Genomic DNA, 72089 nt, shown 5'->3' with positions numbered 1-72089 from the left:
AATTTTCACCAGGAAAATACTTCAAAAAACCTTCAAAAGAAACACCTAAGAAGACTACTTCCTGTCCGCAAGGAAAGAAAAAATGTAGGTGTTGGATCTGCAATGAAGAAGGACACTACGCCAATGAATGTCCAAATAGAAAAAAAATACCCAGACAAAGTCAAGGTTTTACAAACCGCTAACAATGGGGGCTATGAAGCTCTTGAAGAAGAGTATGATGGTACACAACATGTTTTTATATATCATGTTGAGACAGAATCTTCATCAGACACTGATGAATACGAATCAACAACGGATGACTCAGACTAGTCCCATACAAACCCCACTTTTCAGAGAGGAGGAGATTAACCATTTTTGCGTAAACCTCCAGAAGATTGATGATTCCCTTATCATGAATCTTACTAATCCAAACTCTATCTATGTTTCTACTTTCCTTAACTTTAAAGGATATAAAAAATTTAGAGTACATTGTTTTGTAGACACAGGTGCATCTTTATGTCTTGCAAGCAAATTCATCATTCCGGACGAACTCTGGGAAAACGCTCCCAAAGAAATTAGTGCCACTATTGCAAATGGTGAAACCATAAAAATTAATAAAGTTTGTAGAAACATTAATCTCGAACTTTCAGGAGAACATTTCAACCTTCCCACTATTTACCAACAAAATTCAGGAATTGATATCATAATTGGAAACAACTTCTGTCAAGTTTATGGACCATTCATACAATGGATAGATAGAATCGCCTTTCATCTTAATAATGATATGGTAATTATAAAAAAGGGTACAGAAGCCTATAGCAAAGGAAAACCAGGTTTTCTTGAAACTCAAGAAAAAGGTTCTAAAGAAAAACAAATTCCAGGTACTAATATAACCCATGAAGGGATTAATAAAGAAAAGATTATTTCTATTCAAACTACCAGGTTCAAACAGAATGAGGATCTTCTTGAAAAAGTTTGTTCTGAAAATCCTATTGATCCAAATAAAACCAAAGGATGGATGAAAGCTTCAATTAAGCTTATTAATCCCAAGACGGTTATTAGAGAAAAACCTATGGTTTACTCTTTACAAGATAGAGAAGAATTTTCCAAACAAATCAAGGAATTACTTGATATGAGACTAATTATAGAATCAAAATCCCCTCATATGTCTCCTGCCTTTCTTGTCAATAAAGAAGCAGAGAAAAGAAGAGGAAAGAAGCGCATGGTTGTCAATTACAAAGCAATCAATGATGCAACTATTGGAGACTCACATAATCTTCCCAATATGCACGAACTCTTGACTCTTCTACGAGGAAAAAACATTTATTCAAGCTTCGACTGCAAGTCAGGTTTCTGGCAAGTTCTACTTGATGAAGAATCGCAGCTTCTCACTGCCTTCACATGTCCCGATGGACTCTTTCAATGGAAAGTACTACCCTTTGGGCTTAAACAAGCTCCTAGTATTTTTCAAAGACACATGCAGAACGCTCTTCGAGGCCTTGAAGGTTTCTGCACTGTATACGTTGATGACATCATGATCTTCAGCAAAAATGAACAAGAACACTATGTTCATGTCACACAGGTTCTCAGAACTATTTTAAAATATGGAATAATACTTTCAAAAAAGAAAGCTCATCTTTTCAAAACAAAAATCAATTTTTTGGGTTTAGAAATAAATGAAGGTACTCATTGTCCTCAAAAGCATATTCTTGAACATTTACATGACTTTCCAAATGTTTTAGAAGACAAAAAACAACTGCAAAGATTTCTTGGTGTTTTAACTTATGCTGAAACATATATTGAAAAACTTGCAGCCATGAGAAAACCTTTACAGGTAAAATTAAAAAAAGATGTCATCTGGAATTGGTCAAATGCTGATACAGACTACATCAAAAAGATAAAGAAAGTTTTAATCAATTTTCCAAAACTTTATCTTCCAAACATTGAAGACAGTTTAATTATTGAAACTGATGCTTCTGATGAATTTTGGGGAGGTGTTTTAAAAGCTAAAAACCCCAAAAACGAAGAACAAATTTGCAGGTACACCTCTGGCAGTTTCAAAGCAGCTGAGAAAAACTACCATAGCAATGAAAAAGAATTACTCGCTGTAAAAAGAGTTATTACAAAATTCTCTGTATATTTAACACCAGTAAATTTCCTGGTTCGTACAGATAATAAAAATTTTACTTATTTCCTCCGAACGAAGATTGCAGGAGATAACAAATTAGGCCGGCTAATACGATGGCAAGAGTGGTTCTCACGATATACATTCGCTGTTGAACATCTCGCAGGAAACAAAAACGTACTGGCAGACTGCCTCACTCGTGACTTCAGGTATGCCTTACATCATCCATGATCTCACTCGCTCCTCTCGAGCCCTATAAAAGGATATGATCCTCATGACATATTTCCTCACAAAAAACTTCACCTACAAAAAAGAGAGGGGGAGATTAGAGAGGAAAGTAAAAAAAATTTGAGTTTACAAAAATGGAAGACCTCAACATTTTGAGGATGAAGAAACAAATGCTCCTCATAGAGCTATCTGCAATTGAGCAGAAAATCAACTTGTATGAACAAGTAACAACGGTCACCAATGTACCGGAAAGCGAAAGCTCAAAAACAAAGGCTATTCCAGTGCAAACGGCACCTGGTAAAGAATCAACAAATCCGTTGAAAGCTGATGCTTTGCTAAAAAGCATAATAAAGGAGACAGCTACTCCTCTTCCTAATGGAAAAACTAGCTTATTGGTTGATCCCAATCCTTGTACTGAAGGAATCAGTAAAATGACAACTTTGTCACCCACTAACAAATCTGTGCAGGAGTTCACACCAGATTACAAAAAAGCTCTTAACAAAGAAGCTGATAGATTTTATGTAATCTATAAAGGACCCCATGCCGGTGTTCATACTGACTGGGGAATTACAGAAACCTTCTGTAAAGTTGATAAAGTTACTTGCAAAAAATTCAGAAATGAAACATCTGCAAGATTAAGCCTTGCCACTTATCAAGACGATACAAGCAAGACTAACCAACCACTTCTTCGACCAAAAATTCAAAAAGTCAAAGAAGCCCACAGAGACCAAAGGTTTAACGTTCCAATTGACGTTCAACAAATGGTTAACTATCCTGAAATCTCTTTTGAAGATTTCAGAACAATCTGGAAGAAAGCAAGAGCTGCATGCCCAGAAGACCTTGTTCATGAAAAGTTTTTCACTACGGACAAGAAAACAAAAAGTCTATTCAACTTTCTCGAAGGAGCAGATGCAAAATTAGTCTACCAAGCCTTTCAAGCTGGACTAATCGACAATATCTACCCAAGCTGCAACCTTCAAGAACTCAAATTCTTCCCAAGCAGCATGGTAGAATCCATTAAGAACTTTCGAAAGAAAGTACTTAAAGCAAAAGATAATCCGATCTACATCAGATGCATCTCCTCACTCCCAAAATGGATTCAAGAATCAACTCTTTCTCCATACCACTTTCTGGAAATTGGTCTTTCTAAAGCCAATAGAGAGATTGAACAATCTCAACCAATGGAAGATAAAGATCTACCTTTCACAGAAATTCTTCATCCTAACCGCATCAATGGTTTAAGAAGAATATCAGAAAAAATCATTGAAATTATCTCTGGTTCAAAAAAGAAGATTAATTATACCGATTCACATTGTATAATTACAAGCTGGAGTTACAACAACACCAGCCAAGAAGATCTTCGTCAAGCCTCCAAGTTTGGAGAAAAATTCATGAACAATAGCATGGAAGTATCCAATGCTACACGCCAACACTTCTGCCGACATGCAGAACAACTTTTCGAAGAACATCTTTGTCACTTTTGCGATTGCAAAGATTCGGAGACAAAGGAGGGACCCCCCTCTGAAGATGACAAATCCTCATCATCTTAAAGAAAGATGCTTCACGTGTCAAATGGCCCCGCCACTCAAAATAATAATGCCTTTTCTCCATTATTAGAAGCTTTCCAGCTGTCCACAATAATGTAATCTTTAGTGGATAAAAACGTCATGCCTGACATAATAGGCAAGGATTAGACCCTCTCAATATATCTATAAATTGAGAGTTATGTTTTGTTAGAAAAGGCATCGCAAGAACGAGTGCAACAAAAACACTCTCTATCTTGTAAATTTTCAGTTCAATGTCTTGTGAGTAAAAATCTCCCTTAGAAGGGAGAGATGTAAAATATTGTAGGAGTACTCCCATTTCGGGAGCTCTTTTATCAATAAATCTATGTTTTGTTATACTTGAGTGTTCTTACAAAATAGAGTCATGAAACCTGTAAGTGACAGAGTGTCAGGTCGACGATGGTCAACAGTACCACAGGCATGAAGCCAACAGGGAAAGCAACCACACAGACCAATGATTGACACAGGCTGGCTTGAATTGTTTCTATCTATGTAAGTAATACTCCTACTACAAAACACTTATTGATTAATGAGTTTTCTCTTTACAATTTTTTGCATCTATTTCCTTCTAAAACATACAAAATATACAACACAAATTCCGTACACCAAAACTGGTATCAGAGCCTTGTTAAAAAAAAAAAAGTTTGTTTCTTTTAGAATGACTAAAATAGATGAACCTGATACTGAACCCAAACTTTCTTGTAGTCTATGCTATGGTGACTATTGGTCAGGGCATATCCTATGAGATAGGTTATGGTGAATGGTTTATCACCTGGGTTCATAAGGTCACTTCTTTCAAAGTGGTGTATAAAAGATAAAGTTTTATCTATATTTGCAGATTTCAAGTCTAGAGCAAATTTTGGATAGACTGAAAACATAAATTTTTGGTATGCAAGGTTTCCCCTAGCAGCACCTAAGATGCAGTCCTGTCTGTCAGTAATTCTTGAATTGGATACCAACACAACCCTGATGAAGGTAGCGCCTAACCCTCGCAGCTGAGCACGCTGTGGTCTCTTGCCGCGGATCACCAACTCTCCCCCACCTGGGGTTCTGACTCACACTAACTGTTGTGCACAATCTATCACCGCCCCATTAGGGATCAACCAGTCCATGCCTATATCACCTGGTTCCCACGTAACGGAAATGGGAACCAAGTCTACCAGGTAACGCTCCTCGAATAACCTCAGCACACAATCTCAGAAAACTGCTGATGCTCACACCGATCGATCATCGGCAATCTCTACCTCTAAAGGGCAATCCAACACGCCCGAAGACTCAGAAAACCTCTTGCTGAGCGCAAGAGAAACAAATGATCGAGTGGCACCTGAATCAAACAACACATGTACCGGAATACCATTCACATGGAACGATCCTAACATGTATATACAGAGCATATATCAATATCATAAACATCATATAAATAGATCAGAGGGAAAGAATCATACCCGTCAACACATCGGGTGCGGCGCGTGCCTCCTCGGTAGTCAACTGGAAAGCCCGGCTCCTCACCACTGGAGCCTCTGCCTTGCCCTGCCATCCGCAGGGTCGCTGGAGCTGGCGCCTTCACTGGCGCTGCTGCTGTCAACTTGGGGCAATTGGCCTTCTTGTGGCCCCTCTGGTTGCAGTGGAAACACAGCAACTCAGATGTCTAAATAGTGGGTGCAGGGGCGGTACAATCCCTGCTGAAGTGCCCTGTCTTGCCACACTTGTAGCAGCCCGACGATCCCAACCTGCATGCTCCCTCATGTGACTTGCCGCATTTCCTGCAGCGGCCTCGGCCCTGCTGGCCTTTTGGCCCAGCGTCTGATCCCTTGGGCTTCTTCCCCGAAGCCCCAGTCGTCTGTCCCTCCTCTACCTTCCTCTTCCGGATATGCTCCAGATCAATCTCCCTCTCCCTTGCCCTGGCAATCATGGAATCCAGGGTAGGGCAAGCTGAAAAACTAACATGCTCCCGAATATCAGCTCGTAGCATGTCATGGTAGCAGGTCCTCCTCATATCCTCATCGCCCGCATACTGGGGCACCAGTAACGCCCTCTCCCGGAACTTGGCGGTGATCTCCGCCACAGTCTCCGTAGTCTGTCTCATATCCAAAAACTCCCTGGCCAGCTGCTGAAGCTCCACAGCTGGCGCGAACTCACTCCTGAACCGGGTCACAAAGTCCGGCCATGTCATAGCCTCAACAGCCGAGGCTCCCAGAGAGTCACCAACCGACTCCCACCAATCCCTGGCCCTGTCTCTCAAGCACCCTGCTGCATATCTCACCTTCGACCCCTCGGGGCAGAAGCTGGTCAACTGTGCAGATTCAATGTCTGCAATCCACCGTCTGGCCACAATGGGGTCCTTCGCCCCATGGAAATCCGACGCACCACTGCCCCTAAAGTCCTTAAAGGACAGTGTGCGTGATCCTGACTGGCTGGTCGCCATGTCGCTCCTGAACGCCCGGAGGCGATCCTCCATCAGCTCGACAATCCCTTCCTTGATCGACCCAAAGATGACCGGGGTCGCATTAAGGATGCCTCTAGTGATCTCGGACGCGATGAACTCGCGTAGCCTCTCATCCACTGGTTCGGAACCTGAGCCCGAACCCGATCCCTCTCCTGAACTGCCAACTGCTGGCCTCGAACGTAGTACCACCATTCTGCAATACATAATGACAACCGTCAGTGATACTGATACATCTAGAGGGATTACACCCATCACAAGTTCCCTGGTCTTGCCTCAACCTTCTTCGATTCAAGTACGGATCCTCTGCTTTCAGTAGTACGGGCCCATATTACCTTCCACATCTATTCGTACTTTCCTCAAGAACTGCCTCGACTCCACCAAGTCCCTTCTACTACTACTGATCTCTGCTACTCTCATCCTCTGACTCTACCCAAACCAGTCCTCAGCTGTTAAAGGCCTCCTCGTAATGCCAATTAGTCATCACCTGAATACCATCACATGTGACGAGGCTCAAATAATCCTTATTGTAAAGACTCGTCCCTACAACGGTTAGACTCAGACAAGAGTTGCGCAATAGGGCCAAATCCAGCACTCTGAGATTATTCAACCCTGATCACATGTGACGTGACGTATCCACCTAATGGCTAACTCCCATCACTCAGAGTCCCACATAGCACAAAGCGTGCAACATTCAGACAAAGGAAATGAACTCAAGCAATCCTATTCTCATAACAGGAAACTGTACTAGCATACAATGCTAAGCTCATACCATCAAGTATAACCTAAACAGACTATCCTACTGCTGTCTACTCGATACTAGCATGCAATTCTCATAAGCTGAAACACATAAAGCAAGCACATAAGGCATCATTCCTAGATCCTTAGTCCTATTCTAGCATGCTGTTCTACTGAAGCTGATAAACATAACATAAACTTGTATAGGTACTTTGGGGAATACTTACTGGAGCTCGGCTGGTCGCGCACATCACACACTTCGTTCTTTCTCAAAACTCCTTTAACTTATCTTTTAGAAAACCATTTTCTTGTAAAAAGCTTTTAATCCCTCGATTTGAGTCCAGACACCCCCGAGGGTGTGTCCGAATCCCTCAAACCAGGGCTCTGATACCAACTTGTAACATCCCAAAATTTCGAGTCCAAAAATTTCATTTTTAATTAACTGATTATAAAAGCATTCATAAGAGAACCACATAAAAGATATCATTCCGTAAATCAATATATCATGTCTGAAGACCCAAGTCATAAAATAGCATCATATCAGAGTACAATCCCAGAATATCTCAAGTGCGGAAAATCAATGCGAGTGTGTATGATGTGCTGCTACCGCGCCATCTACTTTCCCTTCGCTGAAGAGGTACCTGAAACCAAAACTATAAACTGTAAGCACGAAGCTTAGTGAGTTCCCCCATCGTACCGCATACCATACAATCACATAACATACATATACTGTCAGACATATCTGGGTGCCCGACCTACCCCTTCGGTCCTCTCGACCGGATACTGCCTAGCATATCTGGGTGCTGGCCTCCCCTTCGGTCCTCTCGACCGGATACTGCCCAACATATCTGGGTGCTGGCCTCCCCTTCGGTCCTCTCGACCGGATACGGGAGACTATTTCACCCCACTACTACTACCACATAACATGTAACACATAATCATATTCTATCTAGCATGACTGGGTATAACTTCCCCCTTCGGCCCTATCGACCGGAAATCTTGGGGACTATTTCCCCTACTACTAACATCATATCATACTATCACATAACATAACAGGTAGTAGCAAACCTAGATGAATATCACAAAGACAATCATCTATCATACAACTCCTACTGGTGGGCCGACGTTGTGGCCGTAGACCCACCGCGACTGGAAGGTAACTCACCTCGTACGAGTAGCTGCTGATAACCTGCGCGGGAAATCTCTGTCTGCGGCTGCTCCGGAAATCCTCCGACTATAATCCCCACAAAACACTCAGTCAGAATCTGATATCTACTTCTAGGGTAAAATGACTGTTTTACCCCTGACCAAGTCCAAGTCAAGGCCAAAGTCAACTTCCAGTTGACCTGACTCGCCGAGTTGGGCCGCCAACTCGTCGAGTCCTTATTCTTTTAACTGACCTCATCTACGACTCTACTCGTCGAGTTTAGGAATGACTCGACGAGTTCTCCTTCCATACGAACCTCGAATGAACCTTCATCCGACTCGTCGAGTTGTATGAACAACTCGTCGAGTCCATCTCCATCCTATGAACAAGTCCTGTCCTCGACTCGCCGAGTTGTATGAACAACTCGTCGAGTTCATCCTCAAGAGTTGGGAGATTGCCTTGGACTCGCCGAGTCTGTTCATGCACTCGCCGAGTCCTATGAACTCCAGGACTATGGCTTATCCCAAAACGTTAGGTTACTCCTCCGGACCCTCTAACACCTTTCCAACACTCCAATGGGTCTCCTTGAACCATAACAGAAAAGGGGAGTCTACCCTCGGACTCGCCGAGTCCCAAGAACGACTCGCCGAGTCGATACAGTCCAAGTCTTATTTCTTCGATTTCTGGCGTACAACTCTTGTCCAAAAGGTAGATCTGGGTCCCTAAACTCGATCTAGCACGTAAAGTTACGAACTTTACGTGCATGCATGGGACTTAGAGCCTAAAAGGCTCTAAAAGGGACTCTTGAGTTGCATGGGGACTTCCATGGGTGCAAAAGCAACCCCTTTCTGCCTTGTAATTCCTCCATGGACTTAGATCCGAAGCCTCTACCCCCAACCATGCTTGCAATCATGGTTGGTTACCAAGAATGGCTTATAAAAGCCTTAAATTTCCCCAAAAAGGGATCTAGCAAAAGAACAAGCAAGGTATCGACTTTATACCTTCTGTGAACTGCAAATGGTGCACAAACTTGAACTCCCTTGGTCTCCTCTTGATTCCTCTAGGCTTTTCCTTCTCCTTTGAATTCAAAAATCACCAAAAAGCACCACAAAAGCCTTAGCTCTTATACAAACGGCTAGGGTTTGCTATGGGGGTTTTCTGGAAGCAATAGGGACGAAGGGTGGCTGAATGAGATGTTTAAATAGGGTGCAAACCCTTAGATTAGGGTTTTGTCCAGTCAGAGCCTACTCGTCGAGTCTGCAGCCGACTCGACGAGTCCGCCATTTAAATCCCGAATCAAATCCGTTTCTACTCGACGAGTTGGTCCTTCAACTCGCCGAGTCCCAGGCCAAAAATGCAAATTACTTAAATAAAATACGTACCAGGAACTAGGTGCTACAAATCTCCCCCACTTATTTTATACTTCGTCCTCGAAGTCTGCTGCTCGCTCCTGGAAAAGCTCTGGGTAATGCTCCATCATCTCATCCACCGACTCCCAAGTCCATTCTGAGCCCTTCCGGTGCTGCCATTGCACCTTTACCAGCTCGACCCTCTTGTTCCTCAGATCCTTCGACTTCCGGTCGAGGATTGCTACAGGTCGCTCAATGTAATTCAGGCTGTCATCGACCTGAATATCCTCTAAGGGTACCACTGCTGAGTCGTCCACCAGGCACTTCCGCAGCTGGGAGACGTGGAATGTGCTGTGGATCTGACTGAGCTCGGCTGGCAGGTCCAGCCTATACGCCACTTTGCCCACCCGGGCTATAACCCTGAAGGGTCCAATATACCTGGGGCCCAACTTGCCCAGCTTCCTGAATCGGATGACGCCCTTCCATGGCGACACCTTCAGGAGAACCATATCCCCGACCTGAAACTCCAGGTCTGATCGGCGCTTGTCGGCATAACTTTTCTGCCGACTCTGAGCAGTCTGAAGCCTGCTCCGTACCTGCTGAATCCTCTCTGTCGTCTTGAGCACCACTTCGGTGCTCCCCATGACTCTCTGGCCAACCTCACCCCAACATATCGGGGTCCTGCACTTCCTCCCGTATAACATCTCGAAGGGAGGACGGTCAATACTCGTGTGGTAGCTGTTGTTGTACGAGAACTCAGCCAATGGGAGGTAAGTATCCCAACTACCACCGAAATCTAACGCTCCACTTTTAGTTCTCGGGTTCTCGGGAAACTATGAGTTCTCAACCGATCTCACCCGTATATATATATATATATATATATATATATATATATATATATATATATATATATATATATATATATATATATATATATATATATATATATATATATATATATATATATATTCTTTTTATGTTATAAAACGTTGTTACTTGATTACACTCCAATTGCACATGATACCACATCAATGTGGTGGTCACACAAAGTGTATAAATAATTCATTAAATAGTTGTGTTTGACCAATTATGTAGTATAAAACTTAAAACTCAGAAGAAAAACATATTTAAAAAAAAGTATTTTTAAATTTACCTAAAATACCGTAATAATTCCATATTGTCTCCTATAAAATCCCTTTACTGTAAAACGATTAAACGAACCTGCGCACTGGCTCGAACCCTTCATTCCTAATTCAAAAAACAACCAGTTTTAGATAGCCAGTTACATCGTTCCAGATGATATGATCATGCCATTCACTTTACTGTTTCATATGTTCAAATGAAACGCTTCAAAGGTATGTTCCATAGACATTAATTAACCTTTCGGTTATATCATCAGTCATTTCCAGGTGCCGATGGGAAAGAAAAGGTCTTGGTTTGGTTTCTTGAAGAGATTATTGATTTGCAAGGCCCAATCGACCAAAGAGAAGGTGTGTTTATCGTTATACTGTATATGACTATGAGCATCTGTTAAAAAACTGATATCATATATATATATATATATATATATATATATATATATATATATATATATATATATATGCTGTAATTAAGCCTGTAATAGTATCATAATCTTACGTTTAATTTTGAGCTGGATTATAATTTTACAGGGAGGAAAGAAAAGCAGATGGTGCTTTGGGATGTTAAAGACGAGTCGCCATTACCATGCACTCGAAACACCGGATCAGGCAAAAGTAAACGATCATAAGGAAGAGCAGAAACAACACACATTGGCACTTACCGTTGCTATGACAGCTGCGGCGGAAGCAGCGGTGGCAGCTGCTAATGCAGCGGCGGAGCTTGCCAGGCTCGTGAGGTCTCCCCAAGACCTTGAATGGAGAACCCGCTATGAAGCAGCCATTAAAATTCAATCTTTTTATCGTTCACACCTGGTATATTATACATATACCAAGTTACTTCAGATTCTATTGTCTTAAAAGTTATAATATCTTGTTAGAATAAACGAATACGGATTTTGAAGTATATATAATATTTCGAATTCCATGGGGTTGACGCAGGCAAGGAAAGCTTTGATCGGATTAAGGGGAGTAGTGAAGCTTCAAGCTGTGATTCGCAGTCAAATCGTGAGACGAAAATTCTTAAACATTTTGAAAAACACGCAGCGATCTAAAGTTCATCAAATATGGGTTCCTACATTCGATAAAATCTGTAAGATCGGTATAGACAAACAAGATATTTGTAGCCCACGAATGTCGATCAGGAGAAACGGTAACGTTCTAGAAGATCCAATAAAGTCTAATAAAATGTATGAAACACAGAAGAAACTGCGATTTGGGGATAAAAATCATATAGAAGAACACCATTCATCACCATCTTTTAGATCCCGAATGTCGAATAATGGCAAAAGGCACTACCATTTATCGCCTGATCGGTCAGATGAGAAGTCGTTGCCGAATTCACCAGTTTTTCCGGCTTACATGGCGACTACTGAGTCGTTCATGGCAAAGGCTCGATCACTGAGCACCCCAAGACGAAGGATATCGTTTCTTGATCATGGGTACTGCACTACTCATGGTTCCTCCTGCGGTATGCCCATGCTTTCTTCATCATCATCGTTTAATGGTGGTGTCAAAGGCAATTACAGGCACATGCATCTATTATGAATTAAAAAGGTCAATTGTTGGGGGTTTTCATTTGAGCTCCTTTTTGAAACGGATTATTTGATTGCTTGAATTCTATATTACTATAATATTAAAATTTGATATTTGGATAATTCTTTTAAGATAAGTTATAGTATTTTTTAAAACTTATTCATTACAATTATCAAATAAGTGTTTAGGTCCATAAGGTTTTTATTTCTCGCATGATTAGTCCTTATGGTTTTATTTTTTTTCATAACTGATTTGAAATTATTATTTTACCTTAGATTAGATTTATTATTAATTTTTATTTCTTTGTAATTTTAATTTAATATTTAGAAATATAAAAAATTAAATTATAACCTATTACATCTAACTATCAACCCCATCATTTTTTTTCTCTTTCTTCTTCCATCATCCGTCACCACCACAAGTCACCTTACCCCACCATCATCACCAACCATCATCCACCATCATTAATTTACTGCTAAAATTACTATCAAAACAAATCAATACGATTGCAAAATCACAAATTATGAAATTTCATTACATGATGCAAGTAACTACAAATTAATTTTTGGTATCTATCGGGGAAGAGGAATATCATCGATTTTTGGATATGTTCTTTGTTTTTTTGTGAATCCAGATAGAATTAACTGACATTTGGGTCTGGTGGAGAAGATGAACACCAAACATCAAAAAATAAAACATGCTTTTATTTATTTATGCGGTTACGTCAGGTTGTGTTTGGATATGTGATGTTTTAGATTTGATTGGATTTGAACATAGTCTAATCAAGTAAAAACACAAGAATCAAAAGAGAGAAGAAGAACCTTTACGACAACGTTTTTCCTTCTTTCAAGAATACCACCGCCGCCCATTCTCCAATGGAAGAGACACAAATATTAATAAACTATAGGAGAAGCCGACAGAATGAAGGGTGGGTTTGAAGGCTAACGAACGTGGATGAGACGAGATTTAACCTGCAACCTTTGTCTCAACCAATAGTTGTTGGTGAAGGTGATTTTGAAGCTTCATGACCACCATGAGCAACGTAGTCGCCTACATAGGCGGTGGGAGGCATTTAAATTTGGCCTTCAAGGTTAGAGGATGAGGATAGGGAAGAGGGGCGGTGATGGTGTGGGGTTTCATCATGAACATCATGGAGTTCATTGTGGCTAGTTGTATATAGAGAAGTGAGTGTTAGGCTTCTCTAATGTGTTACGAGAGTGAGAAAGAGGAGTAGGAAGAGAGTAGAGAGGGGAAGGGGAGATAAAAAGTTTTTTTTTATTTTTATCGAAAAATAAACAAAAGTGTAAAAAGAATAAAAATGGGCAGTAAAGTAATTTATATGCAATAAGGACCAATCATGCAAAATAAAACCACAATGAACCAATGTATAGCGTGTTTGATATTGAATCAATGTGTTTGGATAACTACAAAGACAAACCACGTAATATTTTGTAACGTCCCATTTTCACAACCAAAATTTTTCATTTTCATTAAGGTAAAACTTCACAATTTATAAATTTATTATTAAGAAAACCGTTTATTCCAAATTACATTTATTAAAAATCAGAGTATCATAGAAAATGCGAAATCCTCAATGTTGCTGATGAGTGTGTACAGTCCCGCCTTCGCCTTTCCATAGACACCGATGATACCTGAAACAATAAATAACTGGATAAGCGTAAAACTTAGTGAGTTTCCCCCAAAATACCACCACACAAACGGATAACATATACAATCAAACATGTCGGGTCCAATCAACCATCGGGTTGGAATACCCCAGGCCCAATCAACCTCCAAGTCCAATAATTATCGGGTTGGAATACCCCAGGCCCATCAGCCTGGAATACCCAGGGTTTGTTGGCCTACCGCCTCAACCCTACCACTCTTCCCGATCCTCCGTGCCTACGACTTACAGTCGGCCCGCACCGGGTATCTTGGCCTACAACACAAAGCAGGACTGCCTCAACCCAAACCAAACACAACATGTGGACATGTGAACAATCAAGGATCAAGTAGGCACATAATACAGACAACATCACTCATACATGTCACTACTGTCTACTAGTACTCTCACAACATACAGTCCTGCTACCAGCTAACCTCCATAAAATGCGTAACCATAAGTAACCAGATGTGAGATAGCCATCCGTATAGATGATCCTACTCTAAAGACACAACCAAACAAGGAACATGCAAAAGAGCCTAGACCAAGAGTTCTCAGAATATCCTACATGACCACAGACAGTCCCGTAAAGGCACTCCATAGATGACAACCAACAAGCACATATAACATATAATTCTACAAATTATTACAACAAAGCAACATACTCAATATCAGGAGACATATCTAACATATCACTACAACATAGCAGCATACTCGATACCAGAACACAAATCTAATAGATCACTACAACATAGAAGCATACTAAATATCAACAATCTAAGGAATGCATGGCCGTATATACTCAGAGGTGGGATAGTCACTCGGACAGGTGATTCTACTCTAGAACCACAACCAAACAATTAGCCGGTAAGAGAGTTTAGATCAAGAGTGCTCAGTCTATCCTACATGACTATATACAGTCCCTAAGGCATCCCTCTACTAACAGATAACCAAAAGTTGTGGGCCGGCATGGGTGCCTTCGACCACGGGTACAATGAGGCGAAACTCACATCGATATGTGTGTAGGAAACCACCGTAGCAACGAAGAACTCTACCAGCTTCAACTCACTTCCAATCACCTACATGAAGTAACTAGAGTCAATCCCCGATCAGTCGATCACAGGTCATAGTCACTTCCAACAATGACTATTTCACATGAAATGACAATTAGGGTTCCACATAAAATGACGATTAAGGTTAAGTAAGGACACTTAACCCATTAAGGACTTAATCACCTAAGGGTAGGATTGATTAAGGTTTGACTTAGTCATTCTCGGGTATAATAATAATCCAAGCAATAGCCCAAATATGCTCCCGATCATTGTCCAAAATAGAGCTCCCCGATTCTAGGGTTTTCCACATAAAATCATAACTAGGGTTAGTGTTCCACACTTAACCCATTAAGGAATTAATTCATTAAGTCCAATACTGCATTAAGTTAATTGTAGGGCAATACCAAGTATAATTCAAAGTTTAATTGACAGTTTTAACGCGGGTCCCGACAAAACTCCAAAACTAGGGTTTTCTTGACATTAGGGTTTCTAAACCCTAATTAGGATTTCCAACCCAAACACGTGCCACTCAGACTAAAGTTAGATGTTTAGGTAATTTAATGTTTAATAAGTCGGGCACCACCCACTGCCACCTCGAGCAGTGGTGATTGGCGGTGGTCCGTGGCGGCAACCACCCATACACAGCGGCGGTGGCGGTTTCGAGTGATAAATCCAACAACCAAGCACACATAAAAGTTCCTACATCATACGTACACACACACTAGCACCAAAAAGAATACAAAAATGCCCAATACAGCCACCGAGATGGTGGCAGACGGTGGCAGCTACCACCTCACGATGGTGGTGGCGGGTTTTCTTCGGTTTTCCGGCCAAGCAATATTCATACGACATCATACCATTAAAACACGCACATACATACACGAAATTACACACAAACACAGCCACCCACGTGGTGGCAGGCGGTGGTCGAAGAGCGATAAGGCGACAACCGCATGGAGGCGACGATAGCGATCGGATGACTGCGGCGTTTCAAAAGGAATGGAGAAGAGAGGGGGTTGCAGCAGCAACACACACATGTGAAACATGAACACCATACAGCCACCCACTCATGGTGGCATGTGACATTCGGAAAATAATGGCAATTGGGACAGCCGCTCAGAGCGGCAACGGCGAGACCCGCTGAAACAACATATGAAGCGAAGAGGATGGAAGAGGAACGGGTTGCACCATTACTGGGGAGAGGCAACAGCGGCCGCAAGTCTCGATCTTCCGACTGCCCACTAATACGACGTCTAAGCGTTGATCTTCGTCGTTGTCGGCAGCGGGAGCAGCAGTGGTGGTGCTCGGTTGTGACAACCAGAAAATTTTGGAACAAGCAAGGTTTAAATTGCAACCGTGTACAAGTGAATTCACAATAAAGCATTGTTGTGATAGGATTTTGAAAACCAAAAGAGCATTGTTTGTATAAGTATATATGTCTCCATACTTTGAAAATCATATTTGTAGTAGACACTTAAAGGTTAAGCAAAGCCAAATCGTAGGAACATAAAATCATGAATTCAAGACATTTCTTTTTAGTTGTTGACCTAGGAAACCTAAAACCGAAATCACCCTTTAAAAAGGGAGATACCAAAAACCGAAATCAATAAGAAAGATTTCTAGGGCCGAAAACTCCTTTAAGAGAAGATGCAAAACCGAAATCACCCTTAAAAAGTGATGCTAGGCCGAAAACACTCTAGAGCAAACAAGTTAGACCTAATCTCAAAGGTGATTTCGGTTATAATAAAGAGAAAAGTGACATTTTTGATAGAATAACTCAACCTTACTCTATTTTACCCAACGAACGACCATGCACCACACTCTCTTACCTTTCAAATAACCACACAACACACTCCATTAACTGTCAAATATCCATACCCATTTCTTCTTTTAAACCACGGCCAGAAGACCATCTACCATTCACCAACTCTTTTTCTTTCATTATCTTACCTTCCTTCACCTTCATATTTCAAAACTTCTCTCAAGAACAATAGCCAACGTTTCCCAAGATCATCATCAACAAAGTGGTACTTAGAATTTCGGGTATCATAATCTCCAAGAAGTCCATCAACCACATACTAGTGTTTTAGGCTCGAAATCTCTTCACAACACCTTAAGCAACCCACAAATCAGCTCAAGGTGAGTTCATACCCCCATGTTTTCAAGTTTTTTTTTTATGTTTTTAAAGGGGGGGGGGGATATAAGTAAAACTTTGTTTATCACATCAATATTTACATGTTTTCATCTTTATGTTAAATACATGGTTAATACTAGTTTTTGTACATTATTTGTGATATATTACTTTGAATTGCAAAACTAACAACACAAACATACTTTATGTTATAAACTCATACGAAAATTTATGATTTGTAAAACTACAAGGTTTTGGAAACTTTTACAAAAAGATAGTTTTCCTGGTAAAGATGGTTACAACACAGTCAACTACTATTTTGGTGGATTACAACCCAAAGATATCATGTTTTGGTTTCATATTTCAACACTAGACAAGATTTCAACTTTATATTTATATAAAAGTTCATATAAATAGTCTCAACAAAACATAGTGGATAAACTATAATTGGTATAGTTTGGGAGTTACAAAACCACACTTTCATTTCAGAAGAACCATATAACTATTCAAAGGTATAATTATTTAAAAAATGGAGTCGTAGTTCACGTAAATTTGTTAATGCTCTAGTGAGACATTCTCTTCACCGTACCTACCTAGCGTACACTTTAAGTCCTGCATTATAACCAGAGTCTCCTGGAGGGAGAGCGAGATCGTTGTGTATAGATCTATACGGGATTGACAACCCCACACCTCAGCTGTTCGCTACAGTTAGACCGGCAAGTCCAGGGTGACAAAAGTCTACTGATTCCGACGCCTGAAGAACGTCGTTCATGCATATCATTCATATTAAGCATGGTTATAATAACTCACATAGGGATTAACTATACTATTTGGTTTACGGGAAGCTTACACCTCATCAGTTTTATAAAAGAATAAAACTACATACTATCTTCAGTACAACATTTCTTACATTTTTTCTTAAGAGTACTTTGTTCCATTCAAGTGTGTAAGAGTAAACTTGAATCTTATTAACCTAATTGATATATAATTATATACCTTACAAGAGGCTTCTTATATACATGGAGCATAAGTAACATGTGCCATACCCCGTCATGGTGGAAAACAAAACAAAATTGTTTTAAATACTAATCTACAAAATGTTGGAATCAAATGAGATTAAATGTTAATCGGCAAATTTCCTATTATATCACATCAGTGGAAGGAGGAAGAAACTTTTATGGCTTTATAAGACTTAATTTGCCTTAAACCTTCAAAGGCTTTAGTGAGGATTAATGAATGTGCCAAATCCATACGTGAGCCTAGTCGGGCTGAAGACACGAGACGTAGGGTTTGCAATTTAATCATACGTTGCATGGTAGGCTGAGGGGCTCTTATTCATGGGTAACCTCTAGGAAGTCTCCAGGGATAAGATAACCTCCAGGTTTAAATTTAAATTCGAATAACATTCAGTTTTTTTTTTTTTTTTTTTTTTTTTTTTTTTTTTTATATTAACTAAGACACGCGTCCACTACAAATAGGACCCTTTATATCCCATATAGTAAAAACCTTTAAGGACATGACTAATTCAATGTAATTAGCAGACATGATCTCCAATTCTAGGTTGTGATTATTTTCTCTATCTCGTTTTTTAATTCGCCTGATAATGTGACTTCACATTTTACCTTTCTTACAATCAGATATGACAATGAATGAAGAATGATCAAACTGATTTTCAATCGAAGGTTGGTAAACAAGTAATAATATTTGAAATTATTATTTGCGAGTAATACACATATAATTCTTAATATTATTTGTTGATTTGTTTGCTTTAATCTTACTAACAATTCAGAATTAGTTCGCAATACTTATCATCAAATTGTTTGTCTGTCAAACCTGAAACACAAAATAAAACACACACAATCACTTTCATTTCAGTGAATTTAGTTATAGTGATTACATTAAGCGTTTTTTGATGGGTCAACTTTTTGAGGGGAGTTTGATATGACTTTATTCATATTAAGCGTTTTTTGATGGGTCAACTTTTTGAGGGGAGTTTGATATGATTTTATTCATTTATATGAAAAAATATATAAAAAAAGTAGTAAATAAATCAATTTTGGATTAGAAAAGCCATGAATTTACATCTATTGGACTATGAGTTTTTTAGTTGGAGGAGAAGAAGTATAAAAGGTATGTGGATATATGTTTTCAAAATTATTAATAATATTTGACAATGAATTAAAAATGTATATATTGTTTACGTTTTGTATACGTTTAGTCATTCATGTACTTTTTTTTGCACATTATACCAGTGAACTTGTTTGAATTGTCCACATTACGTCCTTATGATATGTTGGTGTAGGTTTCCGGCCACAAAAAGAATTTTCTGGTCTCCTTGGCAACTCCCAAGAAACTCCGATCAATCTGGAAAAACATGATTTTTTCAGCAATAGGATTCTTAATCTTCATCTTCATTATATTTAGAAAAACACATTTATTATTTTCAAACCTAGGAATCTAAACAAATCTCAAGAAACTCAAACCCATGAATCTATGATGCTCAAGAACACATCAAGTCAGAAGTTAGAAAACCTACATCAAACTGAGAGCTCGAAGTTAGAAAACCCATAGATTCAAGTTTCCAGAAATCGAAGTAAGAAAAAAACATAGAGATTCAAGTTTACAATTTTTCGATTTAAGGTGTTCATGTATGTTCAACTGGAGAGAGAAAAAAACACACATTTTCACATCCACCCGCCCATATATCTCATTTAAGGTGTTCATCTGAAAGTTTCCGTAAATCAAACTAATAAAAAAACATACAAATATTAATTTGTCGAGTTCCATATGAAGATGAACTCCGGTTTGCTAACCTCTCCCTTTTTTTTTTTTTTTAACACATCCATCGTAGATATCGAAAAAAACACTAGAAATCGTTTCAAATCTTCGTTCAAACACATGAACACATGAATGATTTCATTTTAGATCTTTGTTTTTTTGGGTTTATGATTTTCGTTCATAACTTTTAGAAGGGTTTGTTCGTTCATAGCTTTCGGATGAAGAACCTTACATGGAGATGAAGAACTAAACTTGAGAACCCGAGAACTCGATCTGATTTTGTTTGTGCGTGTTCATCAGATATGGAGTTCATAAATTTATTTTTGAATGTGTTCATCCGAAAACCAATCAACATATTTGATTTTTTTTTTGTGTGTGTGTATTCATCAAATATGGGGTTCATGAATGCGTGTGTGTTCATGAGTTTTTGAGTGTTTGACTAGAGATTTGATCGAAAAATTCATCTTTAGCCGAAAAACTCATTTTTAGACCGGAAAACCTACACCAACAAGTAATAATGACGTAATGTGGATAGTTCAAACAAATTCACTAGTGTAAATGTGTAATGTGGAAAAAAAAAGAGTGACACATAGAACTATCCTAAAAGAGTGATACATAGAATTATCCTAAACGTAGTTAAATAATTTTACATTTACCATAATATAGTTTAAGTATAAACAAATCTGATTCGTTTGTCTAAATCTAATCGATTTCAACCCTAAAATTGAAAAATACAAATCAAAGTAAATTTATTGAACACTGGGAAATGGATCGGAACAATTCTTCTTTGAATTATAAATATGAATCAAAATAATCAGATGATTAAAATGAGTATGTTAAAAACTTGATAATTGTTTTGTGTATATTTACGATGTTTTAATTAGTAAATATCGAAAATGGTTATAGAAGTAATTCGAAAACATTTGTAAATTATAATGCCTCTCGATAACCCTCGAATTCCCTCCTTTTACTTTCTTTAAAACAGAGCGAGTATTGGTAGCTATTCAATTGTTCAGGTGGGGAAAAGAAGAAAAGCTAAACTCAGATTAACTCACCGCCCATCGCTTCAACCTCGCCACCGGCGGCGGCGCACTGATTGATTTTTTTTCGTTTACTTTCGAGATCGTAACATTATTTTCATGTCACCGGCAGTCGAAGATTTTTTATCCCCATCATCGTCCTCCACACAGCGTTCGTATTTCCAGAACCCTAACCCTAGCGCTCAGGGACATTTTACTGATTCAGGTATATTCGATAATAGTTTCAATCTCATGAATTCTAGTAAACTTGATTTTGATTGTTCAAATGACGCGGCGGCAGCGGAAGCGGCCACTGTTCGTTCTTCGAGGAGGAAACACGTAAAAGTGAAGAAACAATCAAGCTGTAACGGTCCAGTGAGTAAAAAATCTGATAATAGTACACGTGATACTACTGGTTTCGTGTTCAATGCGACTACTAGTGGTTCAGTGTTAAGCTCGAGTTTAGGGCAAACGGGATGTGATGGGAATGATGAACGACAGCGTGATGGTGAGGTTTTGGATTTTAATCTATTGCGGTTTACCATGGGAGTTACTAATAATAATCAATTAGGAAACAAGATGGGCGCAGAAAAGGTACAGAAGAGTGGACATAATTTTCAGCCTGGTGATTTAAATTTTGTTTTTGGAGCTGATGATGAAAAGGGGGACAATAGAAAAGCTAGTGAAAGAGGTTCTAATAAGTTTGGAAAACTTAATGGTGTTGATATTGTGTTTGGTGCGAATATGAATAATGGTGTACTGAACTCGAATTCAAGCAATATTGGGCATGAACATGGGCGTGAAGGTGTAGGATTGCATGTAGATGATAGTGAACCTAGTGGAACAGTCAGAAGCTCAGGTATTGATGGGTTTATGAAGGTCAATAACTTCAAAACTATGCCTGATTTCCATCTGGTTAATTCAATGTCATTCTTAAATTTGGGATCAAAAGGATCAGGTGAAGCTGCACCCTCGATGAATAGCAACCTAAAGACAGAGGAGAACAATACATCAGATAGCATAAAATTTGAAAATCCGGGCTTTGTGTTTTCTGCCAATCATAGAGATTTTCAGACAGATTCGAATATTGGAAAACAAAAATCCGAAGAGAAGGTTGACAACTTAGCACCTGAAAGTGACAGGAATGTAGATAGTGGAGTAATTTTTGGAAACAGCCAAGTTAATGGGATCTTTCATATTGGAACTCATGATGAAAAAAGATCCAGCTTCAAGGGAAGCATGAAACTTGATGATGAAACCAACATTACGAAGAGTAAAGGAGCAGGAAGCTCTGATCACTTAAAGAAGCAAGAGGATAATGTAGATTCTGTTCTTGATGGTAATTCCACTTTTGTTTTTGGAAGTAATTTAGGCAATGCTTTCGGTGACAACCCTCAATGTAAAGTCCCCCATGACTCAAAGACTTCAAACATCCATGACCCCACAAAAGTTAGTACTACTAAGAATAAGATCAATGAAGCTGGAACAACCAACAACTTCAGCTTTTCAAGCAATGCTGGTGGATACGGGGCTTCGTTTACAGGATTCAATACACCAGATATAAACATTCCGGTTTCTTTCACATCAGATATGTTTCCTGGTTTAGGTAAGAAGTTAGAATTCAGTAAAAACAATTCTGTAAGCCAAAGAAAATTAAAAAAGACCAAGGCAAAAGTGAGACAACAATCTAGCAATCGTCCACAAGTTATCCTGACTCATTTATCTGAAGGAGTCACACAGCCTTCTGAGGAGTCTCCTGGATCTTGTTCACCTATGGATGTTTCTCCTTATTGGGGTGCTGACTGTGCACCAACTTCTACCAACCCTGCAACCTCTCAGGTTCAAAATGAAGATGCTGTTGATACTACAGAGAAGCTTGGGGCCCAAAACTTTTCACCTTCTGTTACATCATTTGCTAGTGCTGACATGGCAGGGAGACAACGGCCACATCAGAAAAAGTATAAGCTGAGAACTGGTCGCGTTAATGTGTCCCATTCTCATAAACCTGAGCACACAAAGGCTACAGATCAAGAAACATGTGACAGTTGGCGAAAAAGGTGTTATTTTTAGCCCCCTTTACATTTGTATAAACCTTATATGCTTTTGATTTCTGAAATAAATTGATTTGTGTCAGGGGAAACGAGGCTTATAAGAGTGGAGATTTATCAGAAGCTGAAGTATGTTATTCAAAGGGTATTAGTTCAATACAACATACAGAGACACCTGGCGTTTGTATACAGCCTCTTCTTTTGTGTTATAGCAATCGTGCAGCTACACGCATGGCTCTTGGAAGAATGAGGGAAGGTCTAAATGACTGTAGAATGGCTGCTGCATTAGATCCCAATTTCATGAAGGTCAACTTAAGATCTGCAAAGTAAGATTTCTATCTGTCAGTTACTTATCAGATAAGAAAAATCATAATCTAATTTTTTTCTTTTTACATCCTATTTCCAGCTGTCATTTACTTCTAGGAGAGGTAGATGATGCATCATACTATTATAACAAATGCTTGGAGTCTGAGGAAATCGTTTGCTTGGATAGGAGAATCACAATTGAAGCTGCGGAAGGCCTGCAAAAGGCACAGGTAACTAACTACATGCTTCATGTATGCATGTTTTGCCTTTGAAACTAAATTCCCAAATTACCCTTGGCAGAAAGTCTCGGATTATCTGAAGCTGGCTGCAGAGATTCTTGAACAGAAAACATATGAGTCAGCAACCAATGCATTGGGAACCATCACTGATGCTTTGTCAATAAGCTCCTATTCAGAGAAACTACTTAATATGAAAGGAGAGGCTCTTCTCATGGTATGTGATTCATAATCTTTGTTAGTTTAATAATTGAAATTGACTGATTTGCCCTTATGTATTACAGCTGGGGAAGCATAAAGAGGTGGTTCAACTGTGTGAGCAAACCCTAGATACAGCCGAAAAGAATTTTTCATCAGTATGCAAGATCTCATTAAGACTTTGGAGGTGGAACCTAATGTCAAAATCCTACTTTCATTTGGGTAGGCTTGAAATAGCTCTCGACTTAATGGAGAAACATGAGCAACTAAGAAGCAAGATTGTGGGTCCCGACGAGTCATTAGCTCATTTGGCTGTTACCATTCGTGAACTTCTACACTGCAAGGTATAGAATATATATATAGCTAACATTCTTCTTTGTTTCATATTAAATGTAATTCTAATTTTTTTTGTTTTTTGTTTTTGTTTTTGAGGGAATCAGAATGCAGGAAATGAAGCCTTTCAGAATGGTAAGCATACAGAAGCAGTAGAGCATTACAGTGCTGCAATATCAAAGAGTATAGAATCACACTCATTTGCAGCTGTTTGTTTCTGCAATCGTGCTGCTGCAAACCAATCTTTGGGTGAAATCATTGATGCTATTGGAGATTGCAGTATAGCTATAGCTCTCGACACAAGCTACCCAAAGGTATGCATTTTTCATTAATTTAATCCGTGTCTATATTTAAATAAATGATGTAACAAGTTCATAAAGTTGATTGCTAATTTCATATGGTGTAGGCCCTTTCGAGAAGGGCCACCTTACTGGAAATGATTCGAGACTACAAACACGCATCTGATGATCTTCAAAGACTCATCTCCATTCTTGAAACACAATCACAGAATTCACAAAACTCTCACAAGTCTGCAAGTAATGGCAGTGTGAAAGATCTAAGAAGAGCTCGACGTCGTCTTTCTATTCTAGAAGAAAAAGCAAAAAAAGAAAGATCCTTAGACCTTTATCTCATTCTGTAAGTTTGTTATTTTTTTTGAAATTAAATTTTCTGTTATCTTTATGTCTTATTATTATTGTGTATGATTGTTAGGGGATTAAAACCTACAGATGGAGCAGCGGATGTTAAAAAGGCGTATCGGAAAGCAGCTCTGAGACATCATCCAGACAAAGTCAACCAACAATGGAAAGCGGTTGCTGAATCGATTCAGATGGATGCTGACAGACTCTTCAAGATGATTGGAGAGGCATATGCTGTGCTTTCAGATCCCACCAAGGTCTTTCTTCTACTTTTTTTAACTTTTGAATCAAATTTCCAATTTTAACCTTGGGTTTGACTTTTTATAGAGGTCAAAGTATGATCTTGAAGAGGAAATGTGGGATGACATGGAGATAAACGTAGGCAGCAGTAACAGAAGAGGATCCGATTTTTTCGGTTCACAAGAATCGAGAAAGTCATACGGATATGGTAACGGTAACGGTAACGGTAACTCCCATTATTACTATTGGCAGCAGGAACCGAGAAAAAGTTACCATACCTCATATCCACGTTGGTAAATTCACAAGTCATAACAAACACCGAAAGAAAATTTAATCACACATGACATCCAAACATCAAGAAAGGATCATATTTTTATTACATGATGAATAAGGTGGAGGGATGTCCTGGAGTTGCATACATGGTCTACAGATGTATACATGGTGGGTGAATTGGTGAAATCTGATTGATTATTTTGTTCATTTATTATTGTGTTTATGCTTATCATTGTGACAAATACAATTGCTATTTGTCATTTTTAATGTTACTAAGTTGATTATCACAGACTGGAAAATAACTCGCACTATATACATCTCTTTTGAAAGTCAAAATAACTCGCTTTTTAATGTAGGTTTCTACTTGAATCTTAGATTAAACCTTATATTGATCTACTCTTTAAACTTAGATATATGTCTAATTGACCTGATTTTTTAGTCTCATGAACATAATAATCCAAGTCACGCTCAAATGTATGAAATATAATACTACAGTACTACAACTGTGTTTGGGCATTTTTAGATGGGTTGGTTCATATTTCGTATGCATATCATACTAAAAATATGGATTTTACACAATTTTGTCTAGGGCTGAGCAAAGGTTCAGACCCGTCCCGGACTGGACTGCGAACCGGAACCGGTTGAAAGGTAACAGTAGAACTGGGAACCGGGTTTCTTTCTCAGTTTCTGACTTCAAATGAGAAATAAAGTATACTCTTACAACTTTCAAACCACACCGACCTCATGTTCATTGGATTTTTTCTATTACTTTATACGGTTTTTACAATACAATAACAATTGGATTTCAACAAAAATAACATTTTCCATGCCTCTGTTCAAGCAGTTTTTTAAATATTTTACACTCAATCAGTTTCTTGTAAAAATAAGAAGTTAATTGTAAAAATATGAAGTAAAGTAGACTCTTATATCTTTTGGATGATACCGAAACTGGATTTTTCTACGATTTCATATGATTTTTACAGCACAACATATTACACAATTCTATGTCCAATTCCAAAACCTGGTATGGTTTAGTTTTTTAAGTGAAAACGGGAACCGGAAAACATAAAAATCTAAAAACCAGGAACCGTCTTATTTGTTGAAAAACCGGTACGGTCTCACAGTCTCGTATATGTTCTAGGCAAGTCCGATTTGGTCCAAATGGTCCAAATTCTCATGCCTAATTTTGACTATAACATAACTTTCAGAAAATAAAATAAAATAAAACTTGATCAAAATATGAAAGACTAATTATAGTTTTGTACATAACATAACTTTCAGAAAATAAAATAAAATAAAACTTGAGCAAATACAATTTTGTCTATAACATAACTTTTTGAAAATAAAATAAAATAAAACTTGATCAAAATATGAAAGACTAATTATAGTTTTGTATATAACATAACTTTCAGAAAATAAAATAAAATAAAACTTGAGCAAATACAATTTTGTCTATAACATAACTTTTTGAAAATAAAATAAAATAAAACTTGATCAAAATATGAAAGACTAATTACATAAAAGTACTTCGCCGTGTTTTAGTCAGATTCAGTCGCGATTAAATTTTTTTGCCACGACGTGTTGATGATGTCTACGTCGTGGTGTCTTCTCAGAGAATCTTCTAAAATTGAAACAGGTGGACATCGACTTTTTGTTTTCGAGTGTCTTTAGCTTTTGTCTTGTCTCTTTCCGGGTTTTTCTTGTCAAAATTGCACTCATCACTCTCTTCTTCTTTTTCTTCAATCGGCTCTGTGACTTGATCTGGTGGTCTTGTAAAAGCAAGCACCTCAAAAATCAGGCGTTGAAACTGGAGGTTTCAAATAATTCACTTCTTTTTCCAATTGCTCTTCGGGTAAAGGCTCCTCCCATTCCTCCCACTCTTCTTCCTTCACGTGTTCAAATTCATCATGCTTAAGGAACTTCTTGTTTTCTTGCCTCACCAGATTTGCTTTGGCACGAGATGGGAAAGGGAGAGGTGGTCGATATGGCTTAATGACAGAAAAATCATAATCAATTTTTATCGTCCACGACGTGGCACTATTGCTTCCACGTCGTGATGACTGGTCAGAATCACGACACTCTTATTCTTCTTTCTTTTTTATATCGAGTGATTGATTAGAATGCTCTTCGAGGTCCTCCATACGCACCAATTCGTCTTCTTCTTCTTCTGTATAAACGGCCATGGCTTGATCGTTTTGGATTGACTCGATTTTTCGTGAATGTGAATTCAATAGCTTTTCTTGTACAAGCCTTGTTAACTGCCCCACTTGCATACAAATACTTAAAATAGATTCTTTTTATTCTCTAAGTATTGCGTCTGTAGCATCATGTCGTTTTTCGCTAGCTTCCATGAATCTAAATAACATTGACTCGAGAACAAATATTTTCTCTTATTAGACTTGCTCAATTTGGTAGAGATCATGCTTAAGTTGTTGAATTTCTTTTGTATCTCGATGTACTCTAACTCACAATCCCTTGTAGAACGAGGTCCTCCATAAGCTCCGCATCTATCATGTACCATATTAATGGATCCACCCATCTTTGTGAGCCTATTTTCCATGACATCGAGCTTTGCCATTACCATTGTTAGGACTTCAGAAGCTCCATATCCATTCACTCTTCTTCTCGTGATATCCTCCCCCATTGGGTTGTGATACTCCCTTGAATGCTTGGCGAATTCTTCAATTAAACCTTTATTAGTGGCTGAATCCTTCTTTGTCATGGGCCCTTGCGAGTCTAGAAGTTAGCGCATGCACACATTGACTCCATCATAAAATATCAAAATTTCTTGTTGCACATTGAAGTCATGTTGAGGGCAATGTCGTAACAATCTCTTGTAACGCTCCCAAGCTTCATATAGCGACTCCCCCTCTAGTTGTTGAAAATTTTGTATGTTTCTTTTAAGCTTTGCCACTTTTGAAGGAGGGGTAAACTGGTTTATGAACTCGGTCTTAAAATCAGCCCATGTCGTGATTGCTCCAAAGGGAAGTGATTTTAACCATTCCTTAGCTTCACCCTTCAACGTGACCGGTAAAAGTTGAAGCATCACTGCTAGGGATGAGCATTTGGACCGGGGAACCGGCGGGAACCGGTACCGGAACCGGAACCCGATGGAACCGGTCGGGTCGGGACCGGGACGATATTCTTGTGGATTTTTGGAATCGGGAACCGGTAGGAACCGGACCTGGTAGAACCGACAAAAACCGGTTGAGCCGGCAAAAACCGGAACCGTATGTTGCTATGTCTCGATGACCGGTTCCAACATTGAAGACACGACAAGAACCGGTAGGAACCGGCGGTCCGGTTCGGTTCTTAATTTCGGCCGACTTCGGTTCCCGGGCCGGGTTCGGTTTGGGTCGGTTCCAGCCGGGTCGGTTCCTTTTCACATCCCTAATCACCGCATCTTTACTCACGTTAGGTGCATTAAAATAATGTGAAATCTCCACCACCTCTTTTATATGCTCATAAGCGTCCTCGTGTTCCTTCCCATATGTCATGCCCCCAAACCGAATAGCGGAAACGTCCGGGGGTGGAACGATGATCATAATATCACAATAATTGTATACGTTGAAACACAAGTACATAAACAACCATCATATCATATGATTATATTAGTTTCATGACCCAATGTTACTTAGTATCAAAATACATTACAAGGTTTGCATGTTATCAAATTAAGTAGTTCTCGTAATGGTATTTGGTGTCTTGTCTTCAAAAGTAGCTCCATTGATCCGAGCTTAATTGTTTCCTGAGATTACATGCCGTTTTAAAAGTCAACATGAAGTTGGTGAGTTCATAAGAGTTCAGTTGTAGAATAATCTGATATTTTTCGTAGGTGGAAATCGTATCTTCGTCTTGTAAAAAGTTTTGTATTTGTACGCCTTCAGCGTAAAAGAAGAATGTATGTGTGTAGTATGTATCCAAAAGCATTTATAAAATAAAAGTTCCCATAACTTCTACACTTATAAAAATGTGACTTGTCATGTGATTTTTATTATTCAAAAATCGAGTGTATAAGTAAATAACCATACTTATAAATGTAGTATATAGGTAAATAACCATACTTATAAATGTTGTGTATAGGTAAATAACCATACTTATAAATGTTGTGTATAAGTAAATAACCATACTTATAAATGTAGTGTATAAGTAAATAACCATACTTATAAATGTAGTGTTTGTTCCTAGAAAATCCAGTATTTCCTTTAAAATGAGTTGTAGTCTTAAAAACCCTAAGACCAAAAATGTATAAGTATTTATATACTTAAAGCAGTATTACGTAGTTTTATTCTTATATAAAACCATTTGAATGCATGTTACCCTGTAAACTAAATGTATCATTGATTTCCCATGTGAGTTATTACAACCATGCTAAAACCGAAGTTGGTCTGCTGCGAAGTTCTTCAGACGTCGGAATGTTAGGCATTTATCACCCTAGACCTGCCGGTCTAGCTATAGCTAGCAGCTTAGGTTTGGGATTGTCAATCCCGTATAGATCTATACACAAGTATCACACTCTCTTACTGAGATTCTGGTTATAATTCAGGACTTTAGTGTGTACTCTGGTAGGTACGGTGAAGACTTTGTCTCACATAATTGTTTCAACAAGTTACGTTTTAGTGTAATGAAAACCCTTGTATGTGTAAATATCACTTTTCTATAGTATTAATATAGTGTATAATAGTATTACCTAATGGATAATGGTATTATCCAATGTGTAAACACAAAGTTTTAATATTTCAAAACTAGACTTTTGGTAAAAATGTTAGTTTGTGTTTATCCAATGTGTAATAATATTATCCAATGGATAAAGGTATTATCCATCATATAATAGATCTAATACTAGAAACTTGTGCATATAAGGGAACGAGACTTGTGTGCTTTCTTTGAAAACATGAATATATGTATATATCTTCATAAAAAGAACATAAACATGCATGTACTAGTATTACCCAAAGGTTAAAAGTTTTATCCAACATATATTAGATCTAGGACCTTTGTGTAAAGTTATTTTCCAAAATGTATTTTGTTTGCATGGCATGTAACCTCCCCCAAAAGTGTAAAATGAGTGAAAACTAGTAGAAAAGGGGGTATGAACTCACCTTTTGTGCTTTCCCTAGAAGATGACAAGAAATGGTGAGAAAGATGAGGTAGGAATCAAGCTTTCGAAGACAACACCTCCTTGAACTTCAAGATCTTGCCTAGGGTTTTTGATTCAATAACCAAAAGATGATGATGGATGGTGGTGAATATCGAAAAATTAGGAGGAACACTTACCAAAAGACTTGCAAAAACACTTGTCAAAAGCCTTGAATCAACTAGAGAATTCTTGGAGAGTTTAGAGAGTATAGAAGTGAGATTGAAGATGAAATGGTAGGGAGGGAGGCCTGTTGGCCGAATTTATAGAAGGAGAGGGAGAGAGAAGAGTGGTGGTCGTTTGCATGGGAAGGGAAGATGTAAGGTGTTGTGAATATTTAATTTAGGGTAAGCTTTCTCCATTTTTTTATTCATGTAAGGTCCTTTGATTGAAATAATCAAGTAAGGCATTTGGATTATTATATTCATGGTATGGTTTCTTGATTTCTTTATTATAAGGGATCATGTTGGATATGGTAAGATATGTTGGAAGAATAAAGACATAATTTGTCTCATACAGTTTTTATAAAAACCTAGCCCTTTTTAAAACTGTCATTTTTATAAAAGTGTGGTGGGATTTGAGAAATTGGTAAGGTTTAATAACTAACAAAAATATTGCTATTTAATATTATTAACAATAATATTAACACCTTATGATTAAATTGTTTTTCTTAAATTCGTTGTATAAAATACGAGTGTTAAATCGTGATAACTTTCGTTTTCTTGATGTATGACCTTTTTCCAGAACAACCATCGGAGTATCAACAAAATACTAGGTCATATGATGTTTGAATCGTGTTTATGGATTTGTGAACATATAAACCTCGTGTTATGAACATTACCCAATTCTCGGTAATATTTGTGTGTTTTATCAAATTACTACATTACCGTAGTTTATTGATCGCAATAAAAGCATTTATTCGATAATGGATTTCAAAATAGCGTACGTAGCATTATAATATTCGATAATACATTAGGGATGTTGCGAAAATCACATTTCGTCTTTTTGTCCTAATATACGCACAATTGACTTTTGTTGACCAAAATTTGACGGCTGTCACACCATAAAAAGGTAGTTCCCTTAACATATTGATAAGGTGCCCTCAAAGTTCAAATTTTGTCATGACTGGGATTTTTGGTGGATCAAGACCCCATCTATTTTCGTTCCTCATATGTCGTTTGTACTCTTCCATTGACATGGTCATGATGTCCCCCATATTTCATGCTAAAAAAACTAGAAAACACACACGTAAAACTAAAAACGAACTGCAACGTGACCACGATGTGGTAAAGATGACCAAGACGTGGTTACAAATCAGACAGAAAAAATAAATGCAGAAAAATAACTTTTTACAGTTTTTACCCCACAAAAAAGATCGATTAACCTAAAGCAATTAAATTAAAAATTGAAATAGCCGTTCCCCGACAACGGCGCCAAAAACTTGATGTGCACAAATTATACCTATCAACTTTTAAATTTATAACCTAACAAACTTATACTAACTATGCACCTATAGGTAGTGTACCTAGTCAGATTATAATATAACTTGGTGTCACACCCCCAAACCGAGATGACGGAAACATTCGGGGGCGGAGGACGTCATGTACAATATCATAACAATGCACAATAGTAAAACAAGCAACAACATCCATTGCATTAATAGAATAGTTAATACATGTGTGATCTGAGTATAGTTGTAAGACACCAAAAATATATATATCAAAATAAAAGACGAGTCTTGAACATGCTCCGTCTTTTCAAAAAACCTGATCCAGTGCACCTGTCTACTGGTTCCCTGAGAATACAAGTTATTTTGAAAGAGAGTATCAACATTTAAGTTGGTGAGTTCATAAGTATTTATTGTCAAGTGTTTGTATTTGTTTCAAGAAAATATTTGTGTTTGTTTAGTAAATTGTTTGTATACTTCCCAGAAAATCCTATATTTTCTTCTAAAATGAAAAGTAGTATTTTACCCAAGACCCGACTGTTTTGTATGTTTGTTCTCTTGTAAAATGTATGTTTGTACTTGAAATAGTATAAAATGTATGTTTTCCATATTTGTAAAACCATCTTTACTAGAAAAATAGTATGCATTTCTCATGTGAGAATATCACTGTATGGGTGTAATGGAAAATGAAGGTTTACAGTAGAATTGTGTAAAATAAACTACTGATGCATTAACTACCTTGTAAACAAATTGGTTAATTTAGGTTAAATGTGATTAAGTTATAACCATGCTTGATTGACTAGTATAAAACACGACGCTCTTCAGGCGTCGAAAAAGGTATGACATTTGTCACCCGTAGACCTGCAGGTCCCACTGTAGCTAGCAGCAAGGTGTGGGATGGTCAATCCCGTATATCTATACACAAACTCACGCTCTCCCTCCAGGAGACTCTGGTTACAAAACGTGACATAGCAAGTATATTGCTATGCCATGAAATAGTATCTCACATTTTAGTTATCTTGTTCACGTATAGTACGTAAGTTCATTTTTGTTTTTGTAAATGAATAGTATACTTTGTAATGAATAGTAATAGTATGTATGTATTGATTCATGTATTGTTCCTCTGTTCTAGAAAATAGTATGTATTGATCCTCTAAACTATACCTATTATAGTTTACTAGCATGTTTGTTTGAACTGTAAATGATTTGGAGAAAAGACTCATTTACCCAATGTATGCAACTGAGTTAAGTATGTACTTTGAAAATGGGGTATAATATTCATGTATATATTTAGTAAGTATAACTATGATTTAGCCGACAGTCGGACTAGTGATCGTACCCTAAGCCCACAACCAAACTGTCACACCCCCGAACCAGACGACATAAATGTCTGGGGGCTCGTGTGACTAACAATTGAATTATCATCACAATGAATATACATGAAACATAACACATTCATCACCAACATTACATATAACAACCAACATTGTTCACATCAAGTACATTGTTATAAATTACATAAGTTCAAAGTATTAATAGTATGATGAGCGATGTTACATAAAATAAAACCATACATACTTGAAAATCTTCCCGCTTAACGATTATATGAGAATACAAGTTATTTTGAAAACGGTCAACATATATAATGTTGGTGAGTTCATAAGTATGTTTGAATAAATGTCTTTGTATCTTTTGTAAAAACCCAGAAAATCCGATATTTTCTGTAAAATGTCTGAAAATGATGTGATAATCAAGTATAGATGCATGTGTGAATTTCGTAGTAGTAACATATATGAATGTAGTTTAGATTTCTTTGTACTGTAAGTAAGTGATAATTGAATATTAATATTTCGCTAGAAAATCCGGTATTTTCTGATTTATAATAATGTCGAGGTTTTTGTATCGTTAAATAAGTTGTTTTGTATTGACACACTCAAAGGGTTAATCTCCGAAATGTTAACTTGGTATTGGATCTCTATATGAGCCGTTATAACCATACATGATAATGACTAGGTTGCCTGTCTTGGCATTTTTCCAAATGCCGGTATTTGCTCAAGGTTTTGTCGCCCTAGACTGGCCTAGTCTAGCTGTAGCGAACAACTAAGGCGTGGGGGGTCACCCCGTATAGATCTATACACAAACTCCCGCTCTCCCTCCAGGAAACTCTGGTTATAACTACAGACTACGATTGTACACTCAAAGGTGCCAACCGACATGTCTCACTAGATTCTCAACCTTTTGTACTATGTTTAATGTTCACGTGTATGTTGTATGTTTTCATATTCAAAAGGTATATATATAAGTATAAGAAGTTCAATAATTATGCAAAGGTATAGTTACGATATACTAAGCATGTGAATTTCAATCCAAGCCTAATTAGCATGTAAATGGACCACAAAGGCCCAATAACATGTAAGAGGGTAATTTGGGCCCAATAGGCATGTAAATGGACCACCAAGGCCCAACAAACATGTGACCCATAGCTCAGGCCCAAATTAACATGTATATGGGTCGCAAGGCCCAATCAACATGTCATGGAAGATATTGGGCTCAATATACATTTGAATGGGCCCTTAAAGCCCATTGACCATGTAATGTGAATATTAGGCCCAATAAAATTGTTATCGATGTATTTCATCCATTCGTTATTGTTTCGTTGTTTGTTTTAGCTCAAAGTTTGCCAAATTGATTATAGAAAGTCCTCTTTTTGTAAAAAACGACGTTCTTGGCCAATAAGCCTCAAATTTTCAATTAAAGCCCAAAGTGATGTGTCATGGTTTGGATTAATTAGTCATTTCTCTTTTTTTTACTCATGGGCCGAGAATTAAATTAAGAAGGAGAAGATGAATTATTTTTGGCCCAATCTTGATCCTTACTCGAAATCATGAGACCCATAGAGAAGTTTTCGGCCCATTGGGCCTTTAGGGTAGTTCACGGCCCAAAATGGCATAAAAGAATGGATTTATGGCTTACTAGGGTTAATTGGATTAGTTATGGCCCAATAAGGCCCATTAGGGTTAGAATGAATCATTCTAGGCCAAATGGTCCAAAATGTTATAGATTTGTGAATTGGGTCCATTTAGAATCCAAATAGGGTTTCCAAGCCCAAATAAGTTGAATTGAATGCTTATTGGCCCATTAGGCCTAATAAGGAAATCCTAATCCAATATGGACTTAAACCAGGATTCTTAGGGTTTTCAGACTCTTTGTTAAACGTGAGAGGTGAATTTAAATGAGCACTGGGTGATATTTACTTAGAGTATATGTTTTACAATGGTTGAATGATTACACAAGAATAGAATTTCCTAGCTAAAATGCTAGTTGTGACACAAACACGGAACATGAGTCAGGGTATTTAGAAATAGTCCTAAGTCCGTTAAAGCATACTTATACATAAATATATAAATGAATACGATTTTGATAATAAACAGCAATCTAAAATTGTAACACCCAAAAATTCAAACCAATTTAAACTTTTAAAAACATTTCAAACCATTAAAAATCATTACAACTTTGTTTTCAAAATGTATAATATCAGAGTTTTCCCAGAAACATAGACAAAATATGAGGAGCTGTACGATCACGCCTTCGCCTTGCCACGATCCCCTGATGTACCTGAAACAATAAACTGAAACTGTAAGCCCGAGAGCTTAGTGAGTTTCCCCAAAATACCGATACACATACAGTCCATATAAACATATCATAACAAACTGAACAACATGTAATGGGTCCCCAGCTTTACAGACTGGATTACCCCTGAGCCCACAGTACGAGTCTCCCTTTAGCCCGTAACTGGAATGCTCCCGAGCCCATAGTACGAGTCTCCCTTTAGCCCGTAACTGGAATGCTCCTAAGGTCTATTGGCTACCGCACGAAGCAGTACAACCTCAACCCATCCTACATAACATATAACATACCACATAACCACTGAGCATGCAATAATCATATAACATCACATGTACTCCTACAGGTCTACCTAACTGGCATAACTACTAGCATGCAACACTAACTCATACTCAACATCTAACACTGCTAGGATAACATATCCAATGGGTCGGCCTTGGTGCCTTAGACCCCTTAGTATAGTGAGGATAACTCACCTTGCAACTGTCGTCTGAAACTAGAAAGCTCAACTCCCGGATCACCAACACGAACTCCACCACCTATAGTTACCATAAAACCCTTTTTCATAAATCTCCAAATTACCAGAATACCCTCAGAAGTCAACTGGTCAACTCTTGGTCAAAGTCAAAGTTCACAGTCAAAGTCAACAGTCCATGTTGACTCGACTCGTCGAGTGCAGTTCACCGACTCGTCGAGTCCTTCCTGAACTCAAGTCGTGAAATCCTTGATTGGCTCGTCGAGTTCCCCTTTAACTCGCCGAGTTCATACGTGTCTAAGAATTGGGAGAAACCCTAGCCGAATCGCCGAGTCTTCGAACGACTCACCGAGTTCAAGGCAATCTTCAACGGACTCGTCGAGTTTGTTCATCAACTCGACGAGTTCATGACCATCTTCATATGACTCGCCGAGTTGACTATGCAAATCGCCGAGTCCTTGCAGACCTTCATCCATGCAGACACTCTTTAAGCCATGCCAAGGTTCCAGATTACAGATCCAAGCTTCTAAGGCATGTTTATCACGTAAAGTTGCAAACTTTACACGCATGCAAGGCCCTAAAGGCTCTAAATGACCAATATAAGCTTCTAATGGAGCTTTACACCATAGGAGAGTCTCATCCTTGCAAGAGCTGGAAACTTTATGGACTTAGGACTTAAAAGAGGTTCAGATCTGAAGTTTCAACTTCAGATCTAGCTCCCATACCAAAATCCCTTCATGAATAACTAAAGAAAGCCCTAGTTTCCACATATGAATGATTATAGAAGAAAAAGAGGTTAAGGTAACAGCTGGTTACCTCCAAAACGTGCCCAAACTGAAGTAGACTCTGGATCCACACAGAAATCTTGATGCTAGCCTGTTGATCTACAAATTTCCTTCACAAAAGTCACTTCCCAAAGCTCCAAAACACTCTCCAAGCTCTCACTCACGGAAATTAGGGTTTCTGGGTCTCAAGAGGGTGATAGAGGACAGTGGGAGGCACTAATGGTCCAATATATAGGGTGCAAAACCCTGAAAATTAGGGTTTCCACTGCCAGCTCCTACTCGTCGAGTCCCTCATGCCGACTCAACGAGTCAATCATTAATTGATGTGTCCTGGCCCGCTGCTACTCGACAAGTCAAGCGCCAACTCGTCGAGTAGACCTTAGACATGAAGTCTAAATGGAAAATTTAATAATACCTGACGGTTGGGATGTTACAATTCTCCCCCACTTGACTTAGACTTTGTCCTCAAAGTCTGCTGTAGCGAATAACTCCAGGTAATGCTCCCGCATCTCAGCCTCCGACTCCCATGTCCACTCGGATCCCCTCTGATGCTCCTATTGTATCTTTACCAACGGAACCTCCTTGTTGTGCATGACTTTCACTTTCCTTTCCAAAACGGCAATCGGCCTCTCAATATAATTCAAGCGCTCATCAATCTGAATGTCATCCAGTGGCACCACCGCCTCCGGGTCCACAATGCACTTTCGCAACTGCGAAACGTGGAAAGTACTGTGGATCCGACTAAGCTCCTCCGACAGCTCTAGTCTGTAAGCCACCTTGCCAACCCTGGAAATGATCCTGAACGGCCCAATATATCGGGGACCCAATTTTCCCCTCTTCCTGAAGCGGATCACTCCCTTCTAGGGCGAGACCTTCAGGAGTACCATGTCACCGACCTGAAACTCTAACTCGGATCGGCGTCGGTCAGCGTAACTCTTCTGCCGACTCTGAGCGGTCTGCAGCCGCTGTCTAACCTGCTGAATCTTCTCGGTAGTCTGCAAGACCACCTCCGTCCGACCCATCACCCTGTGACCAACCTCACCCCAACAGACCGGGGTGCGACATTTCCGCCCATACAACAGCTCGAATGGCGGGGCGCCAATGCTGGAATGATAGTTGTTGTTGTAGGCGAACTCTGCAAGCGGTAGGTGGGAATCCTAGCTCCCACTGAAATAATGACACACGCCCTCAACATATCCTCGAGGGTTCGAATGGTCCGCTCGCTCTGACCATCAGTCTGCGGATGGAATGCTGTGCTGAATTGCAACCGTGTGCCCAAATCCTCGTGAAACTTCTGCCAGAAGCGGGAGGTAAACCTGACATCCCGATCAGAGACAATAGAAACGGGAACCCTATGGCGAGACACGATCTCGCGAACGTACACGTCGGCCAATTTCTCGGCCGATGAGCTCTCCCGTATGTCCAAGAAATGGGCACTCTTGGTCAATCGATCCACGATGACCCATATAGTATCAAACCCCTTCGCCGTCCTCGACAACTTGGTAATAAAATCCATCATTATTTGTTCCCATTTCCACATGGGAATCTCCAGGGGCTGCAGCTTGCCATGCGGCTTCTGATGCTCGGCCTTGACCATCCTACAAGTCAAGCACCTCTCGACGTACCAAGCGATTTCTCGCTTCATGCACGACCACCAATAGCTCAAACTCAAATCTCGGTACATATTGGTGGCCCCCGGGTGAATAGAAAAATGAGACTTATGAGCCTCCTCCATGACCGTCTGCCTAACCCCACCAGACATCGGAACCCAGACCTGACCGCATCGGGTCAATAATCCCCGGCTATCCTGCACAAACCGGGCATTCTCACCCTTGATCCTCTCCAGCTTCCAATTCTCCGGTCGCATGCCCTCAACCTGGGCATCTCTAATCAAACTCACAAGCGGAGAGTCTACTGCTATCCTTATACATATCGTTGGGGCAGAAGACCCAGCTGACTTGCGGCTCAGAGCATCCGCAACCACATTCGCTTTACCAGGGTGGTAAAGGATCTCGCAGTCGTAGTCCTTGACTACATCCAGCCACCTGCGCTGCCTCATGTTCAGGTTTGGCTGATCCATGATATGTCTCAAGCTCTTGTGGTCCATGTATATGGTGCAACGGACCCCGCAAAGGTAATGTCTCCATATCTTGAGGGCGAACACCACCGCCCCCAGCTCCAAGTCATGCGTAGGGTATCTTGTCTCATGCGGCTTTAATTGCCGCGACGCATAAGCTATCACTCTTCCTCTCTGCATGAGGACCGCCCCTAACCCTGTGATGGATGCATCACAGAACACCACAAAATCCTCAACTCCCTCCGGGAGTGTCAAGACTGGGGCCTCGCACAACCGCTGTCGGAGGGTCTCAAACGCCCTCTGCTGCTCAGGGCCCCACCAGAAATCCACCCCCTTCCTCGTCAGACGAGTGAGGGGTACCATAATCTTGGAGAAGTCATGTATGAATCTCAGGTAGTACCCTGCCAATCCCAAAAAGCTCCTGATGTCTGAGGGAGATTTCGGAACCTCCCACTGCATAACCGCCTCGATTTTGGCTGGATCGACCAAAATCCCCTCTTGGTTAATGAGATGTCCGAGGAACTGGACCTCTCGTAGCCAAAACTCACACTTCGAAAACTTGGCGTACAACCGTTCTCTTCTCAGAACTCCCAACAACTCCCACAGATGCTCCTCATGCTGCTCTCGGGTCTTGGAATACACCAAGATATCATCTATAAACACTATGACCGAGCGATCGAGCATCGGTCTGCAGACCCGATTCATCAGGTCCATGAACACTGCTGGCGCGATGGTGAGCCCAAACGGCATCACCACGAACTCGTAATGTCCATAACGAGTTCGGAACGTGGTCTTCTCCATGTCCTCCTCTCTGACCCTGACCTGATGATACCCAGACCTCAAGTCTATCTTGGAAAACCAAGATGCACCCTGCAACTGAGCGAAGAGATCGTCTATCCTCGGGAGTGGGTAACGGTTCTTCACCGTTAACTTATTCAACTCCCGGTAGTCAATGCACATCCGATATGAACCGTCCTTCTTCCAGACAAAAAGAATCGGTGCTCCCCATGGAGAACTGCTCGGACGGATGAACTGCTTGCCTAGCAGTTCCTGTAGCTGTGACGACAGCTCCTGCATCTCTGGCGGTGCCAATCGGTACGACGCCTTAGCGATATGGGCCGCACCTGGTACAAGGTCGATCCTGGACTCGACCTGTCTCTCCGGAGGTATCCCTGGAAACTCCTCCGGAAACACATCTGCAAACTCCCTGACCACCGATACATCAGAAACCGAAATCTGATCCCTGACCCGCGTATCTACCACATACGCTAGATAACCCGCACACCCGTGCTGAATGTACTGTCGAGCCCTGGCAGCTGAACAAAACCCTGATCCCACTCTGGTGCCCTCGCCATATACAATCAGTTCTCCCCCACTTGGGGTTCGAACTACCACTCACTTGCCCTCGCAATCAATCATAACACCGAACCGACTGAGCCAATCCATGCCTACAATCACGCACACCTCCCCCATGGGGATCGGAATCAAATCTATCGGAAAGGACACCCCGAAAATCTCCAAATCACACTCTTGATAAACTGAAGAAGCAGAAACCCCGTGTTCGTTGGCGATAGACACTCGCAACGGACACTCTAACTCGCCTACTGGCACACTGAACTCCCTACTAAATGACTGAGATACGAAGGACCGACTCGCCCCCGAGTCAAATAAGACCAAAGCAGGCAAAGAGTTCACTAAAAACGTACCTAATCACAGGTACAACAGATAAGCATACAGCAGATATAGAAAACGAGATAAAGGATAGAAACATACCAGCAACCACATCTGGTGCTGCCCTGGCCTTCTCTGCGGTCAACTGGAAAGCACGACCCTGAGCCTTCGGAGGCTCTGCCCTGACTGGTCTCCCATCCGTGATCCTCAAGGTAGTCGGCGGTGGAGCATGCGCCAGCTTGGCGGCTAGCAACGGACAGTTGGCCTTAATGTGGCCAACCTGATCGCAGTGATAACATAACCTCATACCCTGAATCGGGACTGCCTGGCGGCAGTCCTTCACGTAATGCCCGTCTTGCCACAACTGTGGCATCCACTATCAGCTCGACACACACCAGAATGACCCTTTCCGCACTTCCTACAAGTGCGGCTCTGCTGACCCCCGGTCCTAGTATCAGCGGTCTTAGACCGCTTCGGCGCTGGCTGAGATTGTGTCGGGGCCTGCCGCTGCTCCCTCAGCTGCAGCTCAATCTCTAGCTCACATCGTCTGACGACCTCCTGCAACTCTAGAAGAGTATCACATCGCTGGGTAGACACAAACTGACGGATATCCGTCTTGAGCATGCTCAGATAACGGGTCATCTGAGCCTGCTCTGAAGCAAACTCCAGGCAAAACATCGCCCTCTCAGTGAACATACAGGTGATCTCCGTCACCGACTCCCCATCTTGTCTCAAACTCAGAAACTCCTGTGCCAAACGTTCCCGCTCAACCCGCAGAATGTAACGGGCGCGGAACATGTCCTTAAACTGCTCCCAAGTAACAGCAGCTCTCTGATCATCAGTGTACGACCCAGTCGCAAGTCTCCACCAGTCCTTGGCCCCAGACCTAAGCAGGTTCAGAGCACACCTGACCTTCTGGTCAGCAGGACACGAGCAGGTGAAGAAACACCCCTCCACGAAATCCATCTCATAGCCTTGATGGGATCCTGCATCTCATCAAAAATAGGGGGCTTCGTGTTATCGAAGTCCCTGTACTGGAAGCCCCTACCAACTCCTCCTCCTACCGCTGATACAGCTGATGCAGCTGCTGCGACGGCTGTCTCCGCAAGGGCTGCATAGCGCTCATCAAAGTACTCCACCATGGCGGTCTTAATCGACCCAAACATCTCTGGTAACTATGCCCGGAACGCAGCAGCAACCTCACCATGCAGTATCTCTCGGATCCTGGCATCAAACTCCTATGTACCCATCTGCACCACTAGCTCAGGTGCTGTTGGCCCCTCCTGGCCTCTGTCCCCTGATCCTGATCCCGAACCGGATCCATCCACAAAGCGTCTCGTCATCACCATTCTGAAACATACCACAAGATATCAGATAATCCATATAAATAACTAGGATCCAACTCCCGACTAGCCCTAGGGATTGTGACTCACTTGACACGCGTATGGGTCCTGTGCTTTCAGTAGAATGGCCCCCTACTACCTTCCATACCTACCCATATTTGTCTCAAGCATCACCCCAATTCCCTAACTGAATACACAACATAGCGAGCGCTCAATCGTCACTCCTAGAGGAATGCTAAATATCTCCTAACTGGCCTCTCGGCCTCACACAACCCACCTATCCATGAAACTTCCACAAACCCTGCAGCACTAGTGTATGCTAGCCATACATAACGCTGGACCCTATAGACTTTCGAATATCCAATCCTACCATAAGCTCCCAATCAAACAAGAACAAAACATAAGGCCAAATCAAACATTCTCAGGCTATAAGATCTTGGTTATGTATAACCGTGATGCATACACTAAGCAACTACAGTAATGATGTCAATCTCATATAAAGGAAACCCTAGGCTAGCAGGCATCATGTAATCAGACAATTCTATCATGCAATTCCTAAAGATCCCTAGCCTAGTACTAACATGATGTTCTAACATATCTCTTAATCAAATAACTTGTATGGTATTTTGGGGTCTACTTACTGGCTCCGGCTGATCGTACATTGTGACATCCCCATTTTCACGGCCAGAAAAGACCGATTTTGTTTATGCTTTATAAAAATCAGAGTACTTCTTTTAATAAAAATCTTGCGGAATTTGTTCCTAGAAAAACATGATAAATACGTTATCAAAGAATTTCCGAAGAAATGTATTTTTATTCATTTTAAAACATTTGGGATGTCATCGTTAATACAGAAACATAAGCATAAACATAACTTACATTCATTTACACTAGTGATCTACATCTCTTTTAAATCTCTCAGTGTAATGTAACTTCATATCGACACCTGTGATACAAATAAACTGAGTGGGTCAGGTTGGGAAACCTGGTGAGTACATAGAGTTTTCAACCCACAATAATATAATTATTATGTTTAAACATCAAACAATCAACCCAATTACCCATCCCCATTATCTTCTTTACTCTTAAGGATCTACCCTAAGAATAAATGATTCCTCGTTCATTCATTCCTAAGGATCATCCTAAGGAATCGGCACGAAGTCCATCGTTATCAATGACACAGCTGTCAAGCACAGCTGCTAGTTCTATCACTTAGGCGCAGCTGCCAGAATTGTGACATTCTATGTGAGGCGCAGCTACCAGTATTGTCCTTCGAGCACAGCTGCTAGGGTTATCTCGTTTATTGACAGTATCGTTTTCGAGAGTCCACTCGCAATACATGTCAATGGGTTTTTAGAGTACACCGGTGAACACATCGTTCACAACACCTACAGGTTGCGAGCCTGCCAGTGTTCCACTGGATTGTCTAGAATAGTCCGTGGTTGTCATCCATACTCTGCTAGATGACGAGGCCATCACTTGGGAAAGGCTTCTCACATCGTCCACCTCTCACACTTGCCTCGTGGTCTATAACACCTCTCAACTCATCATCCAACTCATATTTCATCTATTACATCTACCCATGTTTTACCCAACATATTCTCGTAGATATATATATATATATATATATATATATATATATATACAGTTTAAATCATTTAAAACATGTATAAAATCGTTCATCCAGCATAGATAGCAAGTATACAGATAATATGCACACATAGCACGTAATTTATTTAAAATACTTCATATCTATGTGTAAGATGAAAGTAACTATCCACTCACTTGAAAAGGTGGTGAATCCGAACTCAGACAGCGCTTCGCTTCTTAAAAATAATTTCCTTCGACGAAACCTAGTATTATTACCACTAGAGTTTAGTCTATTATTCGCCGAGACTAATTAATAGTCTAGCTATTATTACTATTATATAAACTTTAAACAATACTTATATAACCCATAATAATAGCCCAAGTACTTATTATAGGTTCCTAATAACGCTACTATAATTAAATAAACGATATATTAAAAATAGCGTATGCGTAGCTCACTTACAGCGGATTTTATAGAAAACCGGGCTTTGCTTGGAGCAGCGTTCCTGAGCTGAAAAGCTCTTCTTCTCGGAGCCTTCGAGCACTCCGGGGCTTCCGCCTCGTGCTAGGAAGGTTCCCTAGGCTTTTCGGGGGGTTTCTGGGCTAGAGAGAGGTTCTAGAGAGAGAGAGTAAAGAGAAGAAAGAATGGGAAAGATGTGAAGAAAATGAGGGTGGGAGAGGTTCTATTTATAGGGTGAAAATGACTGAACTTGGTGCCACATGTCACCATCTAGTGGCAAGACCTGGGGAGAAAGCAATGGCCAAGATTGTGCCACATCACCCATTTTCGCACAGCATACTTCCGACTTCTAAAATCTGTAACTTTCACATACGACCTCCGTTTTTGACGTTCTTTATATCCACGCGCAGGTAAAAATAAGATCTACAACTTTCATTTTGACTCCGTCGGCTAATTCTCAACCTATCTTAAATTTAACAGTACGAGGAGATTATACTGTTAAATGTCCGCGTAAAATTCATAACTTCTACATACGGACTCCGTTTTCGTCTGTCTTTTTACCGTTGAGTTCCTATTAATGAGATCTTCAATTCTCCTTTAGGTCGCGTAGGCCAAAAACCGCTCGATCTAAAATTCGAGTTTCGGGTCGTGCACTACTATGCCAAATCTTAGAAAATTCATAACTTCCTCATACGAAGTCAGATTTGGGCGTACTTTTTTTGTATGTTCTCGGTTTAACGTTTTCTACGACTTTCGTTTAGATCGCCAAGGCTAAAAGTCACTCTATCATAAATTCACTATTTACGTCTCCCGGTGCCGTGTCGGTTCTGCCGTAAAACTTCGACCGGTCATAACTTCTTCGTTATAACTCGGATTTCGGCGTTCTTTATATGTACGGAAACCTTGAGACGTATTCTACAACTTGGTTAAGATTATTTATTCTAAATAATCTTTTGTCGAAAAGTCGTTTTCGACCCCTATTATCTCTAAATTGACTAGCCCGGATCTACGGGCGTTACAATTATCTCCCCCTTAGGATGATTACGTCCCAGAATCATCAACGAAACAGGGCTCACATGATGACTCCATACGTTATCTCTTCATCCTAAGTCATAACTTTGATGTTTCTTTGAACGAGTATCTAACTCTTAGACTCCTTGACTACAGGCGGTGCTCGATCTTGCATCCGCTCTCTATCTTATGTTAGACTTCCAATCATGATCTTCATGTCACGATCTCGATCTTTATTGGAGACTCCTTATTTCACAAACTTGAGATAAGTTTCTTCCTTCGATTATCATAATAGACCGATAGGTCATGTTCTAATGACCTCTCATCGTATGTTGCAATGCTTAGACTCAGGTCTTTTAGAGTCAAATTCCGGAACAGACTATACCTTCCTTCATGTTCTTATCACATCTTAAAAGGTAGCATTTCTAGCTACAAGCAACTATCGTGATACCTGTACTGATCGCTTTGATTATCTTTCATTTCAATCTTCTGGCTTAAGTCAGATGCTACATCGAACTTGGTTCTCTGAACCTCGTAACATACTCATCATATTCGGACTCGATTTGATATGAACACTAGGGTCAGAATAACAATCATCTTCTTAGTCATTAACGAAACAATGGTAATGACATACCTGAACAAAACGGAATCAACTACTAGCTTCTCGGTAACCTTGTGACTTTCCCTGATCCAAGCGTGAGTCCTGTGCTTCCGGTAGTATATGCATCTACTACCTTTCACACCTACTCATACTCGTCCCAAGTATTGTCTCGCAGTCCCCAAGTCACCATACAAGAAAATCACATAACAGTTTAACACACCAGATAACAAAACGAAGGCTTTATTATTTCTTGAAACTATTGCATAGGTGTTCGAGTTCACCCTATACTATGCCTCTAACAGGTTACATTATACGATACTATCCCTTGATTACTTCATAACTCGATCTTTGGATATTAAGCTTTCACTCCTGAATCCTTGCATTGCTATCTGCTTCGTCAAGGATCATTTGAAATGCTCTCGCCTTTGGCTTTGGCGGCACATTTGGCTTTGTAGCCCCTTCTCTCTTTGGGCAGTCTTGCTTGAAGTGACCTTACTCGTTACATGCGTAACATACCCTTTTGTTGAATGTACACTCGTTGGCGTAATGCCCATGCTTTCCACACTTGAAACAAGTCACCTTTTCACCGCATGTTCCAGAGTGTTTCTTTTTGCACTTCTCGCACCATCTTGCTTCACTTCCTCTTCCTCCTCCAGACTTCAGGAATTTGGTCTCCTTGTTGGACCTTGAAGATCCTTCAAACTTCCTCTTCTCGCCAACTTCAGCTTTCTCCAGACCCTTTTCCCTAATCTGAGTCTCAACATTCCTGGCTGCCCATATGGCGGCTTTCAAAGTGGTTGCTTGCTTAACCATTGGACCAAAGTCCGCTGGTAATCCATGGGCAAACTTGTTGACCTTGGAGAGCTCAGTTGGAACTAGGTAAGGAACAAGCTTCTGTTGGATAAGATGTCTAAGTCCATAACTATTTCTGGTATGTACTTGACCCGACCCGGCATGGTCCATTTGGGTTGCATGGCACCATGCAATTGGATAAACTAAAATGAGAGAAATAACACTTATGGTTTATTAATATATTATAAGTTCTAATATATTAATAATATTATTTAATTAGTTTGATCAAGAATTAATTTAGAATTAATTAAGTGATCAAAAGATAACTAATTAAATATATGGGTAGATTATGTAAATCTTCCATATCTTATATAGTGGGCTAAGAGGCTCCATGGATTATCAAGTTGGGTTCCACCCATAGGATGCTCCATGGGAGTTACAAACCCATGGGTCATGGAAATGAAGAGTCATGACACATTAGGGTTTACATGGTGTAACCCTAGATGTGTCAACACTATATAAGAAACCCATTCTCCACCAAAATAGGCGACACTGAGAAACAAGAGGGCTAGAGCCGATTTTGCAATTGTAAGATTCTCTCAAAGTTTACTCCTTTGCATTTGGTGTTGTGTGAAGCATTTGAGGCATCACACTTGGGGTGCTAGGATCACAAGGTTTCAAGGATCATAATCAACAACAAGGTAAGTTATTCTATCTTTCATTCAAGTTAAAAATGTTCCCCATGTATGCTAGATAGGAATATAACCTTGGAATTCAACTTTGCATGATTATTAGACAAACATAGATCCAAGGTTATTAGGGTTGCATGTACACTTAGGAAGTGTTAGAATGCTCAAAACCCATCAGTGGTATCAGAGCCTAGGTTTGTTTGTTGTTTTTTTTTTGTGTGCAAACAGCTTGAAAAAAAAATCGTTTTTCTGTTTTCTGCTCGTATGAAAGTTTGCACATTTGTTGCTGGAAATGGACTAGAAACATTACCCTAAACTGTTTTGATGTTTTTAAAGCTTGTTTTAGATGGTGTAATGTTTATGCTAATCCATTTACAATGGCAATTATTAAAATTACAAGTTTTTTTAAGTGTAATTTTTGATTCTTGAAAGTGTTCATATTCATGTTCTTGAACTTATGAAGATTAGATGATCATAGGAATTGTTTGTAACCTTCATGGTAGTTTAATTCATGATCATAATGTGTTTTAATGGAGTCCATAACTTGTCCTCAAGTTATGGAAAACCAAAAGTCTCACTTGTATTAAAGCCATTAAAAGAACACAAGAGTTATAAAATGAAGAGTCTTCATTTTTATTACTCAATTAATTCATAAGTTATAAGAAATGAAAAGTTTTGGAAGTTTACAAAACTTGCCCTCAAGTTTTGGAACATGTAAAGTCTTGATTAAAACTTTAGTTCCAAACCTTAGAATTTTAAAACTTAAAATTCAACCCTTATACTTTATAATATTATAAGTTACTAATATATATATGTATAACAACAAGTCGTCTTACCGCTAGTACGCCTCATTCACGAAGCCGGTCTATAAGGGGGGTATAAGGTTGTTGCCTATAAAATGGCAACTTAATGGGTGTCCACTCTCACCCACCGCTTCCTTGATCGGTGGAGGGTCGTTAGCCGAACGGGTAAGACAAGGACTTATAAATTCTCATTAAAAGTATGATGAATATTATAAAGTAACTAAATGCTTTTATTAAATTCCCAATCTTAGTTACTTTAGGAAAATGTGAATAAGGTGCTAATCCATGAAATTACACTTTACACTTTGTTTAAGTCGTTGGTGGAGCGTGTGTGGTTAACCGGCACACTAACTTGGACTTAACAAGGTAGGTAAAGGGTGACTTAAGGTTTACCATAGCATCGGTGGAGCGTGTGTGGTTTACCGGCACATCGATTGAGTGATAAACTTTAAGGGTACCAAGTGATTTGCATGGTTACTTCACACCTCGTTTTGTGATCCTCGGTATCCCAGTCACAAAACTTGGAGGGCACACTCGAGATTGAAACATGCCTTTGGAAAAAAAAATTCATTGAATCTCAAAAGAATCTAGGAATTTCTAAGAACCAATTAAAAACCTAATATCTATATTTCGTTTTTCATGGTGGAAATTGGTGAATCGTCATTCACCTACCTTTCAAATGTGTTATAGCTTGGATTACGGCATACCTCTTCTAAGTTATAATATATTGTGATTGGATCCTAGCCTTAATATTACATTTGGGTGTTTTATTAAGGACTCTCTTAATATCTAAACTAATCTTGTTCTCTTCTTTCAGATGTCTTCAAACAATGCTGCTTCTGGCTCTAATCCTAATGACTCCTTTACCCTTATGAACTTGTGTGGGAAAGTCACTTTTGATGGATCCAACTTCAATGAATGGATCAGAAACATCAGGATGATTACCCGCTACGAGGACAAAGAATATGTCCTTGACAAGGAGCTTAAGGAGATTGATGAGACCACTGCAACTCCCCAGGAGATCGCTGACTTCCGGGCACATGAAAGGGATGCTACAAAAGTGGCATGCATCATGTTGGCCACCATGACAGCGGAACTCCAAAAGTCCTATGAGGACTTCTACCCTTTTGAAATGCACCAAGATCTGATGGAAAGATACCATCAAAGTGCACGACAAGAGAGGTATGAAATCATATGCTCTATCATAACAACCATGATGAAGGACGGGGAATCCGTCACGAGCCACATGCAGAAAATGCAAAGGTCGGTTGCCGAAGCTTAATGTGAACTTCCCTGAGGAGCTTGCAATAGATATCATTTTGCACTCCTTACCATCGTGCTATGATCAATTCCGCATGACATATCACATGAATAAGGAAGATGTCACACTCAGCAAACTTCAGGGACTCTTCAAGACCGCAGAAACAGGTCTTAAGGGTAAGTCGGTTGTTAACACTCCTACTCCAAACTCCGCCCCGGTTTTGGCAATCGGGAAAGGTAGAGGGAAGAAGAGGAAGAGCTCTTCGAAGGGTACCAAGGCTAGGACCCTTGATGGCTCTTCTTCAAGTGGAACCAAGAAAGGTTTCGTCACTCCTTCTTCTGACCCAAAAGAGGCTGAATGCTTCTATTGCCATGAAAAGTCACATTGGAAGCGGAACTGCCCAAAATACCAGCAAGATGTGAAGGATGGGAAAGTTAAACCCAACCATGCAGGTATTTACACTATCTTATCTAATAACTCACCCCATTCTAACTCTTAGGTCCTTGATACCGGTTGTGGTATTCATATATGTTCTGATTTGCAGGGACTAAGAAGAAGTGAGAATGTGGAGCATGGAAGAATAAACTTAATCATGGGGAATAGGAAAGCTTTACCTGTCACCAAGATTGGAGTTTATACTTTATCGCTAAGTAGTGGGTTTAGTTTAGATTTGAATAAATGTTGTTATTCGCCAGAAATGGCAAGAAATATTATTTCCTTTCATGCATTGTATAAACAAGGTTTCACCTTTTCATTTGATAATGAAGTTGGTTCGATTAATGCTTTCTTTAATAATGTTCTTTATTTTAAAGCATTACCTTGTGATGGTGTGTATGAAACTGTATCTGTGGTTGATAACTTAGGAAATAATGTATTGTGTATTGATTCTGTTAATAATAATAACTTGGATAAAGCATCATTATGGCATTGTCGTCTTGGACATATAAGCAAGAAACGCATAGGCCAACTCCAAAAGGATGGAGTCTTGGAGTCATTTGACCTAAAGTCAGATGATAGTTGGGAATCATGCTTACTTGGAAAAATGACAAAGTCACCCTTCACAGGTTCTTGTGAGAGGGGTGAAGGTTTGTTGGATCTTATACACACGGATGTGTGTGGGCCCTTCAAACATGCCACAAGGGATGCTAATCGTTATTATTTGACTTTTACTGATGATTACAGTAGATATAGATATGTCTACTTAATCAAGCATAAGTCAGAGACTTTTGAGAGGTTTAAAGAGTTTAAACAGGAAGTCGAGAATCAATTGGGCAGGAACATTAAGATGCTTCGATCCGATCGAGGTGGTGAGTATCTTAGTTCAGAGTTCCTCGACTATCTTAGGGAATGTGGGATTGTCTCACAATTGACACCCCCCAGGACACCGCAGTTGAATGGTGTAGCTGAGAGGCGTAATCGAACCTTGTTGGATATGGTTCGTTCCATGATGAGTCGAGCTTCGCTACCAATCTCATTTTGGGGGTATGCCGTAGAGACTGCCGCCCATATCCTTAATCTAGTTCCCACAAAGAAAGTTGCCAAAACTCCTCATGAGATGTGGACTGGTAAAGTACCCAAACTATACCACATTAAGATTTGGGGTTGCGAGGCTTTCGTGAGACGCGAGACTCATGATAAGCTCGAACCTCGAAGTGAGAGGTGTATTTTCATCGGCTACCCACATAAATCCTTTGGTTACCTCTTCTACAGACCTAGTGAGAATGTGGTCTTTGTAGCTAGGAGGGCTTTCTTTCGAGAGAGAGAGTTCATAAGCCAAGGAGACAGTGGGAGGCAAGTTGACCTTGAAGAAATTCAAGAGTCAACTGGTGAAGGAACTTCAAACCCTAGCACTCAACTTGAGGAGGAAACTTCTGTTGAGCCAATTGACAAGTCTGTACCTCTGAGGCGTTCCACAAGGGTTAGGAATGCACCTGAGCATTACTATGGATTCCATATTACTGCGGAAGGTGATACACTTATCAGTGATGAGACACTGATAGGTCTGGATGAACGTAACAGTTACGCGGAAGCCATGGCAGGCCCTGAGTCAGCCAAGTGGAAAGAGGCAATGGACAGCGAGATACAGTCCATGTATGACAATCAAGTTTGGAACTTGGTTGAGAATGTACCAGGTCGTAAGACTGTAGGGTGCAAATGGATCTTCAAGAAGAAGACCGACATGGATGGTAATGTACACACTTATAAGGCACGACTGGTTGCAAAGGGTTTCTCACAAACTCCAGGAGTTGATTATGATGAGACCTTTTCTCCAGTGGCCAAGATTAAGTCTATTAGGGTTCTGTTAGCCATAGCCGCATTTCATGACTATGAAATATGGCAAATGGATGTCAAAACCGCTTTCCTTAATGGAAAGTTGGCTGAGGATGTTTACATGAGTCAGCCAGAGGGTTTTGTCAACACAGAGTACCCTAATAGAGTGTGTAAGCTTGAGAAATCCATTTATGGGTTAAAGCAAGCACCTCGCAGATGGAATCTTTGCTTTGATGAGAAAGTCAAGGAATTTGGCTTTTCCAGGAGTGAAGATGAATCTTGTGTATATGTCAAGGCTAGTGGGAGTATAGTTAGCTTTTTGGTATTGTATGTGGATGACATACTACTCATAGGAAATGACATCCCAACTCTGCAAGAAGTTAAGTCCTGCCTTGGGAAGTGTTTCTCTATGAAGGACCTAGGAGAAGCTGCCTATATTCTAGGGATAAGGATCTTGAGAGACCGGAGTAAAAGACTAATTGGACTTAGTCAGAGTACCTACTTGGATAAGGTGCTGAAGAGATTCGGCATGCAGGACTCCAAGAAAGGAGAGTTACCCATCCAGAGTAACGCCAGATTGAGTAAGACACAAAGCCCTAGTACTGAGGCTGAGATAGCAGAAATGAGTCGAATACCTTATGCTTCGGCTGTAGGATCGATCATGTATGCTATGACGTGTACTCGACCTGATGTAGCCTTTTCTTTGAGCATGGTTAGCAGGTATCAGGGGAACCCTGGCAAGGCACACTGGACTGCGGTAAAGAATATCCTCAAGTACCTACGGAGGACTAAGGACTGGGTCCTTACCCTCGGTGGGAGTGAAGACTTGAGAGTTGTAGGGTATAGTGATGCTAGCTTTCAGACTGATAGGGATAATTTCCGCTCTCAGTCAGGCTGGGTCTTTACCTTAAATGGAGGAGCAATTTCTTGGAAGAGTTCCAAGCAAGAGACAGTGGCTGATTCAACTTGCGAATCAGAGTATATAGTAGCTAGCGAGGCAGCAAAGGAGGCGATATGGCTGAAGAACTTCATTGGAGACCTTGGAGTTGTACCAGCTATTAAAGAGCCAATGGAAATTTTCTGTGATAGTGAAAGTGCAGTTGCCTTAGCCAAGGAATCAAGGGATCACGGGAGATCCAGACACATCGACAGAAAATACCATTTCATCAGACATCGAACAGAAGAAGGAATCCTCGTGGCAAAGAGGGTATCATCGGATGAGAATCCAGCAGATCCCCTCACGAAGGGACTGACTCGGGTTAAGCATCTCCAGCATGCTCGGAGCATAGGGCTGAAGGATGATATTAGATTTAGTAGTTAGATAACCTTGAAATTTGTAAAGTGTAATTGACATTAGATGATGAATAAAAGGTGTTTTATTTATGAGTAAAGTGTTGCTATCTCTTGTCGATCGTTTACTATATTTCTTTTGCATGTTTTGACTTCCAGAATAATTATGTTTGGTATATCATATTATTCGAACCTCCACAGTCGGTCATATGTCGGAAGTAGGTATGAATCAAGACTGTCATGATTGGTTGCAGAGGTCTAAGTTGTTGGACATGGCTACAACACTCATGAGTGCTCATAAGTTCTGAGCATTGGACTCAACCCACGCTCACTGGAATCACTTCATGGAATTTATCTCGAGTGATAGTGAGACGGTAATATCATATAAGTCTTCAAACCTAGAGATATGATTTGTTACTTATGAGTTGGTTATGCATTGATTGTACGTTAACGCATTGGTAACTCGATGTTATAAAACGTGCTTTTGTGTATAATTCAATGAGTGGTAGAACAAACATATGAGTCGAAGTTTATCTGTTCCTTCTTGGATTAGAAGCTGATATCTGGGCCCCTCGATGATTTTGTTTTGACCTATGTACCGGGCCCGGTCAGAACTAAGTTGATGTGTTCAATTAAGTTCTTTGTCAAACAAATCGGAAATCGGGAAACAAACTGCTGGACAATAAGCAAGACATTGTTCCATGTATTTGTCCGGCTGATATCTAGAACAGAGGATTATATGATCACTTATCTTAAATGGCGTATCATCATCTTCTCAGTTCCGAGAGACCTTGAAAGAGCTACGATTGCCGATCGGTTCCTGAAGTATTGCAGTTATAGTTATTAGACTTATCCAAGTGGGAGACTATTGGATAAGGTGTCTAAGTCCATAACTATTTCTGGTATGTACTTGACCCGACCCGGCATGATCCATTTGGGTTGCATGGCACCATGCAATTGGATAAACTAAAATGAGAGAAATAACACTTATGGTTTATTAATATATTATAAGTTCTAATATATTAATAATATTATTTAATTAGTTTGATCAAGAATTAATTTAGAATTAATTAAGTGATCAAAAGATAACTAATTAAATATATGGGTAGATTATGTAAATCTTCCATATCTTATATAGTGGGCTAAGAGGCTCCATGGATTATCAAGTTGGGTTCCACCCATAGGATGTTCCATGGATGCTCCATGGGAGTTACAAACCCATGGGTCATGGAAATGAAGAGTCATGACACATTAGGGTTTACATGGTGTAACCCTAGATGTGTCAACACTATATAAGAAACCCATTCTCCACCAAAATAGGCGACACTAAGAAACAAGAGGGCTAGAGCCGATTTTGCAATTGTAAGATTCTCTCAAAGTTTACTCCTTTGCATTTGGTGTTGTGTGAAGCATTTGAGGCATCACACTTGGGGTGCTAGGCTCACAAGGTTTCAAGGATCATAATCAACAACAAGGTAAGTTATTTTATCTTTCATTCAAGTTAAAAATGTTCCCCATGTATGCTAGATAGGAATATAACCTTGGAATTCAACTTTGCATGATTATTAGACAAACATAGATCCAAGGTTATTAGGGTTGCATGTACACTTAGGAAGTGTTAGAATGCTCAAAACCCATCAGCTTCATCTTCACCGGCACAATTTATATGGATAGTCTTTTGAGAATAGTATATTTATGATTTATATTAATATATTATAAGTTCTAATATATTAATATGGAATCATATTATTTAATTAGTATTGATCAAGAATTAATTTAGAATTAATTAAGTGATAAAAAAGAACTAATTAAATATGGACTCTTATATATATGGAATGGGCCAAGTTCATTTAGGTTGGGCTAAGCTTTCATGGATGGTCCATGGAGCTTTTAACCCATGGATCCTATGTAAATGAAAGGTCATGGGTATTAGGGTTTACATGGATGTAACCCTAATCCTCCATAATACATAAAGGGGTCCTTGGCTCACAAAATTGGCACAAGTGTGTGAAAATAAGAGTGGGCCGATTTTAGTGTGCATACATATTCTCTCAAGTTCTTCCAAGGTGTTTTGGTGATTTGTGATTCCATTTGAGGCTTCCACACTATTGGGGCTAAGCTCTTAAAGCTTGAAGAAATCTAGCTACATCAAAAAGTATGTCATCTAACTAGAACTTTGTAGTATAGGTGCTTTATATTATGCTAGTTAGAACAATACCTTGGAAAATTGATATTTGCATGTATAATAGAGAAAACATAGATCCAAGGTATTTAGGATTGCATGTACACCATAGGTGTGTTAGAATGCTCAAAACCCAACAGTGGTATCAGAGACATGAGTTGTTTTCTGTTATATTGATGCAAATGTTTTATTTTCAAAGTTGGAAAAAAAAAGAAAAAAAAACATGACGTTTGTCAAATTTTAAGATAATTACTTGTTTTTGTGAAAAACTAATTATTTTTAAAATTTGAATCATTTGCTATATGAGTTGAATTAGGTCAAATTTAGTAAAAGATAAAATGATATGATTATTTTATTAGTTTTAAAAGTTTGATCTAAAGAGTTTTTTTTTGAAACCTCCATAAGTTATGGATATGAAAAGGTTTTTAAAAAAAATTGATTCAAAGTTTTTTATGGAGTTACAAAAATTGGTCTTAATGTTTTAAAGAATTCCATAACTTGTTCTTAAGTTATGGAACATGAAAAGTTTCATCATAACACAAGTATTTAACTCCATAAGTTATGGAATCCAAAAGTTTTCAAGAGTTACAAAACTTGCCCTCAAGTTTTGGAATTTGGAAAAAGTTTTTTTATGATAAAAAAAAAGAATTGAATTCTAAAACTCTTGGGTTCATAACTTAAACAATTAATTAAATGGTTTTAATTTTGAATTTAATAATTGGAATTATGATGTTTTTATTGAATAATTCAATTAACTCTTATGGACTTTATTAATAGTTAATTAAAGCGTTTAATTAAAAGAGTATTATTAATCCATAAATATATGGTTTGAGTTTAATTAAATTAAAAGTCTAGTTTAATTAATAGATTAAACCACCAAGTATTTTAAATGTCTAAAATACACCCTTATACTATTATAATATTAAAAGTTTAATATATTATATGTATAAGAGCAAGTCGTCTTACCATTAGTAGGCATCATTCACGAAGCCGGTCTATAAGGGGGGTATAAGGTTACTGCCTATAAAATGGTAGTTTAATGGGTGTCCACTCTCACTCACCGCTTCCTTGACCGGTGGAGGGTCGTTAGCCGAATAGGTAGGACAAGGACTATAATTCTCCCTTCATTATAAGTATAATGATAAATACTAAGTAACTAAACACTTATAAATTCCCAATCTTAGTTACTTAGGAAAATGTGAATAAGGTGCTAATCCATGAAATTACACTTTGCACTTTGTTTAAGCTGTTAGTGGAGCGTGTGTGGTTAACCGGCACACTAACCTGGACTTAACAAGGTAGGCAAAGGGTAACTTAATGTTTATCATAGTATCGTTGGAGCGTGTGTGGTTAACCGACACATCGATTGAGGGGTAAATATTAAGGGTACCAAGTATATTTGCATGGTTACTTCACACCTTGTTTTGTGATCCTCGGCATCCCAGTCACAAAACCTGAAGGACACACTCGAGATTGAAACATGTCATTGAAAAGTTCAATGAATCTCAAAAGAATCTAGGAGTTTCAAAACCAATTAAAACCTAATAATACATTTCGTTTATCTTGGTGGAAATTGGTGAATCGTCATTCACCTACCTTCAAATATTTTATAGCTTGGATTACGACATCCCTCTTCCAAGTTATAAAATAGTTTGTTGGGTCCTAGCCTTAATATATCATATTGGGTGTTATATTAAGGACTTAAATCAACTTTACGTGAATTTCTCCCATTGTTGATGTCTGGTTTAGACAACAATGATCTTCCCAAACCAAGCTTTCCTAATGAATATGACTTCCCGAGTTTGGCTCATGGAAGTCATACTTCTCTTCCTCCACCTCCTCCAATTATTCTCCCTAACCCACAAGTTCAAGGTCACTCAAGCCCTAATGGCAAGCAAGGTCTATGTGTGATCACATCTTAGAGATGAAGTCACATATTGACAAGCCGGGAGAGTTGGGTGTCAAAGTCTTGAGAAAGTTGGATGTTCAATCACTTTCTAAGTCACATAGTGAGTTCCTTTGGGACTACTATGAAACAGACTATGACATGAACCTTGATGATCATATCTATTTGCTTGGTGCTGCTGAATCAGCAATGATTTGGAACAATAGTAAATCAAATTTGATTAGAAGATCAACTTCCCAAAAACTTTATGGACAGTGACAATGGTGACACTGGAAATCCAGAAAAAGCATTCTCTTCCCAATGGAAAGGGATTGTCCATAGTCAACCCGGTTGAACAAATGGTAAAGAGAAAGGCTAAGTCTGAGATAGTCCCATTACCAAAGGGTCCATATGTTTATTTTGCCAAAGGAAGCGGCGTTGATTGCAAAGCTGCCAAATTTACCTAAGGATGTTAAAGTCAATAAGTTTGACTCTACATCAGGTAGAGCCCATTATCTAACTCTGTTAAGTTCTATTCTGAGATCCTCATTACATGATGTGACTGGGTCACATGTTGATGTTTTAAGAATAAAAGAATAGAGAGAAATTTTAAAGGAAGTATATGCTGATTCTGATCGCGAAGGTGGATTTCGATCGCATCAGAATTTTGAGCAGTTGCTTAAGAAGTTATGATATATTGCTAAGGAATAGATAACAATAATTTTCCATGTGGATTGTAAGGATAAGTTTTTCCGCAAAGTTTTAAAATAAAAGAAAATTGTTTAATTTTATTTATTTGAAGTATCCTTACAATGGCATTTGTGGAAAATTGTTGCTTATATGATTCCACTGACAGCAATATTGGAAAATGGATTTGATTCTTTCATTTGTGGTAGTGTCTAAATTTACCAAATCAGGAAAGTTCCTCATCACCCAAGTTTCAATTGGACCGAAACTTGGAATCATGCAAGTTGAATAGTATGATGAATGAGAACTTTCAAGCATTGGAAAATCAAGACTAATTACTTGTTCACATGGATGTGTGAGTCAAGTGAAGGACTAAAGGGATCGAGTACACATTCTTGTGCACTGGTCATGTCCACCACAAAGCTCGTTAAGACTATTTGATTTACTAAAGTTTAGTAAATATGGTTATACTTACAAGTTTAAGTATAATTCTGAAACATTGGAAAAGTCTCAATGTATGGCAGAACGAATGGGAAGAATCAAATTAGGCAGAAAGATAAAAGTTTCTCAAATCTGAAAAGATGGGAGAGTACTTTAGTATCATGTTTGTGATCATCTTAATGATTTAGAAATCATATCACAATTAGTCCTCTAAAGGTCATCTTAGTGCATTCTTATGACTAAGAAGAGGAGTCATGAATTGTTGAAATGGTTAGATCAGGAAGATGAGTCATACTTCGTTCCAAAACAATTCTTAGAGTCATACTCCAAGATTGTAACTTGAGTGACATATCTTAAAGAAAGGTTTAAAACACTTGTCAAATGTAAGAGTAAAAGTGTCCTACTCTTGTACATTTGAAATTGGTAAGTTGTGATGTTTTGGATAAAACAAAGACCAACTAAGGCCAATTGTGTGAAGTGTTTGTCTTGATAAAGAATCCGCACTATCTCTTGAATATTTGGCAAGATAGTCTTATATGTCAAGAGGATAGTGGGAGTCTTAAAGATCCTAAAAAGAATTTCAAGAACTAATCAAGAATAAAACCTGAGGTTCTTCACTAGCACACGACTTGAGGTTTATAACCTATCGTGTTGACATATTCTGTGCCCATTCCAGTTAAAGTTGGCTTTGCATAGGAGTTCTGAAAGTTCTCAATTGGTTGCATAACAACTTGGAAGCAATGGCAGGCCCTGTACTGCCAGGTGGCAAGAAGTTAAGATTGCATAAGTTCAGTCCATATGAGTTTGGATTTGTCATTATCCTTGTCTTGTGACTATGGTTTTGACGATTCACATGGATAAGAACACATGCACCATAAAATCTAAGGGTCATAAGGTTTCTCTCCGATTCATGAAAATGATGGTGAGGAAACACTTCCACCAAGTAGATTTGAAGCAGATGGCAAAAGGTCTAAACAATTGAGACTATGATTACGGCATCCCTTTTCATAGTTCTGAAATTGTTTAGACACACATGCATGCTATCTAAGGAAAGGTGTATGATTTTGATAAAGTTTTATCAAAGCATCTCGTATCAGAAATCTGAACTTTGGTAAGAAAGTCAATAAAGTATTGATTTCTAGAAGTCCAGCTGATTTCTGAGTACATGTCAAAGCTAGTGGGAGCATAAGTGTTATGCTAATAATCATCATGTTAGTGGGATCATGATAATTATTGTTAGTGTTGCAAGTTAGCAATGTTAATTATAGAAAACAAAAGTTTTAATTCGTGAGGCTGCAGGGATTGAAAAAGTTGTTTTGCTATAATTAAGGGAGAGGATATACTTCATTTCAGTTCTAAAGGCTTAGATTGAGACCTTAATCATCTTTAGTCAAGAATATATATATGAATTTCATGTTGGATTGGTTCAACTTAAGGAAATTCTATATATTGCGTTTTCAAAATTCGATTATGATTACGGCATCCCTCTTCATAGTCAAATTTTGAAAACATGGCAAATAAAAATATTGTAGCAAAATACTGGTCTAGAATCATGTCTTTATGTGAGACATCATGAATCGTGTACCATTTGCTTTGGGTACAGGATCGATTGCATGTGCTTTAATATTTGTCATTTCTAAATTTTTCCAAATGCCCAGAGGCATTAAGAAGGGAAAAGGTCTAGAATTGGATATGACTAAAATGATTAAGCAATTGTCGAGGACAATCTGAGGTTTACCAAAGATTGGTTGCTCAGGGACAGTTGGAAGTATAGTGCTAATTTTGGAAGGACCATATTGACATATTCTGAAAAGAGGCATCTCTTATTCAGAAGTGATAGTCAAAATGAGAATATGGAGTTGTCTCCATAGGTGGAAGTTATCTGTGTAAGATTAGAAAACTTAATGCAAGAAGCATGTCCAATGCAATGTACTTTGAATATGAGACTTAGTTTCCATGGAGTTGATCTCCATTGGAATACCTTATAATGACTGTTGACAAGTCTTTGTGACTTTGTACATATTCATTACAGGAGGGTCAGTGCATATAAGTTTAAAATCTAAACAGATTTCGATAAATGATAGGAATTTGAAATTCTCACATTTTTCGATAAGGATTTGGGAGTGTGAAATTAGAATCATTGAAATTATGTTCAATTGGTTTATTTCACAAAGTAAGGATCATAGACAAACATAGAGTGCATACTTGGTGTATGGCAAAGCTATTGTTTAAGAAAAACATAGTGTACATGCTTGGAGCATGGGACAACTAGTGTTTTTAATTCAAGTATAAAGTTGATAAAACCGAAACAATGAATAATGAGTAATCAGTATGGTGATAAATAAAAGTGTTTATTTATATTCATAGGGTTTGATACCATATTTGATTCATTTATTCTTGTGTTTCACTTTGCATGTTTTGACTTCCAGAATAACTAAGTCGCTCTTCCTGAATGATTAAGTTATTCAAACCATTCACAGTCGGTCATATGTTGGAAGTAGATATGAATCAAGACTGTCATGGGTTGGTTTGTAGAGGTCCAAGTTGGTGGACAAAGTGGTGCTACAACACTCATGAGTGCTCATAAGTTCTGAGTATTGGATTCAACCCGCGCTCATTTGAATCACTTCATGGATTTTATCACGAGTGATCATGAGACGATAATATCTTATATTCTTCAAACCTAGAGATATGAGTTGTTACTATGAGTTGGTTATACATTGATTGCACGAAAACGCATTTGGTAACTCGATGTTATAAAACGTGCCTTTGTGTATGATTCAACAAGTAGTAGAACAAGCCATATGAGTCGAAGTTTATCCATTCCTTTTACCTTCGGGATCAAAGCGCTATATGTGGGCCCCTCGATGATTTAGCGATGACACATGTGAGTGCTTGGCCAAGCCAGGACTGATTTGATTTGTTCAATTAGTCAGTCATCATAAATCGAAAATCGGGAAACAACAAATGGACAGAGAGAATGATTATAATCCATGTCTCAGTCCATATGATATCTAGAATGGAGGAATATATGATCCCTTATCTAATGGACAAGTCATTGACAAGGTCAGAGTTCGACAGCGGGTTTAAGAGCTACGATTGCCAGTTAGGTTTTGAAGTCATACTCAATAATAGTTTTAGACTTATCCAAGTGGGAGACTGTTGGATTAATGTCTAAGTCCATAACTATATTTGGTATGTACTTGTCCCGGCCCGGCATGGTCCATTTGGGTTGCACTTCACCGGCACAATTTATATGGATAGTCTTTTGAGAATAGTATATTTATGATTTATATTAATATATTATAAGTTCTAATATATTAATATGGAATCATATTATTTAATTAGTATTGATCAAGAATTAATTTAGAATTAATTAAGTGATAAAAAAGAACTAATTAAATATGGACTCTTATATATATGGAATGGGCCAAGTTCATTTAGGTTGGGCTAAGCTTTCATGGATGGTCCATGGAGCTTTTAACCCATGGATCCTATGTAAATGAAAGGTCATGGGTATTAGGGTTTACATGGATGTAACCCTAATCCTCCATAATATATAAAGGGGTCATTGGCTCACAAAATTGGCACAAGTGTGTGAAAATAAGAGTGGGCCGATTTTAGTGTGCATACATATTCTCTCAAGTTCTTCCAAGGTGTTTTGGTGATTTGTGATTCCATTTGAGGCTTCCACACTATTGGGGCTAAGCTCTTAAAGCTTGAAGAAATCAAGCTACATCAAAAGGTATGTCATCTAACTAGAACTTTGTAGTATAGGTGCTTTATATTATGCTAGTTAGACCAATACCTTGGAAAATTGATATTTGCATGTATAATAGAGAAAACATAGATCCAAGGTATTTAGGGTTGCATGTACACCATAGGTGTGTTAGAATGCTCAAAACCCAACAGGTTTCTGTTCCCATTAGCATTCCCGGCTCCACTGCGGGTTCTTGCCATTTTGATCTATACACCGAATAAGGTGAATCTAGATCTTTATTTAGGATAGTCGTTTAAATCGTCCTTATCACTCCGAAACGTTTACATGTTAGTTCTAATATCGTAGTCGTACGTTGAGAATCCTAAACACATAAGGTTTCCAGATCCGGTCGGCAACAGACCATAGATCCGAACAAATAACAACATATGAGGCATAAATCATTTAGCACATAAAGCATATTAGGCATACTTTCCTAAATCAGCTAGTGCTCACATCTCACAATCATCGCTTAGCATTCTAAGTTTAAGTCTAGAAATAAATCCATATTCCTAGTTCGCTTAAACTAATGCTCTGATACCAACTGTGACATCCCCATTTTCACGGCCAGAAAAGACCGATTTTGTTTATGCTTTATAAAAATCAGAGTATTTCTTTTAATAAAAATCTTGCGGAATTTGTTCCCAGAAAAACATGATAAATACGTTATTAAATAAATTCCGAAGAAATGTATTTTTATTCATTTTAAAACATTTGGGATGTTATCGTTAATACAGAAACATAAGCATAAACAGAACTTACATTCATTTACACTAGTGATCTACATCTCTTTTAAATATCTCAGTGTAATGTAACTTCATATCGACACCTGTGATACAAATAAACTGAGTGGGTCAGGTTGGGAAACCTGGTGAGTACATAGGGTTTTCAACCCACAATAATATAATTATTATGTTTAAACATCAAACAATCAACCCAATTACCCATCCCCATTATCTTCTTTACTCTGAAGGATCTACCCTAAGAATCAATTATTCCTCGTTCATTCATTCCTAAGGATCATCCTAAGGAATCGGCACGAAGTCCATCGTTGTCAATGACACAGCTGTCAAGCACAGCTGCTAGTTCTATCACTTAGGCGCAACTCCATAATTGTGACATTCTATGTGAGGAGCAGCTACCAGTATTGTCCTTCGAGCACAGCTGCTAGGGTTATCTCGTTTATTGACAGTATCGTTTTCGAGAGTCCACTCGCAATACATGTCAATGGGTTTTTAGAGTACACCGGTGAACACATCGTTCACAACACCTACAGGTTGCGAGCCTGCCAGTGTTCCACTGGACTGTCTAGAATAGTCCGTGGTTGTCATCCATACTCTGCTAGATGACGGGGCCATCACTTGGGAAAGGCTTCTCACATCGTCCACCTCTCACACTTACCTCATGGTCTATAACACCTCTCAACTCATCATCCAACTCATATTCCATCTATTACATCTACCCATGTTTTACCCAACATATTCTCGTAGATATATATATATATATATATATATATATATATATATATATATATATATATATATATATATATATATATATATATATATATATATATATAGTTTAAATCATTTAAAACATGTATAAAATCGTTCATCCAGCATAGATAGCAAGTATACAGATAATATGCACACATAGCACGTAATTTATTTAAAATACTTCATATCTATGTGTAAGATGAAAGTAACTATGCACTCACTTGAAAAGGTGGTGAATCCGAACTCAGACAGCGCTTCGCTTCTTAAAAATAATTTCCTTCGACGAAACCTAGTATTATTACCACTAGAGTTTAGTCTATTATTCGCCGAGACTAATTAATAGTCTAGCTATTATTACTATTATATAAACGTTAAACAATACTTATATAACCCATAATTATAGCCCAAGTATTTATTATAGGTTCCTAATAACGCTACTATAATTAAATAAACGATATATTAAAAATAGCGTAGGCGTAGCTCACTTACAGCGGGTTTTATAGAAAACCGGGCTTTGCTTGGAGCAGCGTTCCCGAGCTGAAAAGCTCTTCTTCTCGGAGCCTTCGAGCACTCCGGGGCTTCCGCCTCGTGCTAGGGAGGTTCCCTAGGCTTTTCGGGGGGTTTCTGGGCTAGAGAGAGGTTCTAAAGAGAGAGAGTAAAGAGAAGAAAGAATGGGAAAGATGTGAAGAAAATGAGGGTGGGAGAGGTTCTATTTATAGGGTGAAAAATGGCTGAACTTGGTGCCACATGTCACCATCTAGTGGCAAGACTTGGGGAGAAAGCAATGGCCAAGATTGTGCCACATCACCCATTTTCGCACAGCACACTTCCGACTTCTAAAATCCGTAACTTTCACATACGACCTCCGTTTTTGACGTTCTTTATATCCACGCGTAGGTAAAAATAAGATCTACAACTTTCATTTTGACTCCGTCAGCTAATTCTCGACCGATCTTAAATTTAACAGTATGAGGAGATTATACTGTTAAATGTCCGCATAAAATTCATAACTTCTACATACGGACTCCGTTTTCATCTGTCTTTTTACCGTTGAGTTCCTATTAATGAGATCTTCAATTCTCCTTTAGGTCGCGTAGGCCAAAAACCGCTCGATCTAAAATTCGAGTTTCGGGTCGTGCACTGCTATGCCAAATCTTAGAAAACTCATAACTTCCTCATACGAAGTCAGATTTGGGCGTACTTTTTTTGTATGTTCTCGGTTTAACATTTTCTACGACTTTCGTTTAGATCGCCAAGGCTAAAAGTCGCTCTATCGTAAATTCACTATTTACGTCTCCCGGTGCCGTGCCGGTTCTGCCGTAAAACTTCGACGGGTTATAACTTCTTCGTTATAACTCGGATTTCGGCGTTCTTTATATGTACGGAAACCTTGAGACGTATTCTCCAACTTGATTAAGATTAGTTATTCCAAATAATCTTTTGTAGAAAAGTCGTTTTCGACCCCTATTATCTCTAAATTGACTAGCCCGGATCTACGGGCGTTACATACATCATGCATCCTCCTTTACTTATTTTGATAACCTTTTTAAAGAAATCATTTTGAAAACCCTTTCCTTGATTTGAGACTGGAGTTACACGCATGTTCCTCCAATTCACTCAAACCAAGGCTCTGATACCAACTTATAACACCCAAAAATTCAAACCAATTTAAACTTTTAAAAACATTTCAAACCATTAAAAATCATTACAACTTTGTTTTCAAAATGTATAATATCAGAGTTTTCCCAGAAACATTGACAAAACATGAGGAGCTGTACGATCACGCCTTCGCCTTGCCGCGATCCCCTGATGTACCTGAAACAATAAACTGAAACTGTAAGCCCGAGAGCTTAGTGAGTTCCCCCAAAATACCGATACACATACATTCCATATAAACATATCATAACAAACTGAACAACATGTAGGGGTATGAACTCACCTTAAGTGAGTGATTCGTTTGGATGTTCGATATAGGATGATTGTTTCCACAAGTTAGATCCCGAGATAAAACAAGTCCTAAAATTGTCACACCCCCAAACCGGAATGGCGGAAACGTTCGGTGGTGGATGATGTCATATGTAGTATCACAACAATTGCATCATAGTAATCATAGTAAACACAACCATTACATTGAATACATATATGAAAAGGTATTACATCTGTTTGATTCTTGTTTTTATACATCAAAAGTATAATCAAAAGAAAAAGACGTGACTCTAAACGCTCCGTCGTATCAAAACTCCAGGAGGTACCTGCCTACTGATTTCCTGAGAATACAAGTAGTTTTGAAAGAGTATCAGCATAAAGCTGGTGAGTTCATAAGTGATGTTTTTGCATTGAAAACCTGTTGATAACTCTGCGAAAAGATTTGTATATTTCCAAGAAAATCTAATATTTCTTTAGTAAAGGTGTGATAGTATCAGTTCCATCTATGACCACTTAGTTCATGTTAGCCATGTATAAACCAATATCGAACAGACAATTGATTATGTGGATCTGCCCTAAGCCACAACCAAACAAGGAACAGGAAATGAGGCGGAAACCACACATTCTACAGTCTATCGAATATTCTCCATACGTAGCCCTGATGCCTAAACTAAGTAATTATAGAATTAACTATGAATATTTGTTACTGTATCCTGTTGTTGCATAGGAAAAACATTAGTTTGTATGTCTGGTTACTGTCAATCGTAGTATGCGTGTGTTCTTGTACAAAAACCTTTGTATAGTATGTTCTGTTTGAAAACCCTGGCTACCACCAGTATGTATAGTATGTTCTGTTTGAAAACCCTGGCTACCACCAGTATGTATAGTAGTTTCATTACTTAAAATAAAACCAATGAAGAATAAAATCCCGTAAACAAATGGTTAGTTTATACTATTGTGAGTCGTATAACCATGCTTGATATGACCTAGTGACCTTTACGACGTTCTTCAAGTGTCGGTTAAATGACATTTGTCACCCCAGGCATGCCTGCCTAACTGTAGCTAGCAGTTCAGGTGTGGGATTGTCAGTCCCGAATAGATCTATTCAAAAATCTCATGCTCTCCCTCTAGGAGACTCTGGTTATACTATGATAGGATTTAACCTGTACCCCGAAGGGTACAATTGAAGTGTTGTCTCACAATCCTGTATTAACTAGTTTACGTGTGATTCTGTGTTGTTCTCTTGTATTTGAATCCGTTGTATACTGTATAAGGTAATAATTATACTTAAATAATTATTAAATGTTGTACTCCTGTAATAATGTATATCATAAACTAAATCTGTCATAGTTTATATGTTACCCAAGTATGTAATCTGAATCGGTAAAAGCTGTGTATTGAATTCCCCAAACTATACCCATTATAGTTTGCTTGAAATGTTATGTACTTGGTTTGTAAATCGTTTTGAAAGTTATGCAATTATATTTCCAAGATAAAAGTGTCCCTTATGCTCAACATAGTACAAAAGGGATAAAATATCTAAATATCTTATAAAACGTGGAAATCGTTTGACTGTATCAATTGCATAGGTTTTAAACTTGTTAAAATCATTTGTGTTTAGCTTGTATTCCCCCCTGAAAACATTAAAAATCATAAAAGCGTAGGGGTATGAACTCACTGTTAGTTGTGCACAAGCGTCGAATCAACGGACTGAAATGAAGACCCTCGAGTTGTAGTGTGGCACTTAACGGAATCCTAATAACAATTAAATACATAAATGTATCTAAATTAGCAATTTCGTTAGATAAAGTGTTAGGAAAACACTTGCTTTCGGTTAAGGAATGTTACCGGGACTTGATTGAATCGAGGAAAGTGGGTTTTCAGTCTAATGCACCACTTAGCAAATGTGTACGACCGTGAATGGGGTTTACGGCCGTGAACAGGTGTACGGCCGTGAACAACCTCTTGAAGGGTTTACGGCCTTTAAAGGTTTGAAGCGTGTACGGCCGTAAACTGGTGTACGGTCAATGAAGATTTGCAGACTTGAAGGGTGTACGGCCGTACACTCAAGAACAAGAGTGTTGAATTCGATGGAAAACGTGTTCTAGATGCTCCGAAATGACTCCTAATGGTGATTCTCGATGATTTTCGGAAGGATAAGAGTGTTTTAGGGGTGTACGGTCACGAGTTTAGAGAGAGAAGGAGTGAGTGTCCGGCCAGAAAAGTGTAAATGAGGGGTAGGGCCTCGTATTTATAGGGGTTTTCGAGGTCGGTGATGGGGTCTACCCCACGCTGGCCGTAAACGAGTGTACGACCGTACACGGGTTTACGGCCGTAAACTCAGTCAGGCCGAGAACCGACGTTTTATCAAAGGATAATTTTGAGATTTCGTGAAGTTTTGGTTCTAACTCATATAAAAATTTAATTATATAAAACTAGGTAATTTTCTAAATCAAGAAGTTTGACGGAAACTTAATAAAATTCAAATTTTATTAATGGAAATTGGTTAATGAAAACGGAAAAAGTTTCGGATTGTCACATAAAATGCATTTCACGCGATATATTGGCACGAAATTAGTGAATATAACCTCAAAGGTGTTAAGGAAACAATCTAGGATGTAAGAATTACTCACAATAGAAGTGTTAGAAGCGAAATCGAGTGACTGCTTGGAGTTCACGGCTGGGCTTCGATGTGTGTACGGCCGTAAACGGTTCACAGCTACTTAAAGATTCAAGTGTTTTCGGCTGGAAACACAAGTGTGTGATCTTGGTGAAACCAAGGAGATTCAAGGGTTTACGGCTGTAAACTCAGAAATGAAGGGTGTTTGATCGATGACAAGAAGAACACTAGATGTTCTTATCAAGATCCGAAGGTGAAAACAAATGATCTTCGGATGATAGTTGAGAGAAAACTAGGGCTTTTACGTTGAAGATCTTGAGAGAAAAAGCTTGAGTTTGCGGCTAGAAGTGTAGAAGTGAGGATTATTTTAGTCAAACATATATATAGGGTATAGTTTGAGGTCTGAAGGGGTTCACGGCTGCAAACCATTTGTAGTCCGAACCGTTTGCTGTCTGAAGGTTTACCTCCCATGCGAGGGGTTTGCGGCTCATGCGAAGGTTCTCGGTTTTCAAGTGTTTTCCCTCCAAAACACACAACACTTTTGAATACAAGGTCTACACCATAACTCATTAATCTAACCATATTAATATAATTAAAGAAATAAGTTTGACCTTTATTTGAAATGTTTGACTTTCGTTGACTAAGATTGACTTTTACAAGATTGAAATTACGGGTTGTCACATCATCCCCGTGTTAAAGGGAATTTCGTCCCGAAATTAAGTCTAAGAGATACACGTGGACTAAGGGAAAAGATGAGGATACTTATGTTTCATTTGATCCTCCCGCTCCCAAGTGAATTCAGGTCCCCGTTTTGCTTTCCAGCGAACCTTCACTATCGGGATACGACTTTGTTTGGTTTTCTTGACTTCCCTATCCATGATCTCTACCGGTTCTTCCACAAAGTTGAGACTCTCATTGATCTCGATTTCATCGAGTGGGATAACAAGAGTCTCATCAGATAGACACTTCTTTAGGTTCGATACGTGGAAGGTAGGGTGTACGTTGCTAAGTTCTTGAGGTAGTCGGAGTTTGTAAGCTACTGGGCCGATTCGAGCGAGAATCTTAAAAGGCCCAATGTATCTTGGATTTAGTTTTCCACACTTTCCGAAGCGTATCATGCCCTTCCAGGGTGAGACTTTCAATAAAACAAGGTCACCAACCTGAAATTCCAAGGGTTTCCGTCTTTTGTCAGCGTAGCTTTTCTATCTGTCTCTGGAGGCTTTCAATCGTTCACGAATTTGAATAATATTTTCAGTCGTCTCCCTGATGATTTCCGGACCAATGAGAGTGCTGTAGGAACTTGTCCTTTAGCTAGTTGCGTGTCACCCACCTCAGCCCAACACAGAGGGGATTTGCACTTACGGCCATAGAGGGCTTCAAATGGAGCAACTTTGATACTAGTATGGTAGTTGTTGTTGTATGAAAACTCGACCAAGGGTAAATAGATACCCCACGCTTTACCAAAGTCGATCACCCAAGCTCTCAGCATGTCTTCCAACGTTTGTATCGTTCTCTCACTCTGTCCACCAGTTTGTGGGTGGTAGGTTGTACTCATGTCCAACCTAGTTCCCATATATTTTTATAGCGACTGCCATAATCTTGAGGTGAATCTACTGTCTCTATCGGAGATAATAGATATGGGCACACCATGCAGTCGTACAATCTCCCTAATGTAAGTTCTTGTCAGTTTCTCCATCTTGTCGGTTTCTTTGATTGGCAGGAAGTGTGCGGACTTAGTTAACCTGTCAACGATCACCCAAATGGTATCGAGACCACCCGTTGTCTTGGGCAAACACAAAAAAACAATAGGAATAAAGCAAAACATGATCAAACCGAATGAATTGATGATGTTTTCTTCTAGATCTCTTCAAAGCTTGGATGCCAATTGATTTCTTCTCTTCCAAGGGATTTCCAGACGGATTTTATCGCAATACTTCTCCTGAAAGTCGGTTGGTTCTCCCTCAATTCGATCCTATGTTCGGATATATATACTTGCCTAAAATTTGGACACCACATCATGGTCCTTGTGTATATCCCGTATTCTCCAAGCCAGCGTCAAGAATTGCGAAGATTCCATTCACCACGTCGTGGTTATCGAAAATCAGATTTTTATCAAAACATGAAAGTCATCCGAAATTGTGTCTAGTTTTCAGAACATTTTGAATCTCGTCAATCAGAGTTACGAGTCATGAGATATGGTAAACTTGGTTATGAAGTCCATTGTAATCCGCTCCCACTTCCACTCAGGTATTTCCGGTTGTTGTAGTAAACCTGAGGGTTTTTGATATTCTACTTTAACTTTGGCGCAAGTAAGACACTTGCCTACAAAGGTAGCAATATCTGCTTTCATGTTAGGCCACCAATATAACTTTTTGAGATCCAGATACATCTTATCTGAACCTGGATGAACGGAGTATCGAGTATTCAGCGCTTCGTTCATGACAACGTCTCTGAAGCCACCAAACTTCGGTGTCCAGATCCGATCCATGAGGTATAAGACTCCGTCACCCTTGACCACTAAGTTTTTATCCATCCCTCTTAGGGTTTCACCTGCCACAGTTTCCGGTTTCAAGGCTTCCTTTTGAGCCTCCTTAATTTGTGTGGACAGATGTGAATGGATTGTCATAGTCAATGCTTTGACTCTATGACCAGAGTATTCTTTCCGACTTAGGGCGTCAGCTACTACATTGGCTCTATCAGGATGATAACGAATTTCGCATTCGTAGTCAATTAGTAGCTCGACCCACCGTCGTTGTCTCATGTTGAGCTCCTTCTGGTCGAATATATGTTGAAGGCTCTTATGATGTGTAAAGATAGTGCTTTTCGTCCCATACAGGTAGTGTCTCCAGATCTTCAGAGCAAATACTACTGCTCCTAACTCAAGATCATGAGTAGTGTAGTTGACTTCGTGTGTCTTAAGCTGTCTTGAGGCATATGCGATAACCTTTCCTCATGGCATAAGAACACAACCAAGCCCTTGGTTTGATGCATCGCAGTATACTACGAAATCTTCTATCCCTTTTGGGAGGGACAATATCGGTGCGCTGCATAAGGCTTGCTTAAGCGTTTGGAATGCCTTTTCTTGTTTCTCTTCCCAGTCAAAGGTCACACCTTTCTGGGTCAATGTGGTAAGTGGTTTCGCAATCTTTGAAAAGTTCTGAATGAATCTGCGATAGTAGTGTGACAACCCTAACACTTCTACCTGGTACATCTAGTCAGTCAATCTAAGTTAAACTCGTTTCTGTTAACTCCTAGCACTGTTTAAGGGTCCATTTAAGCATTCTAAGCTTGAGTATAGCCAAGGTTGAGGTTAGGAATGAGTCAGCAAGCCGTAGGGTGACAAAACCGGGCCATACACACCCTTAGGGTGAGTGTACGGCCGTACACATGGGTGTGCGGCCGCACACTCATCTCTTGGCCGCACACTCACTCCTAGGCAGCACACCCACCCCTATATAAAGGGTAGACCCCTTTCCTTTCATTACTTTAACACCTTGGCAACACACCACTCCATTTCTCTCAAGTTTTCTTCAACCACAAACCCTCCCAAGGCTTCAAAAACATGAGTAATCCATCCCTTAACTTATTGTGCTTGAAGAGCCTCTTGATCTAAGCCTTTATTCATCATGTCCTGTCATGTTCTTCATCTCTTTGAAGGAGTGCGGCCGCACACCCTCATAAGGTGGCCTCACACTCCTAAAAGACCCTCCAAAGTGAGAGTTGGACTTCCATATTCGAGTTAGACATGACCATAGCCTTGCTGCACCTTAGAATTGGCGTTTTGGACACAAACATGTAGGGTGTACGACCGCACACGTCTGTGTACGGCTGCACACACCCTTGTGCGGCAGCACACTCATGTGTGAGGTAGCACACTCCCTGGTGCGGTAGCACACTCATGTGTGTGCGACCACACACACACCCTAGGACCACAAACCCATTTCTGAGACCCTAAACTTGTACTACAACTAAGTATGGACCTAGAACACTTCATGGATGCAAGTATGGACCTTGAAAACACCTCAAAGGCACCTTCCATCATGAGTGTACAGCCACACACCCATGGCCGCACACCCATGGCCGCACACACCTTTAAGGTGGCCATACACCTCCCTCATGCAATCCTTTAAGGTTCTAACACTTAGTGCAAGTAGTCCCAAGTTCCTAGAGTGGTTCTCCATCACATCTAGTGGTGAAATACCTTCATTTGACTCCTTTATGTATCATTACGTGTTAATTAGGTGACAAAACCGGGCCATACACACCCTTAGGGTGAGTGTACGGCCGTACACATGGGTGTGCGGCCGCACACTCATCTCTTGGCCGCACACTCACTCCTAGGCAGCACACCCACCCCTATATAAAGGGTAGACCCCTTTCCTTTCATTACTTTAACACCTTGGCAACACACCACTCCATTTCTCTCAAGTTTTCTTCAACCACAAACCCTCCCAAGGCTTCAAAAACATGAGTAATCCATCCCTTAACTTATTGTGCTTGAAGAGCCTCTTGATCTAAGCCTTTATTCATCATGTCCTGTCATGTTCTTCATCTCTTTGAAGGAGTGCGGCCGCACACCCTCATAAGGTGGCCTCACACTCCTAAAA

At 39.3% G+C, this 72089-nt stretch overlaps 2 protein-coding genes and 1 non-coding gene across 5 annotated transcripts; all 3 read left to right on the top strand.

Moving 5' to 3' along the window:
* The first annotated feature begins 10810 nt into the window (after positions 1-10810).
* LOC145134569 (protein IQ-domain 26-like) lies at positions 10811-12319 on the top strand. Its single transcript, XM_079069406.1, has 3 exons — positions 10811-11064; positions 11245-11526; positions 11653-12319. Exons 1-3 carry the CDS (start codon positions 10990-10992, stop codon positions 12256-12258), a joined length of 963 nt encoding a protein of 320 aa, XP_078925532.1. The 5' UTR covers positions 10811-10989; the 3' UTR covers positions 12259-12319.
* Positions 12320-20834: 8515 nt separating this feature from the next.
* Positions 20835-25516, top strand: LOC145129874 (uncharacterized). 3 transcript variants are annotated; one of them, XM_079064692.1, is made up of 10 exons: positions 20835-21115; positions 21191-22946; positions 23024-23263; positions 23344-23473; positions 23544-23696; positions 23764-24021; positions 24118-24324; positions 24417-24646; positions 24722-24905; positions 24976-25516. In XM_079064692.1, exons 1-10 carry the CDS (start codon positions 21010-21012, stop codon positions 25183-25185), a joined length of 3474 nt encoding a protein of 1157 aa, XP_078920818.1. In that variant the 5' UTR covers positions 20835-21009; the 3' UTR covers positions 25186-25516. The 3 variants fall into 3 exon arrangements, with proteins under 3 accessions (XP_078920818.1, XP_078920817.1, XP_078920816.1); XM_079064691.1 differs by having other exon boundaries at positions 20835-21397; positions 21461-22946; XM_079064690.1 differs by having other exon boundaries at positions 20835-22946.
* Positions 25517-27962: 2446 nt separating this feature from the next.
* Positions 27963-28069, top strand: LOC145135309 (small nucleolar RNA R71). The gene has a single exon (XR_013719772.1). It is a non-coding gene; the product is annotated as a small nucleolar RNA R71 (small nucleolar RNA).
* Positions 28070-72089: the final 44020 nt, after the last annotated feature.

The sequence above is a fragment of the Lactuca virosa genome, chromosome 8 (genome assembly GCF_052849685.1).
Source record: "Lactuca virosa cultivar CGN04683 chromosome 8, Lactuca_virosa_CGN04683_v6, whole genome shotgun sequence".
NCBI classification, from domain to species: domain Eukaryota; kingdom Viridiplantae; phylum Streptophyta; class Magnoliopsida; order Asterales; family Asteraceae; genus Lactuca; species Lactuca virosa.
The sequence above is the reverse complement of the archived record's forward strand: the minus strand, read 5'-3'. Positions and strand labels throughout refer to the sequence as shown.

Bases quoted from the DNA above. Each gene is read 5' to 3' on its own strand.
- LOC145134569 (XM_079069406.1), top strand. From the start codon at position 10,990: ATGGGAAAGAAAAGGTCTTGGTTTGGTTTCTTGAAGAGATTATTGATT. The intron at 11,065-11,244 runs GTGTGTTTATCG...ATAATTTTACAG, and splicing joins CCCAATCGACCAAAGAGAAG to GGAGGAAAGAAAAGCAGATG. The intron at 11,527-11,652 runs GTATATTATACA...GGGTTGACGCAG, and splicing joins CTTTTTATCGTTCACACCTG to GCAAGGAAAGCTTTGATCGG.
- LOC145129874 (XM_079064690.1), top strand. From the start codon at position 21,010: ATGTCACCGGCAGTCGAAGATTTTTTATCCCCATCATCGTCCTCCACA. The intron at 23,264-23,343 runs GTAAGATTTCTA...TCCTATTTCCAG, and splicing joins GTCAACTTAAGATCTGCAAA to CTGTCATTTACTTCTAGGAG. The intron at 24,022-24,117 runs GTATAGAATATA...TGAGGGAATCAG, and splicing joins GTGAACTTCTACACTGCAAG to AATGCAGGAAATGAAGCCTT.